The sequence below is a fragment of the Vicia villosa genome, linkage group LG1, assembly GCF_029867415.1.
Source record: "Vicia villosa cultivar HV-30 ecotype Madison, WI linkage group LG1, Vvil1.0, whole genome shotgun sequence".
NCBI lineage: Eukaryota > Viridiplantae > Streptophyta > Magnoliopsida > Fabales > Fabaceae > Vicia > Vicia villosa.
This window is the reverse complement of record NC_081180.1, coordinates 142,939,699-143,011,787: the sequence shown is the minus strand read 5'-3', so window position 1 is coordinate 143,011,787 and position 72,089 is coordinate 142,939,699. Positions and strand designations below refer to the sequence as shown.

General features: G+C 34.8%; 4 protein-coding genes and 1 pseudogene across 5 annotated transcripts; 4 read left to right on the top strand and 1 right to left on the bottom strand.

Moving 5' to 3' along the window:
• The first annotated feature begins 27,138 nt into the window (after positions 1-27,138).
• Positions 27,139-35,918, top strand: LOC131644363 (uncharacterized). 2 transcript variants are annotated; one of them, XM_058914846.1, is made up of 7 exons: positions 27,139-27,396; positions 34,656-34,792; positions 34,896-35,087; positions 35,174-35,284; positions 35,384-35,465; positions 35,558-35,653; positions 35,739-35,918. In XM_058914846.1, exons 2-7 carry the CDS (start codon positions 34,680-34,682, stop codon positions 35,841-35,843), a joined length of 699 nt encoding a protein of 232 aa, XP_058770829.1. In that variant the 5' UTR covers positions 27,139-27,396; positions 34,656-34,679; the 3' UTR covers positions 35,844-35,918. The 2 variants fall into 2 exon arrangements, with proteins under 2 accessions (XP_058770829.1, XP_058770828.1); XM_058914845.1 differs by lacking the exon at positions 27,139-27,396 and having other exon boundaries at positions 34,522-34,792.
• A 1,487-nt stretch (positions 35,919-37,405) lies between these two features.
• Positions 37,406-39,767, top strand: LOC131656097 (uncharacterized; annotated as a pseudogene).
• Positions 39,768-42,678: 2,911 nt separating this feature from the next.
• Positions 42,679-45,559, top strand: LOC131618546 (uncharacterized). The gene is made up of 8 exons (XM_058889749.1): positions 42,679-42,931; positions 43,328-43,782; positions 43,885-43,957; positions 44,098-44,178; positions 44,273-44,336; positions 44,441-44,528; positions 44,636-44,720; positions 45,158-45,559. Exons 1-8 carry the CDS (start codon positions 42,851-42,853, stop codon positions 45,188-45,190), a joined length of 960 nt encoding a protein of 319 aa, XP_058745732.1. The 5' UTR covers positions 42,679-42,850; the 3' UTR covers positions 45,191-45,559.
• A 2,862-nt stretch (positions 45,560-48,421) lies between these two features.
• Positions 48,422-51,517, top strand: LOC131618535 (uncharacterized). Its single transcript, XM_058889743.1, has 5 exons — positions 48,422-48,743; positions 49,503-50,318; positions 50,581-50,766; positions 50,936-51,061; positions 51,164-51,517. Exons 1-5 carry the CDS (start codon positions 48,636-48,638, stop codon positions 51,269-51,271), a joined length of 1,344 nt encoding a protein of 447 aa, XP_058745726.1. The 5' UTR covers positions 48,422-48,635; the 3' UTR covers positions 51,272-51,517.
• An 11,086-nt stretch (positions 51,518-62,603) lies between these two features.
• Positions 62,604-63,182, bottom strand: LOC131656089 (uncharacterized). Its single transcript, XM_058925871.1, has one exon. It carries the CDS (start codon positions 63,180-63,182, stop codon positions 62,604-62,606), a length of 579 nt encoding a protein of 192 aa, XP_058781854.1.
• Between the last annotated feature and the right edge of the window lie 8,907 nt (positions 63,183-72,089).

Genomic DNA, 72,089 nt, shown 5'->3' with positions numbered 1-72,089 from the left:
TCGTTCATGGACGGATTTTCAGGATACAACCAAATCAAAATGGCACCTGAAGACATGGAAAAAAACAGCTTTCATCACCCCCTGGGGCACGTTCTGCTACCGTGTTATGCCTTTTGGACTAAAGAACGCAGGGGCAACTTATCAAAGGGCCATGACTACGCTTTTCCACGACATGATGCATAAAGAAGTGGAAGTCTATGTGGACGACATGATTGCCAAATCAGAAAATGAAGAAGATCACATACAGAATCTGACAAAGTTATTTCAACGCTTACGGAAGTTTCAGCTTCGCCTGAACCCCAACAAGTGCACCTTTAGTGTCTATTCAGGAAAACTCCTTGGTTTCATTGTCAGCAAACGAGGAATTGAAGTAGATCCAGACAAAGTCAAGGCAATTCAAGAAATGCCTTCGCCCAGAACCGAGAAACAAGTTAGAGGATTTCTTGGACGTCTGAATTACATCTCGAGATTCATATATCTCATGACTGCAACTTGCGCTCCTATTTTCAAACTTCTACGGAAAAATCAAAGTTGCGTCTGGACAGACGATTGTCAGAAAGCGTTCGACAGCATTAAGGAATATCTGCTCGAACCACCCATCTTGTCTCCTCCAGTGGAAGGAAGACCTTTGATAATGTACTTAACCGTCTTAGAAGACTCCATGGGTTGTGTCCTTGGACAGCAAGACGAGACAAAGAGAAAAGAGCATGCCATCTACTACCTGAGCAAGAAATTCACTGACTGTGAATCCCGCTACTCCATGCTCGAGAAGACGTGTTGTGCTTTGGCCTGGGCTGCCAAGCGTCTCCGCCAGTACATGATTCGACATACTACTTGTTTGATCTCTCATATGGATCCAATCAAGTACATCTTTGAGAAGCCTGCTTTAACCGGGAGAATTGCCCGTTGGCAGATGTTGTTATCAGAATATGACATTGAGTATCACGCACAGAAAGCCGTGAAAGGAAGCATTCTAGCTGAGCACCTGGCTCACCACCCACTCAATGGTCATGAATCAACCAGTTTCGACTTTCCGGACGAGGACGTCATGTACCTCAAGATGAAAGATTACGACGAGCCACTACCAGACGAAGGACCTGAGATAGGATCCCAGTGGGGCTTAATCTTTGACGGAGCTGTCAATGCTTATGGACGAGGAATTGGGGCAATCATTGTTACACCTCAGGGTACCCATATTCCATTTACTGCCAGATTAACTTTCAAATGCACAAACAATGAGGCCGAATATGAAGCTTGCATCATGGGTCTCGAAGAAGCCATGGATCTAAGAATCAAACACATGGATGTATATGGAGATTCTGCTTTGGTCATCAATCAAATCAAAGGAGAATGGGAAACACGCCAACCAGGGCTAATTCCTTACAAAGACTACGCGAGAAGATTATTACCATTCTTCGACAGGGTAGATTTTCATCACATTCCTCGTGAAGAAAACAACTTGGCTGATGCATTAGCCACACTCTTTTCCATGATTAGGATAAATCATTGGAATGACATTCCTCGGATCGATGTTATGCGCCTGGATAGGCCCGCTCATGTTTTCACAGTAGAAGCAATCATCGACGACAAACCGTGGTATCACGACATCAAGAACTTTCTTCAAAAGCAAGAGTACCCTCTTGGGGCGTCAAAGAAAGATAGAAAGACTTTGAGAAAGTTAGCTTGTAGATTTTTCCTGAATGAAGATGTTCTGTATAAGAGAAACTTCGACATGGTTCTGCTCAGATGCGTCGACAGAAAAGAAGCAGAAGTACTCATGAGAGAAATACATGAAGGTTCCTTTGGTACTCACACCAATGGACACACCATGACAAGGAAAATACTGAGAGCAAGATATTATTGGCTGACAATGGAGTCAGATTGCTACCAATACGCAAAGAGGTGTCACAAATGTCAGATCTACGCCGATAGAATTCATGTGCCACCATCTCTTCTCAACATACTCTCTTCCCCTTGGCATTTCTCCATGTGGGGAATCGACATGATTGGAATGATCGAACCAAAAGCGTCCAACGGACATCGCTTCATCTTGGTAGCCATAGACTATTTCACCAAATGGGTTGAAGCGGCTTCATATGCAAACGTTACAAGACAAGTTGTCGTCAGGTTTATCAAGAATCACATCATCTGTCGCTACGGCGTTCCTAGCAAGATAATCACTGACAATGGGTCAAATTTGAATAACAAAATGATGAAGGAGCTTTGTGAAGAATTCAAGATTGAACATCACAACTCATCTCCTTACAGGCCAAAGATGAATGGAGCTGTAGAAGCAGCTAACAAAAACATCAAGAAAATCATTCAGAAGATGGTCATCACTTACAAAGATTGGCATGAAATGCTCCCGTATGCTCTTCATGGTTACCGTACATCAGTACGTACTTCGACTGGAGCAACTCCTTTCTCCCTTGTATATGGCATGGAGGCAGTCCTACCAATAGAGGTTGAGATTCCATCAATAAGAGTTTTGATGGAGGCAAAATTAACAGAAGCCGAGTGGTGTCAAAGCAGATTCGATGAATTGAACTTAATCGAAGAAAAGCGCATGACAGCTTTATGCCACGGACAGCTATATCAACAAAGAATGAAGAAAGCTTTCGACAAAAAGGTTCGACCTCGCACAATCAAAGAAGGCGACCTTGTACTCAAAAAGATTCAATCTTTTCTCACAGATTCGAGAGGGAAATGGACTCCCAATTATGACGGCCCATACGTGGTCAAGAGAGCTTTCTCAGGAGGAGCCTTAATACTCACGACTATGGATGGAGAAGAATTCACCCGTCCTGTGAACGTCGACGCAGTCAAGAAATACTTCGCCTAAATAATTAAAAAAAAACAGCTCGCTAAGTTGAAAACTCGCAAAGAGCGACTTAGGCAAAAAAGAGCGTCTCGGTGAATCGAAAACCCGAAAGGGCGATTCAGGCAAAAATTAGAGACATAAAAAAAAATATATTAATCAATCCCGGTGGACTTAAAACCCGAAAGGGGTAGTTTACGCAAAAGTTAGGGATATATGGCAAGTAACTGTGTTCAGGACAAACTTGATCATTCAAAATCCATAGTGGAGTATTCATCAGCAGTAGGTCATCTTCTACGAAGCACGAATACAGCACAACTCGGAGTAGAAGGGAGAAATAACGGTCGTCACGTTTCATCGTAGCCCTTTTCCCGAAAATTACCAATTTCCAACTTTGTAAATACTCCATGGAATCAAGCATTTGGCTGATTACCATTCGATATATAATAATTTGAGCCTTGTGCTTTTCCTTTGCAATCGAGTCTTATTCAGTTTCTTGAAATGCATTTTAAGTTTAAACAGTCATTTTCTTGAAACAAATGTTTTCATAAAATAAAAATGAATTTACTTGCAAAAATAAAGGTGAAATTTCTTTCTAAGGTTTACAAACAATAGGAAGAATGCAAATAGTTGCTCCGAGAACGGTTGAGACTCCGGGAACCAAGATTTCCCCATGAGGTCGCTTTGCGAACATCTCCCGATGACGGATCTTTACTTCAATTCATATTACTTACTTCGGACAGCGGACAACTGATAACCAGATATTCCCAAGAGAGTTCGAACTACAAGGAGAGGACATCTTCTGATCAACAAGAATTCAAGTCGTATCATAGGATTTTCCATCCGCGACAATTTTATTCACATTCACTTTACATTTTATCATTGTCATAATATTCATGCATACATTACATCATAACTGCATAGTCGAGTCAGGCTTTGATCCTGTGAATGCCTAAGTCATTGAGGCATGAACTCGAGTTTCCCCTGCAAGTTCCGGAGAAACTTTTTCCTTCGAGACAACAGTTCATACACAAGGATCTCCCCAAGCAAGTCAACAAATGGTTGTCTCCCTCAAGGAGATAGTTTGTTCACTTTTGGAATTCCTCAGCCGAGATTCTCCTGCAGAGCGACATTCAACAGTCTTCTTCAGATAAGATAGTCTGCTTCGCATTTTGGAATTCCCTACAGGTTTGGTATTTCCCCAGCAAGGTCGAGAGATGCCACTTTTTCGTCAAAGAAAATAATTCAGAATCTCCCAGCAGATCGACAAATGATTCCCCAGCAGAATCAGTGAATGGTAGTCTTCATCCAGAAGATAGTTCATGATCCCCAGCGGAGTCAACAAATGGTAGTCTTTCCCCAAGGAAAGACAGTTTGTCTGTTAAATACTCAAGAAATCGACAAATGGCAGTTTCTTCAAACAGTTTGTCTGTTTCAGGGATGTTTAGTTCCCCACAGAGTCGATAAATGGTAGTTTTCCCCTTAGGAAAACAGTTTGTTGATTCCCCAGGCACCAGTCGACGAATGGCAGTTTCCACCCCGAAAACAATTCGTCCGCCTTCAAACAAAGTCATTAGCCCCTCAAAAGAGCGCGGGCCCATATGACAATCTTTCAAAGATGCCAGGTCAAAAGGGAAGATGGTGAAGTTTCTTTATTATCGTCAAATGGTATCTTACCTCCAAGTGCTGGTAAGAAGTTTGATGAGGAAACAAACCTTGAAGTTTCTTTATTACCGTCAAATGGTATCTCATCTCCAAGTGCTGATGAGAAGTTTGATGAGGAAACAAACCTTGAAGTTTCTTTATTACCGTCAAATGGTATCTCATCTCCAAGTGCTGATGAGAAGTTTGATGAGGAAACAAACCTTGAAGTTTCTTTATTACCGTCAAATGGTATCTCATCTCCAAGTGCTGATGAGAAGTCTGATGAGGAAACAAACCTTTGAAGTTTCTATTTACTGTCAAATGGTATCTCATCTCCAAGTGCTGATGAGAAGTTTGATGAGGAAACAACCCTCTGAAGTTTCTATTTACCGTCAAATGGTATCTCATCTCCAAGTGCTGATGAGAAGTTTGATGAGGAAACAAACCTTTGAAGTTTCTTTATTACCATCAAATGGTATCTCATCTCCAAGTGCTGATGAGAAGTTTGATGAGGAAACAAACCTTTGAAGTTTCTTTATTTACCGTCAAATGGTATCTCATCTCCAAGTGCTGATGAGAAGTTTGATGAGGAAACAAACCTTGAAGTTTCTTTATTACCATCAAATGGTATCTTACCTCCAAGTGCTGGTAAGAAGTTTGATGAGGAAACAAACCGTTGGAAATTTTCTCTTTATCTGAGATATTGTCCAAACACAACTAAGACCAGTTTCGAGATATGGACATCCGAAACAAGGGGAGGTAGTTTACCTTTTTCTAAGTGTTAACACTTAGTTAAAAAAGATGGATTGCGCATCCTACATTACCATCCATTCACCAGAATCCACATCAAGTATTTCTGCAGGAGTTTGTCTCCTCATCCCCCGCCAAGTGCGACAACGGGATCAAATCATGCAAAGATTTTATCATCTCAGGAGCGCCCAAAATTCGGGCATTCTTTGATATTTAAGTCTCTTTTACGCAGGAGAAATCGAGATCTCAATCTCTCTCCCTCCAGATAAAAGAAACTTAAATAGGGGCATCTGTCATACCCTAATTTTTGACCCCCCTGAGATGACATATCTTCAGGATTTTCATCAAGTCAAAGCAAGTACCCAGAGCAACCTGACATTCAATCGAGGGTGTTCAAAGACAAGAAAACTCAGGCAAAGGATCAATCAATAGAGAGATTAGTCTCTAATACAATCATAAGACTCAAAAGCCTCATTATTACACCTATGATTGATTAAGACACCCAGTCATCTAAGCACAGGATTACTCAGATCAACAGACTAGGGTTTGGAGCCTATCAAGGACTAAAATCAGGGATCACTTTTGGGAAACCCTAAAAAGCCCCAGGAGACCATTCAAAGACATCAATCATCTTCAAATAACTCACATGACAAGATCCACTGGACATTACACCTCAGTTCAAAGTCTACAGTCATCATTGTCCTCTGGTCGACAATTAGGGTTTTTGACCTAATTCACCAAGATAATTGACTTTTAATCAGGGCATGAATCCAAAACTCAAGACATGATTCAAGAGTCTCTACTAACTCAATATAATCCATTTACATCACTCATTTGAGGATAAGATCTTGTTTCTACACAAAAGTCCAAAAATTCACTTTGTCGGGCAAAAGTCAACTGTAGGGGATCACCTTTGACTTTTAAGGTTTTTGGTCAAAAAATGACTTTCAAAGATCAATATCATCAATATATGGATATTAAAGTCATTTGACCAAAGAAATTCAAAGAAATTCATCAAGGAGCAAAAAGTCGGGAATTAGGGTTTTTGAAGGCATGGTGAGAACTCAAAATTTCACCTACACAACTCAAAAAACTTCCAACATGAAAGTTGTAGATCTTGCAAAATAAAACAACATCTTACAAAGGAACTTTTTTCAAAAGATCAATCATTTATGAAGTTTTGGAAATTTTGAAGTTTAGGTCATAAACACTTAGAAATTTTTCTAAGTATTTTAACCTAGTTTTCATCCAACTTTGGGCTCATTTTTCACAAATTTCCCAAATGATTCTGAAGAAGACATAAAATAATGATTTAAAGTAGATGTTTAGGGCTTTCCAAATTGTGTTCAACCTTCTCCAAATTCAATTTGAGCTAAGAGTTATGCTTGTTCAAAGTTGGCCTCATGAAGTAAAATTATAGGTCATGCATCATTTTTGAACTTTGAAATTTTGTGCACATGACCTCAATTATGGATGCTACACGACCCATAACACATCTGAAAACATGCCATGCATTCATTTTCACCATGCCATGATAATTGAAGAAGATTCCTAAAACAAGAACATGTGATTATGTAATGATTACATTTGTGAATTTATGGCAAATTGATGAATCACCCAAGGAATCTTCTCACCAACCAATTAGAGCTCACTTTGCATCTGAATTGTCCCCTAAGATCAGATAGAATCAATGGATAGGGGAGGTGGCTCGAAAATGCAATGATCACACTTGGATATTCTTTGAAATTTCTTCATGGCTAAGAAACCAAACTTACTTCACTAAGGAAGCTCACTCCTCTGCAGCTATATTGATCCATTTGCCTATAAATACAGAGGCATTCCTCATTCAAAAACACACCAAAGCAACCATATTCCTTGCTTTCTCTTTCTCTTCTCATGTTCATTGTTTTTCAAAGTTCTTTGGCAAGAAGAATCGATTTCTTCAAACCAGAGCTCATCTTTGGGAAGTGAACATTCTAACATCTCAAGGGAGGTCATTTGAGGTGATCCAAGCACCTGGATCACTTCTGTAAGTGGAGGAACACCATTGTTGCTCTCACTTTGGAGCATTTGCAGTTGGAGGTCCATGGAGTAATTCAGGAGGTTCCGAGCCAAGCCAATCATCCAGGCACACTCCTCAGGTCATAGTGAAGCTAACCAGATGGCTGCAGCTCATCTGTAACTCAAGAATCAACACCCTCCATGTTCACTTGAAGCTGAAATCGAGGGAGGTCCATAGAACAATTCAGAAGGATTCAGGCTGCAATAAGCATTCAGTTAGCATCATTGAGTCTCAGGGAAGCTATTGAGATCATTCATTCAAGCCCAGGTGCTCTCCATCATCCTCACGACCTCCATTTTCAGAGGTAAGTTTCTGAACCCCACCTCTTTAATTTAAGCACTCTTTGTGGTAAAGCTCGATTCTATCTTGCTCAGCATCATCAGAGGATTGAAAACCCTCTATCATCATTCATTTATTCATCTTGTGCATCATTTAATTTTAAAATTAGGGTTTATGTGTTCTTCGTGTTCATAATGAAATTCGTTAGTTACACTTAGAATAAATGAATTCTGAGCCCATAATCATGTTCCTTGTCCAAAAACGAGTGAGATTGATGTTTACATCATGCCATTTAGTTGAGAAACCAGAGAGTTAGGAATTTGAAAATCTGAAGCTCGAGGAAGAAGATGAACATGGCGCGCGTAAAATTTGAATTTCCTGGCTTATCTGAAAATATAATATATTGAGTGTATATAGTTAACAAGCTGCGCGCGTAGCTCAGTTGGTTAAGTTTTGAAATGTGATCATGAAGGGCGTGGGTTCGAACCTCTCTAGGGCCAAACCAATTTTTTAGCATCCATTTTCATTCTTTTTTTTATACAAACTTCACACAATTAATAAACTTATCAAATCAAATCATTTTTACTTCATTTTTCACACACTTGCTATATAAATACAATACATTTGATATGATTTATAACTTTCTAAAGTTGACTTTAGTCTTGCCGGTACGAATTGCAAGATTCACACTAGATTCACCATCGAATATCATTCTCATCATCACTAGATTCACCATGTCTCTTTTTGTAGCGTGACGCCTTGCACTTGGGATAATGGTTACAGTTTACATACTCTTTTCTGTATAATATATAATCATTAGGGCATGCATGTATCTTTTCATACTCCAAACCCATCGGACACAATATTTTCTTCGCCTCGTAATAACGACTTGGCAGTACGTTACCTTCTGGAAGCATTTGTGTCAACAATTCAAGCAATTCGGTTAAACTTTTGTCACTCCACCCGTTAACTGCCTTCAGATTAAACAATTTTAACACGCCGACAAACGTGTACAATTTGTGCATCCCGGGTACAAAGGTGTGTCCTTGTCATAGCATAAACTATCATACACATGTGCCCTCTTAAACGAATCTTATCCAATATCACGCATCATGTCTTCTAGACGATCATCCATTTCTACACTAACATTATCTCTTTGGGACACATTTGACTTTGCTACTACTTCACCGTGCCATATCCATTGTGTATAACTTTGACAAATCCCTTCACAAATTAGATGATTCATGATTTCTTTTTTACTAAGTTTTGGTTCTTGATTTGCACAACGAACACATGGACAGAGAATAACCGTAGGAAGACTTTCTTCAGCATTACTTTTAGGAGGAGGAAGATCTCTTTTAGCATTACTTTCAGCAAACTGTAGAAATTACATCACTCCATGTTCGTACTCAGCACTTAATCGATTAGCTCTCATCCTACTACGATCCATATCTATGTTCCGAAATTAATGCATAAATAATTAAATCATTAAATCATTATGACGCCTACAATTGACATTAAATATTTTTCCAAAAGGCGGGGGTGCAGACATTATTTCTAATAAAATTATTTCATGAATGAGATGGTGTATTGAAAGATTTGATGACTTGAAGAAATTTATTAGAATGGAGAGACTTTTAAACATGAACGAGATGGTGTATTTTTGTAATTATTTTTTGAAAATTTATAACTAATTGAGTGTTGGATAATAACTTTGATTGGAAAGTTTATAACTAACTGTGTTGAGTTGTAATTTTGCTCTCAAAATTTATAAATGTGTGTTAACTTAAAATTTAAAAAGAAAAACACCGCATTCAGAAAACCTAGAAATACATATGTCTAAAAGCTTAAACATATCAGTATCCAACTCAAGTTAGGCCACAACAAGAAACTAACCTTATTATAAATCAGATGAATCCCAATTAGCTATGTATATTCAAGTACCTAAAAAATACATAAACATATAATTTAAGCATGTTTTGCTATATATAATTTATTTTTGATCGGTGAACAATCACACTCATAGAAAAAGGTCATATAGTTGAAAAACTTAAAAATTGCATTATATTTTATTGTTATTTATTCAAAACTAACTTCTTCAAACTTTTTTTGTCATGATCTGTTTCTGAATTTCAGAAAAATGGGTACTTTCTGTGATGAAACTGAAACTTCAGACCAGAAATGCAAGTACTTTCTAAATTATGTTTTTATTTTAAGACTATATCAGAATGACTTGTAAGCAAAAACAACATGCAAATAAGTGAACAAAAGCCACTGAATAAGGACTTACAGAAGAGGGAGAAGAGCGAACTTACGGAAGAGGAGGTGGGTCGCGCACTGTCGGACTCGGGTCACCGCGGGCAGGCTGAAGCAAGAGAAGGGTCACGCACCGTCGGACTGAGGTCGCGCGGAGACGGTGAGGTACAGCAGAAGACCACAAACGCGGGTTGGCGGCAGTCGTGGATCGACGACGATGGCGTTACCTGAAAGTCTGCTGGGCGTTACCGGCGAGTCTGCTGGGTGTTGGATTTTTGTCGCTATGTCTGTTCAGTCGCACAGAAAGGGAAGAAAGAAAAGAAATATGTTTTGTGAGTGAAGGAGGCTAGGGATTAGTTGGAAATAGTGGGATACTTTTCCATCTGGTATTATATGAGCCGATGGAACAACCCTTTCTGGTAGACTTTTCCCATCGAGTATTATATGGGCCGATGGAAAATCCCTTTCTAGTAGACTTTTCCCATCGGGTATTATATGGCCCGATGTAAAAGCCTTTATAAAAAATTTCATTTTATTTACAGTATTGCCACCGTGTATTGGATTTTTAATTTTTGAGTTATTTTTCCCATCAACTCCATTAAATGTCTGATGTAAAATCCCTAAAACAAATTTTTTCACATCAATTTGTAATAAAACCTGATGTGAAATTCTTTGACATATATTTTTCACATTATTTATCTTTATACCTGATGTAAAATCTTGTAACCAAATGTAATACTTTTAGTAGTGAGAAATTAGCCTTGGTGATAATAAGGCTTGCAAAGTTTATGGTATTGGTATGGATACTTAAAATGTTTGATGATCGTGAATTTCTTCTTCACGGCATGAGGTATGTTCCAAAACTCAAGCGAAATTTGTTATTTATAAGCATGTTTGATGATCTAGCTATTACGCTAGAGTTGAACGTGGAGTGTTGAAGATTTCGCGTGATGAAATGATTAATGCTAAAGGGTCTAAAATATGTGTTCTATATGTTTTAGAAGGTTTAAATATTTTTATTCATTCATCATTAACTAATGGAGGCTTTCATGAAAAAGAGCTATAAGATTTGAGGTCAAGGCGTCATGAATGCCTTGAGGCTGTTTTAGAAGTGTATAATGATTTTTGCAGAGAATAAAAGATAAAAATGCATATGACCGTTGAGTTTTTATTGAATTTTGGGAGAAAGGCTGATGTCAAAGCAACTTACTTGGTTGGTAGAGAATTTATTCAGAGGAAGAACACTAAAAACCAAGGGATAAACCTGTTAGAAACTATAACAGAGAAAACTCAGTTTGAGGTGGAGTTTCCTACTATGGATACTAGTAGTAGTGAGAGAACAGTTACAAAGATCTCTGATTATCATTTGACTGATGATAAGGTAAGGAGGGAGATTGTAGCATCTCAAAGAAACAGTTATGCTAGTCTTCTGTGTTATGCTTTGAATGTGGATGAAGGATTGCAAAATACAGAAATAGGGACCTTCAGGGATGCATTCGAAGGCATGTGGAGTCGATGATGGTTGAAGAATCATACTTGTGGGCTTGTTAGATGACCTAGATAGAAAAGGGTAATTGGAAACAAGTGGATGCAAGTGGCGAGATCAAGATTCAATGGTGCCTTGAATTTGATCAAGATTATTGATTAGAGTTTAAATATGATAGAGATCAGCAAGGTGGTTGATGGTTAAATTGATATCACCACAGTTTAAAGTCAAGGGGAAGAATGTTGGAGTATGTCTTAAAACCTTTGATGAAGATGAAGAAAACATATTTCGATATTGCCTAAAATTAGAAAGCCGAAAAGCAACAAGAATGTCCAGTTTGGGCGATCCACAGATTTAGAATTTGACCGGTTCGGTTTGCGGATCCGTTATTTAATGTTAGTATATTCGATATATATTAATTTAGAAATAGTCTAAATTAATATAAAATATATTATAAGATATTTATAATATTTTATAGTAATAATTAATGAGTTGTATTTTGGGCTTTGTATGTTGTGTTTTAGTAATTATAAATATGTATCTCTTTATTGTTTTATAGAGGGATAAACTTATAGTTTATAACAAAAAGGTAGAGTAAATGGTTTAAGATCTTTTCAAGGGAAAACTTAGAAAGATAAGGGTTTTGGGAGATCTTTGGAGTTATCTAAGGGGATTGAGAAACAACTATCTACATCTTGAGTTTGTGTGTTTACATTAAGGAGAGTTGAAGAGGTTGAAAAACACTTGGGTAGAAAATAGGGTTTTGTTTTTGGGCGCCTTCAGAGTTGTTCTTTCAAACTCTAAAGGCGGATGCTATTTTCTTGTAACTCATTTGTAATCTCTTTTAACAACTTTTCTGACTATAGTGAATTAGAGAGCTGCTCTCTCCCTAGAGTAGATCTTTTGACCGAATTAGATAAACAAACTTTTCGTTTTTTCCGTCTTATTCTATTATATTTTCTACTTAATGATTATTATTGCTGAAGGTCATTTATTTTGGTTACTACTATTTTTTGCCTCACATATCAAAGTGTTGATTGAAATTGAACTTTGTCATTATCACAACAATATACTTTAACCAATGTAGGATTTATAGCATTAACATTACATGAAAATAATGTCATCTATGAAAATAGTTTAAAATAGAAAAATGTTATTCTTAAACCAACATCCTACACCAACACAGTATTGCATCACCAATACGGCAAACAATGAAATATTATAAGAATAAATTACTTTAAAAAAAAAAATAAAAATACAATTTTTTATTATATTTTTACGTGTTTTTAAATTAAGGGAGTACGGATACAAAATTATGTGATTAACCAACTTCATAACTTCATTAACAAACATTTTAAATTTCATTAACTAACTTCATAACTACTAAAAATATGGGCGCTTATTAACTAACTTCATAACTTTTTTAACCAACATCTTATATTGTATTAACCAACTTTTTTTACTATTAAAAATTATTTTTAATATCTGAGCGTTTATTAATCAACTTCATCACTTCATTAACCAACTTTTTACATTTCATTAATCAATTTTGTTTTACTAGTTAAAATTATTTTTAATATCTGGGCGTTTATTAACCAACTTCACCACTTCATTAACGAATTTTTTAACTTTTGTTCATGCACTGTTCACGGACACTGTTCACGACACTGTTTATAAGTTTATTTTTTTATTAAAAAATACTGTTCACAGTATAAATACGGTGAACAGTGTATATGGTGTAAGTATTTGATGTAAGAATGGATGTAAGCATCGTTGTTGAAAATATTAATGATTTTATGACTAACCTATCAAGTTCATAGTTATAACATGCCATACTCTCACCTTGCTTCACGGGAAAATTAGAGTTGAAATTGTCAATTACAACTAACTACTGTCAGAACCTCATATAACACACTCCAACATGTCAATTACCATACCCAGATGCAGGGGCAGATCTGGGCATTATATACTGGTGTGACTAAACATGAAAATAATTATGAACTAAATTATACTGAAAATAAAAAATAATAGTGTTTAATATAAATTATATAATACATTTACAATGAAAATTGTCTACAATCAATTTTTTGAAAATGAGCTAAAATTACATCATTGTCAATTATTCCAAGAATATTTTTTCTATAAAAGTTATCAAACGGTCATTTACTTACTAATCACTCATTTTCTAATATAGTTGACTCTTCACAAGTTTCATTGCTAAAAAAATACATTCCATACTTGCAATTCGTACCGGCAAGACTAAAGTCAACTTTAGAAAGTTATAAATCATATCAAATGTATGTGTGTGTGTAAAAGAGCATTGCATGATAGCCCATTGGATTAAAACAAAAGCATGGGATTAAAACACTCCTTCTCATATTCTTTAGGAGAATGTGACTTTCCCTTTTGACTGAGCTTTCATACTGCTAGTGCTCAAATACATGCCAATTCTGATATTTCATGAGTTGAAAGTAGGTGGTTTTACTCAAATCCAATAGAGAGCAAGTGATGTGACCAACGAGTGAGTGAGACACCCAATGGGCAAAGGATTCTTTCAAGAGGAGACTAGAAGGCTACTTCGGGTGATGTGCGGTATCGCTTGGTAAATTTTGTATGCCTCTTTCGGGTCCTTTATGTTAGAACAATATTTGTTCTGATCAATATTCTTGTTTTGATGATAACAATGTATATGAATTTTGTATAAGACAATGTGGTACTCTAATCCTATGCATTTTCCATTTTAGGAATTATATAAGGAGTATGCACAATTCAGCGCTAAGAAGCACTGACTCAGAAGGTTCAGGAATGCAACATCAGAACATGCTCTTACAAGACATCAGAAGATGGTCAAGTAGAATCAGAACATGGTCTATGAAGCATCAGAAGAACTTGAGATCAGAAGCAGAAGCACTGAAGTTCTTATGGTATCACGCTAAAGCACTTCAAAGTCAGAAGACAAGAAGATGCTCTGCACCAAACTGTAACTCTGATTCTGATTATTCAAACGTTGTATTCACAAAATCTGAGATCAGAAGTTAGTACAAGATGACGGGCTATGAAGTCTAATCTCTGACTGACAAAAGGAACGTTAGAAGCTACAAAAGGCAAAGTCAGTAAAAGTAGAGAAAATCATGGCTCGAGGTAGTTGACAAAAAAGTGAAAACATTAAATGCAAAGCTGTCCATTCACGCAACGCATTAAATGCATTCCAATGGTCATCTTCTCAAACGCCTATATATAGTGAAGTTCTGATCAGAAGCAGTAATGTATTCTTGGCAAACTTACTGAAACGCTGTTGAAATCAAAACACATGAACTTCATCTTCAAACTCACATACTTTGTAATATTTAGTGAGTGTTGAGCTTATAACTTAAGAGAAATATCACAATTGTGATTATAGCTTTTTAAGAAGCAAATTCATACTCTTGTAAACATTTATTTTACATTGATTTGTAAAAGGTTCCTAGAGTGATCAGTGAGATAAGTAGACTCTAGAAGACTTAGAAGTTTCTAAGTGGTGATTTCCTAGAGTGATCAAGGTGTGATCAATATACTCTAGAAGACTTAGAGTGTTTCTAAGTGGATAACCATTGTAATCAAGATTGATTAGTGGATTAAATCCTCAGTTGAGGTAAATCACTCTAAGGGGGTGGACTGGAGTAGTTTCGTTAACAACGAACCAGGATAAAAATATTGTGTTCTTTGTTTTTATCTTAAAAGTTTTTAAAGTTACACTTATTCAAACCCCCCCTTTCTAAGTGTTTTTCTATCCTTCACTTTACAATTATACTATTACAAGTTGCTATTCTCATTGTGTTTTGTTATATCTATAGTGCTTTGTTAACATTTTGTTAGTAAATGTTTCAAAGTTAAATGGATCCAGGCTTGAATCATGTACGGAACACTTTCGTTATAGTATTTCAAGCACTCTCGAATGTCTTAGAGTCTCAATACAGGAATACCCAGGATAATTCAGCCTTATCGAGTTTGCGCAAGACCGGCGAAAACTTGAATGAGCGAAGAGTGCTCTGGAATTATTTAGAGGAATTTCGGTTTTTGTGATGTGAAATTATGAGTTCGGAATCATGCTTTTATAGTCCAAAATAATATTGTTTCATAGCTTGCGACCCTTGGTGAAACAATATAATTTTCAAAAGTTATGACTGTTGGCACACAACATGGTTCACTAATGATTGCATGGTTTCACTCTGTAGTATTTCGTGAACAGTTGCCACTTTCTGAATTCAAAATTCAAATCATAGGCACTAAGCAAAAATATAACAAGCCGTTCGAAGGCCGATCGTCGCCTGCCGGAGCCGCCTCATTAACATCGCGAATAGCCCGATCGCTCCGATGCGACGTGCCTAAGTGCTCAAGTGCCGTCTACAAGTCGCCACTAGCGCCTCTACGCCCACTCCCCCGGACCCAGAGTCAGAGCCGAAGCCGGTGTCGCCGGTGGCGACACCGGCGAATGGTTGTATGATTGATACAAGTGGTATAATGCTTGGGACCACCATATTTGTCAATGTGGCACTTTATCCTCTTTTGTCCTTTTGTTGAGTTAATGATATTAACTCTTTATAAAGGTTTTCAAAGTGAGTGAACCTTCCAATGTGGGACTTTATTTCATGCATTTATTAGCATTTACTCACTTTCACTATTTTGTCATTTTAGAACACAACTTGTAAAATTCCTTAATGGATTTACAACAATCCCCCACTTGTTCTAATAATGACAAATCCAATTCCAGAGTATAGAAGATAAAAAGTGTTAATACAGTTAGGTATCTTTCTATTTGAACTTAACCTTAGTAAAGACAGTGAAGCCTAATCAGAACGTTAGGTAGCTATGCTTTGAACCATTATCCCATGTGATCAGAACGACATTGCTATACACACACTTTTTAGAATTTCTTCGCCTACATATCTCGCCTAGCACTATTTATGGCCACGTGCTTTTCCTGTTTTCATGAACTTATCATGAGAGAAACTCAAACTCTCACTTTGAGACGGCACCATCTCAAAATTCATATAGGTGAAGTTTCATTAGTATCTCTTCAGATACATATCCTCGATATAGAACTTCATTAAGAGTTTCTTTAAAACTCAACCCTCAATTATGTAATAGTCAACATTGTCACAAATGTTGCACCAATTTCCAAATCAACGACTTGTTGTTCCCATTGAATCTTAGGTTAAGATGTATTAACTTCATATTAGGTTGCTATCATTGTCGGGACCCTCATTCAAGGAGTTTCAATCCCATACCTTTCGAGGTAGACTTTACTAAATCTCTGGCCAGTGGTTTAGTAAATGGATCAGCCAAATTGTAGCTTGTTTGTATATATGTCAGTGAAATGATCCCATCCTTTATCATTTTTCTCACGAGAGAGTGTCTAAGACCTAGGTGTCTAGACTCTCCATCGTATACTTCACTGAATGCTCTAGCCAGGGTGGCTTGACTATCACAATGTATCAATACTTTTGAAACATTGTCTTTAGCTAATGGAACCTCTAATAAGAGATCCCTCAACCATTCTGCTTCTTGTCCAGCAGATGCAAGAGCCACAAACTCCGTTTACATAGTTGAGAGAGTAATGCATGTTTGTTTCTTGCTCTTCCAAGAAATCGCACCTCCAGCTAATGTGAATATCCACCCGCTTGTAGATTTATAATCTCCAATGCTTGATATCCAACTTGCGTCGGTATATCCTTCTAGTATGGCAGGAAACTTACCATAATGAAGGCCAAGATTTTTAGTCTTTAGCAAATATCCAAAAATCCTTTTTATGGCCTTCCAGTGTTCATCATTTGGATTGCTAGTAAATATATTCATCTTACTAACCGCAAATACTATGTCTGGTCTAGTACATTGCATTAAGTACATTAGACATCCAATTGCGCTTGCATATTCCAACTGTGCTACAGTTCTACCATTGTTCTTTTGAAGTTTTACACTAGGATCGAACGGAGTGTTTACTTCCTTGAAGTTTAGGTGTTTGAACTTTTTCAACATTTTTTCAATATAATGTGTTTGATTAAGTTCATAACCCTCACTATTTCGTTTTACTTTGATCTCCAATATAAACTAGTCCAAGATCTTTCATATTGAATGTGGAAGTTAGAATCTTTTTGTTTCTAAGATTCCATTCATTTCATTGCTAATAATCAACATGTCATCAACATATAGACATAGAAATATTACAACATTTCCACACACTTTTGTGTACAAGCATTTGTCACAAGAGTTTGAAATGAACTCATTTGAAAGTATGGCGGTGTCAAATTTTTGATGCCCTTGTTTTGGTGCCTGTTTTAAACCGTATAAAGATTTGACAAGTTTGCATACCTTTTGTTCATTTCCTGGAAGTATGTAGCCTTCTGGTTGCTCCATATAGATTTCCTCATCGAGATCTCCATTTAGGAATGTTGTTTTAACATCCATTTGATGTACAATAAGGTTGTTCGAGGAAGTTAGTGAAAACAATATTCTAATCGTCGTAGTTTTTGCTACTGGTGCATACGTGTCAAAATAATCAATGCCTTCCTTTTGTCTAAAACCTTTTGCTACTAGTCTAGCCTTGTAGGTGTTTAATGTACCGTTGTTGTGATACTTTTTTCTAAACACCCATTTGCATCAAATGAGTCTTGATCCCTTCGGAAGATCAACTAGTTCCCAAGTATGGTTTGACATAATTGAATCCATTTCATCTTGGATAGCATCCTTCCAAAAAGAAGCGTCTCTAGAAGTCACTGCTTCTTTATACGTTTTATGATCATCTTCAATTTGAAAAATAATAGGAATTTTATGAATATCATTCTTGCTATTTCCTTCAAGTAGATAAACGGAAATAAGTTGAGAATCGATTTCATCTGTTCCTAGACCCTTAATTTTTCGTGCCCTTTTGCTTCTTCTTGGTTCGGGTTGTGTTTCAACAATTCGTATCGAATCATTTTCACGAGATTCTTTGATCTGGGATTCTCTGGTTCCTTATCCTTTGTGATAAGATTTTTGAAGAATTCCACATCTCGGGATTCGAAAATTACATTAGACTCTAAATTTAAAAGTCTATATGCTTTGTTATTTGGTGCATATCCTATGAAGGCACATTTGATCCCTCGAGGACCTAGTTTTGTTCTTTTAGGATCCATATTTTTGTAATATGCTACACACCCCCACACTCTAAAATAACCAATATTTGGTGATCTTCCTTTCCATTTCTCATATGGAGAAATTCCAGTTGTTTTTAAAGGAATCCTGTTCATTATGTGACATGCGGATAATAATGCTTCACCCCACAAATTAAATGGAAATTCTGAATGCATTAACATAGCATTAACCATCTCTTTATATGTTCTATTTTTTCTTTTGGACATGCCATTTTGTTGTGGTGTGCGAGGCACAGAACATTCGTGTATTATGCCATATTCTTCACAATATGCATCAAATTCTGCTGAGAAGTATTCACCGCCTCTATCACTTCTAAGTACTTTTATGGTAGTAATTAATTGATTTTCGACTTCCGTTTTATATGTTTTGAAAGCATTAAAGGCATCATCTTTATGACTTAGTAGGTATATATGTGTGAACCTAGAACAATCATCGATAAATGTTATAAAATAATGGTTTCCCCCACGGGTCAACATTCCATTGAATTCACACAAGTCAGAGTGCACAAGATCAAGAACTTTTTTTTTTCTTTCAACACTTTTGAAAGGTTTCTTAATCATTTTAGATTTAACACATATTTCGCATTTTCCAAAATCATGAACGTTACATGGTATCAATCCAGATTTAATTAGTCTATTCATAGTACTAATACCAATATGTGCTAATCTAGAGTGCCATAAGGAAATAGATTCAAGCATATAAGCGAAATTAGAAATTTCATTAATAATATTTTCTGTAGTACAAAGTTTGATCATTCCTTCAGCGGAATATCCCTTTCCTACAAATATACCATTACGGGTTAATATTAATTTGCCCGATTCATATACAGATTTAATACCCGGTTTTCCCAACAAGTCCCCACTAACAAGGTTTCTATTCATGTCGAAAACATGAAGGACATTGACAAGAGTGACTTTCTTTCCAGAGGTGAAATTGAGTTCGATGAATCCTGTTTTCTCTCGATCCTTCGTTTCCTCCTCGATTCGAAGGTGTTTCTGAAGTTTCTCCAATGAGAAATCCTCGGAACTATGCAGCAATTTCTTTTTGTATCCTTTCCATGAAGGTGACAATTTTTCTATGATTGCACCGACTTGGAAAGCTTCAGGGACATCAATTTTCACGGCTTTTATTTTATTCACGAGAACCTATAACCCGTGTACTTGTGCAAGAATGGGCTTGGAACCCAACATTTTAAAATCAAAGTATTTAGATATTAAGAACTTTTTTGTACCTTCTTCTTCGGCTTTGAATTTGAATTCAAGTGCTTTCTAGATTTCCTTTGCAGAGGCAGTATTAGTGTAGAGATCATAGAGACGATCGGATAATGTGTTCAAAATATGTCCACGGCATAGCAGTTCATCTTCCTTACGTTTCTTTCTCTCCTTTTTAATTTCATCGGTGTCATCCGCAGTTGGTTCTTAAGTTTCCTCCGAATCAGGATCCAATACATATTGAATTTTCAGAGTAGTCAGGAGAAATATCATTTTGTCTTGTCAACGGGCATAATGCTTGGGACCACCACATTTGTCAATGTGGCACTTTATCCTCTTTTGTCCTTTTGTTGAGTTAATGATATTAACTCTTTATAAAAGTTTTCAAAGTGAGTGAATCTTCCAATGTGAGATTTTATTTCATGCATTTATTAACATTTACTTACTTTCACTATTTTGTCATTTTAGAACTCAACTTGTAAAATTCCTTAATGAATTTACAACACATTTAACAATCTTATCATTGCAACATAGAAAATGCATAATGTTGGAAATTATATTGAACCTGTGTTAAAGATTATGACCAAGTAGAAATGACGTAGTTTTTAAATGTTAGTCCTTTTAAAAAAATGATGAAGGCATTTAACTACAATATGCAGATATGACATACCTCCATCAGTATAAAATAAGGTCAGGAAATCAAACTTGAATTGAAACATTGTTGAATACTATCAACTTTCATGTTGATTTTGTACATTCCAATGATTCTTGCTTTGAATTTTAGTATCTGCTAGCATTTGGACAGTGACTTTGAGGAAGTCAAGTTGGTTAGCACTTTTGTTTTACCAACAATTTTTACATGTTTCATTTCATAAATGTTCATATTTTATAACTTTGTTGCTACCAGTTTTGCTTCCCTGCTTTTATAGTGCTTACCAACTTCATTTCGACGTAAAATAAATAAATTTGTTTACTATAAACATTATTGATCATCACTGATATGAATACATTTAAGTAAGAAAATGATATAAATACAAACACTACCATACAAAAGCATAGGAGAAAATATTAATTTGATTTGTTTCTCTTGAATAGTTCAAATGTTGAAAGTCCCAACAAAAATGTCGCTGTAGATAAAACATCGTGGACGAACACGAAAGGCACTTGGAGTGCTTAATTTGGCACTTAACCTTAACTCAACAACTGCATGTCACGTGAGAGGTACACACACAAAGCCAATGATTTTAATAATGACCAATTTTCATACACAATGTAAATTTACTATATATGAATCCTATGTAGTAACGTATAAATTTATTGGAATGATATGATCATAGTTTACACATTTCACTACAAGAAAAACTCTCCTCTTCATATCGTTCTGATTTTGCGACTTGAAAAACATGTGGTAAAATATAGACATTTGCGACGTGGAACACATGTTGCTACATAAAAAATATTAAAAAAATAAAAGTCAGGTCTTGCAGGGAAAGATGGTGTAAAGGCTTTGTTAAAAAAAATGTTGTGTCGTTATAAGAACGTCGCAACACAAAATATAATAAAAAAATAAAATGATGTCAGGATTAAAAAGGGGGGAATATTGAAATTTTTCAAAAAATTCATTTGCGGCATGGGAGTCACGTCGCAAAACAAGTTTCGAAAATTTAAAAAAAGAAAAGAGGAAAACTTTGTCTCGCAGGGTTGATTGGTCAGGCTTTTGGGTTGAAGCGTAATACTCACGTCGCAAATTAAGGACCGCTAGCATCTTGCAACGTGTATGCCATGTGTTAGGAAGCTAGGTTAAGAACACTAACAAAACTAAAGAAAGCTGTAAAATAAAAGACAATAAAAATTAACTAAGGAAATTAAACTTCATTTCTTTTCATTGATATCTCAAATATGTCAAAGACACTACATTATATAAGATCACTATTGGATAATCTAACAAAAGACCTAAACGTTAAAAGCCCATTTAATTGATAATTGAAAAGCCCAACTAAAATATAATAAAAGTGCAACTAATAAACTAACCTAAATAATATAATTCTACTCTCTATCATTACTCACCCCTTCAAAATCAACCTTGTCCTCAAGGTTGTAACAATAATGTCACTTTTTTTTTAAAGAAATGTTTATTTAAAAAGAAATGACAAGACTTCCATTTGATTTCTTTTTCTAAAGTCTACGTGACCAAAGTGAATGATGGGTGGTGCACCTTTAGTGAAAATATAATATATATCATGTGGTATTGAAATGATAAGAAGTACTTCATTAGCTCATAGCTGTCATGTAGTGTAGCAATTAGCTGTCATCTAGCCAATATCTTCACGTGATGGCAGATAACATTGGCACGAATCAAGGAAAAAATTGCTCTTTTGGCTTTTTGTCAGTTTTCTCTCTTTTTTTTCTCCATTTTTCCACCTTTTTTCTCTCTTCTGCAAAATCATGTCCTCTCTATTTCTTTTTCTTCTATTTCTTTCTCCATTTTTTTCAGATCTAAATCCAAAATTAAAACAAAAAATCATAACATAATTCACTCTCCATAGATGTTGTAGATCTGGTGGTTCTGGAGGCGGCAATAGTGTCAGAAGTAGAAATGATACTTTGTCAAATAGCTTAGGCGAGAGAAACGGTGTCTGAGATGATTTTGGAGATACAACAGTGAACGAAACTTGATAAAAAAAATTTTGATCTGGAGGTTTTGCCGGAAGAAGTAGAAAATCAGAAAGTTTCGTCGGAATATTCGTCGGTGCGGATGCCAGGAATACCACCTCCAGAGACGATTTTGGTAAATCAAATTTTTTTTGTATTTCTTCTTTTTCTGGCTGAAGAGTCACCGGGGATCTCGCCGGAGATTCTGTCGGAGACGTTTCCGAAAGTGACGTCAGAGATCTTGCCGGTGTCGGAAATGTTGCCAGATTTTTTGTCGGATGTGTTGCCGGAATGCTCGCCGGAGTTGATTTTAGTGAAACAGAAACTTTTTTAATATCATCTTTCTCTTCCTCCATCTGTTTTTCCATAGTACTCAGAACATATTTCTCTTTCAATTTTTCTTGTGTTATTTTGAATGAATCAGAAAGATTTTGGATTTGTTCTTTCATTTCTTCTCTATATTTGTTTGATAACTCATGAGTTTCAACCAAATATTGTTTGAGAGTTTCTAATTGTTGAAGTGTTTCTGGTTGTGAGAAGAAATTCTGAGGTTGAGGTGGAGCAGAATCTATGTGTTGTGGTTGGTGTGGAGTGAAAGTTGAAAATGGAGGATTTGAGAAAGAATAGTAATATTGAGGGTATGAGTATATGGGTGGTGGATATGGGTTAGATGATATAGGTGGTGTGGTTGAAACAATGGAATAATAAGGATAGGTTGGAGGAATGCTCCATTGATGAAATGAGGGTGTGAAGTTGGAATGCTCCATGGGAGAGATTAAGTGCAAGAATGAAAGCACCAATGTTAGGAAGCTAGGTTAAGAACCCTAACAAAACTAAAGAAAGCTGTAAAATAAAAGACAATAAAAATTAACTAAGGAAATTAAACTTTATTTCTTTTCATTGATATCTCAAATGTGTCAAAGACACTACATTATATAAGATCACTATTGGATAATCTAACAAAAGACCTAAACGTTAAAAGCCCATTTAATTGATAATTGAAAAGCCCAACTAAAATATAATAAAAGTGCAACTAATAAACTAACCTAAATAATATGATTCTACTCTCTATCACCATGTCGCTACACAACGGTAATATTTGAATTGTTGCGACGTGTAAGCCCAGTCGCAAGTGTCAATATATATTTTCTGGTAAATTCTTTGGTACCCATGAAGTTAAGTTGGATATAGGTACTTTTAGTGTAAATTTTATTAAAAATTTAATTTAATTTGAAATAAAATAAAATAAAAATGTGACATGACAATGAATCATAGTGTTTGATTGGATGAGGGTACCGGTACCCAACTAAATTCAAGGGTACCAGAGTGTTCACCATATTTTCTACTCCTCTCCTCATTCTCTCTGCATGCAAAAACATCTTCTTCTCTCATTCAACTCTTTCTCGTCTTCTCTCACACAACCCTTTCTCCTCTTCTCTCATTCAACCCTTTCCTCAATTTTTCAATCTTCAAAGGTATGAAATTTAATATTTCTTTTGATTTTTATTTGTTACAAAATTTATATTTTGATAATTGTTATATCTAAATTTTGTTTTTGATGATTTCCTTCTCAACTTGTTCATCTTCAAAGACTCAAGAAATTTTGTTTTTATTTAGGTATTTTTGCTACTTTAATTATTTTATTTTTTAGAATTTATATTGATATTGATTTTTTTTGTTTTGACTGTATTGTTGGTTGTTGTTGCAATTTTTTAAATTTTCTTTATAAATATATTGTTATAAAAAACAGAATGTATTGTAATGTATAAAAAAACAAAAAATTAATTTTAAACGAAAAAAAAAATATATTTATATATTTATTATAAAATAGAATATAAAAATATATCTTATATAATTTTAAAAAAAAACAGAATATATATATATATATATATATATATATATATATATATATATATATATATATATATATATATATAATTTAATGGTAAAAAGTAGTTAATATTAACTTGTTTTGAAATATTATATTTTTTGTTTTGTAAAATTTATTATTAGGTAAAACGAAATCATATAGAATATTTAATATAATTTATATTATATTATATTTTTAAAATTGAATTTTTTTTAAAATTGAATATTTATATTATATTTAAAATAGAATATTTTTTAAAACAAAATATTTAAATTTATTATTAGTTAAAAAAAATTATATTATATTATATTATTTTTTAAAACAGAATATTTATTATTTAATGGAAAATAAAATATTTAATATGTTAAAATGGTAAAAAATAAAATTTAATGGCAAACATGATTTATATTTTTTATATATATATGTTAAAATGGTAAAAATGAAAATTTAATATGTGTATAGTATGTTATCATGTTTAAATGGTAAAAAAGAAAATTTTGGTAAAAAAATAGAATATTATTTACATAGACAAAATTATATTATATTATTTAAAAAAAAAACAGAATATTTAATATTATTTATGCAATTACGCGGAAGCGGTAATCAAACGTTTGGTGGAAACGTATGAGTTGATGGAGTTGTGGTGCACCGACGAATGAAGAGAATGATAATGATATTAACATTGATGATTTTCCTGACCCAGAAGACCCATAAAGATTAGTTTTAGTTTAATTTGTAATTTAAAATTGTCTAAGATATTAAATTTTAATTAATGTAACATATTAAATTGAATTTTAATTTATAGTTTTTTATTAATTATATTTTATTAATTATTATATTATAATTTTTTATTTTATTTTTAAATAAATATTTTTTAAATATTATTAATTTTGAATCAGAATTATTAATAAAAATCTTTTTTATTAATATTATATCAGTTTTTTTTATTTAAAAATTAATGTTAGTGACTTGTAGACCACGTCGTAACTTGCTAATATCAAACAGAGATAAAAAAGGAAAATCAATTATTTAATGACATGGATGTCACGTCTCAACTTTCTGACATGACATTCACGTCACTAATTTGTTGCCTTTTTTGTGCTCTGTATGCCAAGACTGCTGCAACAGAAAAGCTTTTGATTTGCGTGCAGGATTTTGCGACGTGATTGTCACGTCACTAATTAGCAACATTAAATTCATGTCACTATAAAGTTGTCACGCACTCTCCTGCGACATATTTGTTCACGTCGCAATAAAAGAGGTTGTGACGTGATTTTACACGTTGTAGCGTGAAAATCACGTCACTAATGAGCGTTTTTTTAGTGTTTCATTATTAATATTGAGTTACTTAAAAAATTGAGATTTTTCTCCTCCAAATCTGCTTGCCTATTCGCCATTTGTCTCTATTTGTCGTTGTTTCCCCTCTATTTGGGCTTTTAGCGCTGCCTCACATTGCAATGACTCGCGTCTTGCCTCATTTAGCGCCAATTGTCTTATTTTTAGCCAACATATTATTCTCTTAAGAAACATAAAATATATTAATTATGTTTCTATTATATATATATATAATTCTGTTTTTATGCAGGTGTGTGTTAAAATATGAGGTAAATCTGAGCCATTAATTCAAATTCAATGGTTAATATTAAAAGTTCTCAGTTCTCATTATAGTCAAAGTTATCATTTGATAGTCAAAGTTATCATTTAAATAGGCCCTTGTAATTTTTTTTTAAAATCCCCCCGCAATTTCCAAATTCCGTCAAATAGGCCCCTGATTGCTAAATTACAGTAAAGATTCTTTCGTTTTGAAAACGTGGCAGTCCATGTGGCATTTTTTAATTAGTTTTTTTTCCATGTAGAATTTTTTTATTATTATTTTTTAAAATTTATTTATTTTACTTTTTTAATTACATATTATATATTTTTATAATTATTATTTTTTAAGAATTATTATTTTAAGTTTTATTAATATTTTTTATCAATTATTATTTTAAAGTATTAAAAACATTATAATGGTCCTAAAGCCCAATTAGCATTACACAGAGGCCCAACATATTGTATTTTGTCATTGAAGATTATAAACACTTTCATTTTCTTTTAAGCTTTCGATGTGGGACTCCTTAATTTGAAAACAATCCCACCAAAACTAAAGAAGCCATGCATAAGACTGCTGATTTTGCAGAAGAATAGCCACATGAAACACCAAACCACAAGCACCTCAATATGTGTTCTTCAACTTTCTTCCTGCAGTTAGCGTTGAGTTTGAGTGAAGGTTATAACAAAGTTTCTTTCTCCTATAACTAAATGGGAGCCAACCCACAAGAGCATTCATCATCTTCACCTGTCCTATAAATCAATCATATATCAGCATTCTCAATAATTAACTGAAATAAAAAGACAGGTAAAAACAAAAACAAAAAATCAAATTGAAATTTATAGCATGTTGAGAGAAGTATATATAGTTGTAGTTTTATTGAGAGAAGTATATATAGTTGTAGTTTTCTTGAGAATATAGTAATAACAAAAATGCATACCTTATAAGTATTAGCAGTGGCAGTGGAGCAAAGATTGCATGCAGAGTTGTTTTGTTGTCTTACTTTATTAAATGGAGTCCCACATTCACTACGCCAAATTTGGCTTTTAGCAGCACCCCTACGAAAGCGCTTTTAGGAAAAGCGCTGGCATAGGCTTCGCTAAAGACAAAATTAAAAAACACGCTAAAAAAGCGCTCTAATAGTGGGGGGGTATGAAAGCGCTTTTAAGAAGCGCTCTGGTAGGGGGGGGTTATGAGAGCGCTTTTCAAAAGCGCTCTGGTAGGGGGGGTACGAAAGCGCTTTACAAAAGCGCTCTGGTAGGTGGGGGGAACGTGGGGGGAACGAAAGCGCTTTTCAAAAGCGCTCTGGTAGGGGTGTTTAATGAGAGCGCTTTTTGTCAAAAGCGCTGGTATAGCCCAGGCTATGAGAGCGCTTTCCAGAAGCGCTTTAGTAGCCTTATTACTAAAATTAAAACCAAAAACACGCTTCTACTGTTTCTCACTTTCTCTCTTTCTTTTTCTCTCTGCACGCGAACCAGAAACCCCACCCCTCACCGTCGTCGGTCCTCCGTCCACCACCATCGCGCGAACTTCTTCTCCTCCGTCCACCACCATCGTTTCGTCTCCGTCTCTTCTCCTCTGGTAGCAACTTGCTTTGCGCCACCCAGGTATCACACTTCTCATAGCTTTCATATCTGGAAGGCTTCATGTTTGTGAGTATTTGTGAATATCAGTTGTTGTTCTTTGTTGTTTTCTTTTCCTCTTAGATTCATTATGAGATTGCAGCAGCTACAAGAGTTTTTTACTTGAGTATTTCTTGAATTAGAGGAAAATGTTAGGTTATTTCCATTGAGGGAACTATTTGATGAATACATATCTGAAACTATGTTCATCAATGGCTTGTAATTGATCCTAAATCATACATTTACTTGTGGTGAACTATGTTAATTTACAATGACTCCTACTGGGCCTTGAGTTTCTTCTTTTTGACCCTCATGGCATCACCAAAAGAAAGTGTAAAACTAGTGTATGTTGTATGCAATTCATGACATGCTTTCTATTATGTTCATGTTCTTTATGCATGTATTAAATGACTTTATGCTAATGTAAATATAAAATATTTTATTTTAGTATCACAGGGTTAAAAGGAGTCCAGGATATGATTTCTAAAATAAATTCAAATAAGTTATAAAATAAATTTGTGTATGGAATTTATTCTAATGCATTATAATTATCTGTAAGATAACCATTGATGGTGCATTGGTGGTGACTTCAATTCTATTTCTTCTTCGGACGAAAGAATTGGAGTTGCTAATAGAGGAAATAGCAACGACATAAGGAACTTCAATGAATTTATTGATAATAGTAATAATAGAAATTAAATAATAAATAATATATAATAATAGTAATAATATATACCTTATGAGAGTTGAATTAATGAGGAAGAGAGAAGGTAAAGAATGAAACAAGAGTGAGTTAATGTATATAGACAAGGATGATTCATAAGGTTTGCTTTTGAGCAAAAAGTTTTATAGCTTCGTGTTAGTAGTGGTGTATTTAATTAACTGCATCGTGTGTCTTGTGTTAGTAGTGTTAGTAGTGGTGTATTTAATTAACTGCATCATGAGCTATTCACCCATTCTTATTATAATCATACATTGAATTGAATTTCTTGTATAGGTCTGACTGGATTGATAACTTTGGATCTCTTTGGAGCTCGTATCATTGACTCTGGTACTACATATTTAGGAGTATGTACACACATCAAACTATTGTTGATTTCCTTTGTTCAATCGATTTTGTCTTGGTGGTTACTAACTTTGTGAATTTGCTATAGGGGTAACTTGTGTATAGTGAAAGTTTGATCGTTTCCCAGCCTAGTTCGACGTTTGGCGTTTTCTTGAGTTCGGTAACATCCGAGGTAAATTTCTTTCTCAAATTACTGGTATTATGATGAATTTGTCTGAAATTGTGTGATTATATATGTTACGTTTTATTGCTTCGGATTCATTCCGTTTATACTTTGCGTTTTGACAGAAACACATTAGTTTTATGTGTTTAGAGAGTTAATATAGGAGGTACTTACTAACTTTGTGAATTGAATTCGCCATAGGGGTTACTTGTGAAGAGTGGAAGTTTGACCGTTGTTGTTTAGCTTAATTAAGACATGGATAAGACATGGATGAATTCAAACCGATTGTCGAAAGAGTACGAGAAAGGGGTATGGGAATTTGTTGAGTTTGCGGTTGCGAACTCCAAAGACCCGCTTCGAATGCCGTGTCCTTGCTTGGGTTGCTGTTATGCCGGGGGTAAGGTTAACGGGAATCAGTTGGGATCTCATTTATTACGGTTTGGAATTGATAGAAGTTATACATGTTGGACAATGCATGGTGAGAAAAGTACCGGGAATGCTGGGTCGAGGTGTAATAGGAAGTATGCTTCAAACGACGATTGCACAGACACATACGATTGTGATCGTGTCGAAGAGATTGCAGAAGCGCTGGAAGAAGATCTAGCGGATTGTCCCAAAATGTTTGAGAGGTTGGTAAGCGATGCAGAGAAACCGTTGTATGTTGGTTGTTCAAAATTCACAAGATTGTCTGCGGTGTTAAAGTTGTACAACTTAAAGGCGGACAATGGATGGTCGGATAAAAGTTTCACAGAGTTATTAGCCCTTATGAAAGATATGCTACCAGAGGATAATGTTCTTCCCAATCGAACGTATGAAGCCAAAAAGATGTTGTCTTCTATTGGAATGAGCTATGATAAGATACACGCATGTCCAAACGATTGCGTTTTGTTTCGAAACGAGTATGCAGCGTTGAATGAGTGTCCTAAATGTGGTGCCCCTCGATATAAGAAAAAGTTGTCTCCTGCTAAAGTCTTATGGTATTTTCCTATAATTCCGAGATTTAGACGCATGTATCGTAGTGAGACCGATTCAAGACACTTGACTTGGCATGCAGATGAAAGAATTATTGATGGAAAGTTGCGACATCCGGCAGACTCACCACAATGGAGTAAAGTTGATACTGAATATCCTGAATTTGGAAAAGAAGCAAGAAACCTTCGGTTGTCATTGTCTACTGATGGAATGAACCCGCATGGTATTCAAAGTATCTCGCATAGCACATGGCCTGTGATTCTTATGATTTATAACTTACCTCCGTGGCTATGTATGAAGCGTAAGTACATGATGTTATCTATGCTAATTTCTGGGCCTAAACAACCAGGGAATGACATAGACGTATACTTGGCACCCTTAATCGAAGATTTAAAGTTTTTGTGGGAGAGAGGTGTGGAGGTTTACGATGGGTATAGGAAAGAAAGTTTCAACTTGAGGGCGATGTTGTTTGGAACAATTAATGATTTTCCAGCATACGGAAATCTATCCGGGTACAGCAACAAGGGTCAAAAGGCGTGTCCTGTTTGTGAAGATGAAACCGATACGACACGATTGGCGCTTTGTCAGAAGAATGTCTTTCTCGGCCATCGTAGATTCTTAAATTCTAATCATCACTACCGTGGGTGGAGAAAAGCATTCAATGGAGAGGCCGAACATCGTACAGCCCCGCCTTTTTTGTCAGGTGATCAAATTTTTGAAAAGGTGAAAGATGTGAGCACTCAGTTTGGCAAGCCTTTTGCACATTCAATTGTCAAGGGTGGGTGGAAGAAGAAGTCAATTTTCTTTGAACTTCCATATTGGAAGTCGTTGTACGTAAGACATTTCCTGGATGTTATGCATATTGAAAAAAATGTATTTGACAGCGTTATAGGTACGCTACTCAATATACAAGGAAAGTCTAAGGATGGCGTTAACATAAGGAATGACATGGTAAACATGGGGATGAGAACTGAATTGGGGCCCGTGACGAAAGGAAGACGAACATATCTGCCACCTGCTGTTTACACTCTATCTAGAAAGGAGAAGAAAACATTGTGTAAGTTCCTCAGTGAAGTAAAAGTTCCAGAAGGCTACTCTTCAGATATTAGAAGACTTGTGTCCATGAAAGACCTCAAGTTAAAGAGTTTGAAGACGCATGATTGCCATGTTATAATGGAACATTTTTTACCAATAGGTATACGTTCTATTCTGCCAGAAAAAGTAAGAAGCGCAATAACTAAGCTGTGTTTCTTCTTCAGGTCTATTTGCAGTAAGGTGGTCGATCCCGCGATCTTACCAACATTGCAAAATGAGATAGTTGTTACTTTATGTGATCTTGAAATGTATTTTCCTCCCTCGTTTTTTGACATAATGGTTCATCTAGTCGTTCATCTTGTGAAAGAGACACAACTGTGCGGACCAGCTTATATGAGATGGATGTACCCTGCTGAACGTTATATGAAAATATTAAAAGGGTACGTGAAAAACAGAAGTCGACCGGAGGGTTGTATTGCCGAGCGATACGTTGCTGAAGAAGCGGTTGAGTTTTGTACTGAATATCTGTCAAATGTTCAATCAATTGGACTCCCCAAATCTCATATTGTCGAAAAAAAAGAAGGAAAAAGGCTAATTGGAAATAAAGTTGTGACAGTATCAATGGTCGAACGGGATCAAGTGCACTTGTATGTTCTGCACAATGAGATTGAGGTTGAGCCGTTTGTTGAAATGCACAAAGTTGTTCTCCGAGATTTAAATCCAAATAGAAATGAGAACTGGATAGTACGAGAGCACAATCGAAGTTTCATATCGTGGTTTAGAGATCATATTTATTCAAAGTATCGTTCAGATCCTGCTTCAGTAACAGAAAGGTTGAGATGTTTAGCCTATGGTCCATCTGTAATTGTACTTTCTTATAGCGCATACGCAATTAATGGATACACATTTTATACCAAAGAACAGGATGATAAAAGTACTATGCAAAATAGTGGTGTTACCTTGGTAGCTGAAGCTATGCACATATCAAGTGCGAATGACTTAAATCCGAAATTTGCAAATTTGTCATATTTTGGGGTTATCGAGCGCATTTTGGTGTTTGATTACGCGAAGTTTCAGATTCCTGTATTTGGTTGCAAGTGGGTTGAAAATAATAGTGGCGTACGAATGGATAAGTCAGGATTTTTGCAAGTGGATCTCAATAGGGTAGGGTACAAAGATGAGCCTTTCATTCTAGCCTCTCAAGCTAAACAAGTGTTCTATGTCAATGATCCGACAAGTACGAAATGGTCTATAGTGCTTTTATCTAACAAAATAGTTGATGAAAAAATTGAAGATCAAGGTGATATTGGTGTTGGCATTGAATCTTGTACAAGAAACGATCAAAATGAGAATGAATCTTGTATTAGAAATGATCATAATGAGGGTATTTGGATCAATCCAACCGTCCGCATTGTTAAGAGACGCGTAGTACACAAACCTACCAAGAAAAGAAAGAGACGTTAGTGATAAAGGTAATAGTATACATAGTCCGACTAATTTGTTTTATTCAATTTGGTGCATATTCTCGTTTTGTACATAACTTTTGAACCATGTATCCGCTTGTTGACTTCTTTACATGTAACTATACTATTTTGACGATTCCGGAGCTGCTCATGCACTTATCTTTACATTTCGGGACTATTTTTTTATCGGTTTTGCTTCTGCCCGTAATCAAAAGTCGGGCTTAGGGTCTGAATTTCGGAAAACCGACTTTGTTTTTGAGTCCGTGGCGACGTTTTACCATAGCCATGTAAATTTCGTTCAATTCCGATAACTTTCTTTTTTTACGCTTATTTTGATTTGTACCGATTTCGTTTCCGATTTACTTGTACATGCATGGTTTGACTTCCATTTGACTTGTATAGATTGTTAGCTTATTAACAGTGTACTAATGTGCTTTAGTTTGTTTGATACAGGTTCAATGGCTTCAGATAGAGATGCTCCACCTGAAAACCCACCTGAAAACTTACAAGAAAACTCACAAGAAAGAGTTGCTTCGGATACAAATGCTCCACCTGATACTGAAGCAAAAGAGGTTGCACGAGGCATCACTATTATGAGGGATATCATACGACATAGAGACCAAGGATTAGTATACCGATTGGAATGGAATTCTGATAAACAACCAATTGGTCCTAATTCTGCAAAGTTGACAAGTTATATTGGTACACTTGTCCGTATGCATATTCCAGTCTCCATAGCTACCTGGAAATCGAAGACGAAAAATTTAGAATTGGAGGAGAAAAAACAAGCGATTTGGGAAGAGCTTCAGGTATATATCATATATGGTTAATTGTTGTTATTATCTTGACGATAAATTGTTTAAATTATTTATACTAACACACTATGCGTACTCTTTTTGCAGAGGACTTTTGAGATACCAGATGAACGTAAAAGCTACATACTTAGTTTGGCCGGCAAGAGATATAGAGGGTGGAAAAGTTTTTTGACAAACACCTATCTTAAGGATAAAGATGGAAAATTTCTTGAAGTTGCACCGGGACGGCCAACAAAGTATGCGACCTTCATTGATGAAGCAGATTGGGCTGAGTTTGTAAAGCAAAGAGATGAAGCTTTTCAGAAAAAGAGTGCCACGAATAGGGAGAGAGCATCCAAACCCGCGTATCCATACAAAAAAGGGCGTTTGGGATATGCACGCTTAGAGGATAAAATTGTAAGTAAATAGAAATTCGATTTAATTAATTGTCTACATGTGCATGTTTTAATTGACGATTTTATCGTTTGTGTCAATGCATAGTTGGAGGAGACTAAAAGTGAGGAAGCTTCACTTCCTGTACATGTGTTGTGGAAGGAAGCTCGTGTGGGCAAGAATCACGCTGTCGATCCCGATGTTCAGAGAGTTTATACTGAATGTGTAAGTATAATACTGTGTCTTTAATTAAATCAAATGTTTTTTAATATATAAATGACTTTTTATCTCCACTAATAATTATTTAAATGTAAATGAATTACAGGAGACCTTGTCGCAATCGGCATCCACCGGTGAGGAGAGCGTACTTAGTAGAGTACTAGATGCTCCCGAGTATCCCGGTCGGGTGAGGGGTAAGGGTCATGGTGTGACTCCAACCTCTTTTTATAAGAGTTCTAGGAGAAGATCAAATCTTACCAATGAAGAAGTGTTGCAAAAGTTGCAGGAATTGCAAGCACAGGTCTCTGAATTGCAAAGAGATAAAGATATGTATATGAGAGAAAAGTGCAACACTTCATCGGTGAGAGAAACTAGTGATAAGGCTAGTATCAACTATCAAAAGAAATTTCCCGAGGTAATTATAAGTTTTTTTCCTTACAAACTGTTCTATTTTATTAATGATAATGACTTTATATTTACTTTTGGTTTAGGGCATTTCATCTTGCCAACTATACTTATCGGAACCGAATTATCGACTAGTTGGCAAGGGAAAAGTGCACAACACTTCGGGAGATTTACTTCACCACAGACCGCTCCCGGATGGACACCTGAAAGTATCGGTGGATGTTGTATTAGATCGTGATGCGATTCTACCGGTACCTGACATGGTCTCAGAGACGACATTGCTGCGAGATGCAATAGGATCGTTTGTTGCATGGCCCTCGGAGCTCATTACCATTAGTGATGAGGTAAATTGAAAACGATTATGAATCATTTAGTTTTCGAATGTCAATTCTAAACCGTTTATTAATTATGTTTTACATTTTATTTTTAGACTGCTCCTATAAAACCCGCAATTAAGGGTAAAGGGATTTTACAGGAGGAGGAGTCTGTTGCATCGCTAAAAGAGGTACATTTAAAGTGTTAATATATAATCTGAATCAAAATATGCATGATTTTATATTTTACCTAACTTATATGATTTTTAGGCATCCGCTCGGGAGTCACAACAAGTGACGCAGCAGGTTCGTAGCGTACCACCCAGTGGTCCTCCGAAGCAAGCGGCAAGAAAAGGCGGTGCTTTTGTGCCTCGATACCGGGCGACACTCGCAACAATGGTTGATATGTCCGATATGAAGGATGGTGCTTTACGGGAAATCGATATGGATGAAAGTGTCTTCGGTATTGAGTTCAAGTCACATATTACAATTGACGACTTGCAAGAGATTTTTGACCAGGATCAACTAGGCGTCAGTAATATGCAATCATACATCCGGTAATATTCACTCATCCGATATATTATTTAATTAGTCCCACAATATAATTTATTTACACTTTTCAATAAAAAGAATCTAATGTTTATTATGTTTTTATTTAAGGTTGTTGTATGACAGAGTGTTGCGCGGGACTGCATTGTCTAACAGATTCCGGTTCGTGTCTTCCGCCCATTGCAGCGGAATGGAAATTGTTTCGGATCCGGAATCTGTTAGACAGCGCTTAGTCGATAGATTCATGTCCACCGGCAATACAGAATGTCTGCATCTTTGGGCGTATAATACCCGACCAGTAGGGTTAGTTTCTCATTCTTTATTCATCTAATCTCTGTTTCTTTAGTGTATAGCAATATTTTCATATAACCTATTGTTTTAATTTATAGAGCACACTGGTTGCTGCTTGCTATCAACCCGATAAGGGAAGTCGTGTATTATCTGAATTCGGTAAAGGGTGAATGGACCAATTATCCGGCCATGAAGGAAATCGTTGATTTGTAAGTGGGATCGTTCTAAATATATATTCGTGTATATTTATATATTTACTTATTTGTGGGATTGATCTAAACATATGCTTTTATATATTTGTTAATTAGATCAATACAAGTATTCCGTAGTCAACGGGACGCACAGGTATCCCGGACTAAATCAAACAACATCACCTGGATCGAAGTGCAGGTACATTACTTTTCACAAATTTGCTTATAATATTTATGCTACTTGGTAAAACAAGACAACTTATATAGAATCTTATTTGTTTTTCTATGTAGTGTCCGATACAGCGTAACAGTTCAGACTGCGGATACTTTGTATTGAGGTTTATGAAAGAAATCATTCAGGCGAATCAATTAGAGATTCCTCCCACGGTATAAAGTTATAACTTAAGATAATTTCATATAATTTATTACATTTACCTAAATATATTATTCATATTATGTTTTTGTTTTATAGTACCTTGACGAATTCCGTGCTGCTGGGTACTCGAAGCTAAAGTTAGAAGAAATCAAAGAGGAATTGTGTCAATTTTATATTAAGCAATTTTTCATGCAGATTTGAACTATAATATTGTTGATTTTGTAATGATGTATATATATAATTTTGTAATGATGTATATATATAATTTTGGATATTATAATGGTATATATTAGTATATATATTGTCTTACTGATGGCTGAAATAATATAGTCGAAAATATATTACAGGTCGAAAATATATTACAGGTCGAAAATATTACAGGTCGAAAACATTACAGGTCGACTGGGAGGATTAAATTATAGGCTGCACATAAAAATACCTCATTTAGCAACTACAGCGCTTCTAAAAAGCGCTCTTAAAGGTCCACATACTAGAGCGCTTCTTAGTAAAAGCGCTGGCAAAGACCAGTAAAAAAGCAAAAAAAACTAAAAAATTACGCAGCATACAAAAGCGCTTTGGGAAAAGCGCTCTGGTAGGCCCCCCTATGAGAGCGCTTTGTCTGGAAAAAGCGCTCTCATAGGGGGGCCTACCAGAGCGCTTTTCCAAAAGCGCTTTTGTATGCTGCGTAATTTTTTAATTTTTTTTGCTTTTTCACTGGTCTTTGCCAGCGCTTTTACTAAGAAGCGCTCTTAAAGGGGGGTCTACCAGAGCGCTTTTTCCAGGAAAGCGCTCTTATAGGGGGTCCTACCAGAGCGCTTTTTCCAGGAAAGCGCTCTTAAAGGGGGGGTCTACCAGAGCGCTTTTAAAAGCGCTTTCGTAGCCTACGCCAGCGCTGGCTTTGGCAGCGCTTTAAAGCGCTGTTAAAGGCCAAAAAAAGCGTTGTGAAAGCCCTTCCGTGTTGTAGTGATTGGATTGCATGCAGATTCAAGAATTTCCACGTCGAAATGCAGCTTAAAAATGAAGTATCTATACTGTTTGATAAATCGACAGGACATAGAGCAGCTCTTGTAGCATCATGGTTACGACCAGTGTATGCAAAAACGAGAGTCGAGACGTAAAAACGTTCGACTTTACGTTCCATTCACATGCATTCGTGCTGCCAGTCTGTTGGAAACGGAAGAGTGAAACTCGGTAGAAACGTACGATTTGTTCCAGCAAAAACGTTGGAAAATTTGAAATCCAGCCGCCCCAATTTTTTGGGTTTTAAAAAAAAAACCTATTTTTTAGCTGGATATGGATCCGGTATATTAAAAAATAATAAAAAACAGCATTGGCAAACGTGTTACACCGCTTGCAATTCTCTCTCAAAAAGTAACCGTTTGCCTCCATTAATATAGTATCAATATATAACCAATATAATAAATATAATAATTATTTCATACCTAAAATGAAAACTATTTGCAATAATTAGTCACCTAAACCTAGCCTATAATAATTATGATTATTCTCTATCCTTATCTATTTCCTTTGCATGCCTCTGATCATTATTAAACCTAGCCTATAACAAAAACTTAGCTTCAACAGTATATACGGTTCCTCTTTTACTCTATTTTACTCTAATTATAAAACTTAGCTTCTTCTACTCTATTTTATCGTTCATCTTTATTTCAACTCCTTTTCTCCTCTTCTTCTACTTTATTTTACGGTTCCTCTTCCTCTACTTCTCTGTTTTATCATTTTTCTATTTTTCATTTTTTTCTCAAATGGCTTCTGGAAGTGCATCAGTACCTCTTGCAACTAACAGAAATGTTCCAAAAAACGCTCGTGGAAATAAGTCCGATCCTGCATGGAAACATGCTTTACCAATTCCAAACTCAACAAAATGGAAATGTAAGTATTGTAAGGAAGATTTTAGTGGAGGAGTTTATCGAATCAAACACCATTTAGCTGGAACTAGTAAGGATGTCAAACCATGTAGAGCTGTTCCAGATGAAGTTAAGAAGGAAATAGTGAGTGTTGTTGTGGAGTTGCAGACTAAGTTGATTCAGAAATCAAACCTGTATGATATTGAAGAGCCTACTAATGTCGGAAAGAGAAAAAGTCAGGAGGAGATTCTTAACACCTCAAATATGTTTAAGAAACGTGGAGTGGGAGTGACTTCTCAAGCCACTATAAACAACATATGGAAAAAGGAAATGAGAGAGGATGCATGTAAGGCCATTGCTTTATGTATTTACAATAATGCTATTCTATTTAATGTTAGTAATAGTGAAGAATGGAAGACAATGTTTGAACTTGTTGCTAAACATGGTCCAGGTTTTAAACCACCATCCAATTATGAGGTTAGAGGGAAATATTTAAATTTTCACATGAATAGGATTAATGATGAATTAGATGAGCACAGGGCTGTTTGGAAGAAGTTAGGTTGCACTATAATGACGGATGGGTGGACTGATAGGAGGAGAAGGACTATACTAAATTTTTTGGTGAATAGTCCTAAAGGAACTGTTTTTTTGAAATCTATTGATGCATCAGATATAAGCAAGACTGCAGACAAGGTGTTTAAAATGATTGATGATGTTGTTGCGGAAGTTGGGGAAGATAATGTGGTCCAGGTTGTAACGGACAATGCAGCGAATTACAAAGCAGCAGGAGATTTATTGATGCAAAAGCGGAAGCAGTTGTATTGGACACCTTGTGCCGCACACTGTATCGACTTAATGTTAGAGGATTTTGAGAAAAAGATCACACTGCACAAAGAGACAATTGCAAGCGGTAAGAAAATCACAACCTTCATTTATGCAAGAACGGGCCTAATTTCATTATTGCATAAATTTACTAAAGAAGGTGATTTGATTCGACCCGGCTTAACTCGCTTTGCCACTTCATACTTAACCTTGGGATGTTTGTATGAAAATATGGCATCACTAAAAAATATGTTTACATCAAACGAGTGGAAGTCTAGTAAACTTGCAAAGAGTAATGATGGGATCTTTGTGGAAGGTTTGGTTACTGATAAGAAGTTTTGGAAAGATGTTGTGTATTGCATAAGGGGTGCTTTTCCCTTAATTAGGGTACTTCGCATGGTGGATTCAGATGAGAAACCAGCCATGGGTTTCATTTATGAAGAAATGGACAGAGCAAAAGAGAAGATTCGATCAGACTTCAAAGGTGTTGGTAGCAGGTAACTAATTTGATAATTTCTTTTGGTTTAAAACTTACATACTTAGTTTCAAATCTAATTCATTTCCCTCTTAATTAGTTACAAACCGATATGGAAAATTATTGATGAAAGATGGGATAAGCAATTACATCGGCCATTGCATGCTGCTGGAAATTTTCTTAATCCTATCTTGCATTATGCTCCGGAATACGTCATTGATAATGAAGTTGCGGATGGAATGTATGAGTGTTTGAATCGGATGGTGCCGGACTTGGAAAAGCGTTCTAAGATTGATTACCAACTTGAAAGCTTCAAAGAAAAAGATGGAAAATTTGGTTGTGATTTAGCTATTCTAGCACTTAAAACCAAAACACCAACACAATGGTGGGGGTCTTATGGAAGTGCATATCCCGAATTGCAATGGTTTGCAATGCGAGTGTTGAGTTTAACTTGTAGTTCATCTGGATGTGAAAGGAATTAGAGTGTTTTTGAAAGGGTAAGTAATATTTTAAATTGAGTATTCAACTTTTAATAATCTTGAGTATAAGTTTTAGATTTTAATTTTTTTTAAATTTATTTAGGTCCACACTAAAAAGAGGAATCGTTTAAAGCAAAAAACTATGAACGACGTAGTTTATGTGATGACTAATTCAAAGTTGGGAAAAAAGAAGGAAGCTAGGAAATCTTCGTATAACTTTTATGAAGATATTCCTTCTGAAGATGAATGGCAAGAGAATAGAGATGGTAATGGTCATATACATGAAGACATCATACTTAATGATGGAGAAGATGTTAGTAGTGTTGGTGTTGTTGGTGATGATTTGGATGTTCCTCCTAGTCCTATTAATGATGATCCAATTGATGAAGAATTAGAAGCGAATGAAGATGAAGAACTAGAAGAAAATGAAGATGAAAATGAGGATGAAGACGACTATCCATATATGAGATTTGATGACATTTGAATGTTTCAAGTAGTTGTTTTAAGCTTGTTTTAGTTATGAATTTATGAATATAGATGGTGAACTTATGAATTTTTTATTATGATTTAGAACTTATTTTCTTTATATATGATTATTTTTGACATAATTATAAAACTATGCATATATAAATATACTTTTTATCAGTAGTAGAAACTTACGTTCCGTGCTACGTTTCTCGAGTTACGTTTTTTCAATCCTATACCGTTTCCGTGTAAACTCTAGAGTTTTTAAACATTGGTTACGACGTTCTCCATCTTCTCTCATATATACTTTTCTAGCATCATTTGTTTAACATTGAAAAAATTATAATTTGTATTTTTTAGATGTACTCTGGCAGGTACATAAAAGCATGGAAAAAACATTAATAGCTCAAACTTTAAAATGCAAAATAGTGTTCTTACTGATGAAAAATCTTACTGTTGTTGTAGAACGTAATGAATGAGTAGAGCAGTTAATCCAAGTGGCTTTACTATGCACACAAGGGCCGTATTGAATGAGTTTGGGAAGGAGATTGGAGTGGAAAGAGCATTGATAAATGAAGGGGGGTGATGTGATGGTGCAGTTGTTGAAGAACGGGTTGAGCTTGAACAATTTGTACAGAGGAAAGACAGGTAAAACAAAATAACTTATTTGAGTCCCACATCGAATATTTGTCAACACAAGAAAGTGAAAATCACATCGCAACTTTCCCACGTGATTTCCACGTCGCAACGAAACATGATTTATATAAGCGAATCAACGATGTGAAAATCACGTCGCAACTTTCTCACGTGATTTCCACGTCGTAAGTCCCCAACAATCATCAGAATTAATTGTGCTATCTGCCATAACCTGCACATAGTCAAGTCAAGTTCAGGCCGTTTTCCCTCTTAAAGTGTTGCAACGTGATATACACGTCACAACGTAAAATTTAAAAATTTTAAATTTCCCACCATGTGTACGTTACAGGTTTTTGAATTTTAAATTTTATTTTAGATGTTGCGACGTGGGAATAACGTCACAAATATTTTTTTTAAAAATAAACTCTGACTAGTTTCAATTTTTAAATATAAAAAATATATGGTGACGTTGATTATCACGACGCAACAACACTTTTTAGCCACATGGTAATCACGTCGCTGGGAGCATATTTCCAGTAATACTATGCAGGGTAATAACTAGAAGACGATACAATCTCTGAAGACGATGATGAGGTTAAACATTTTTCTATGCATCAAGCTTCAAAGGGAATAATACAAGTATATGTTGCAAATAATCATAAATAAAGGAACTTCATGTGGTCTCACTTTCAACAATAAATGATGTCCATAATTAGTAATTGTCTTATATATATATATATATATATTTTTGGGTTAAATATGTCAGGGGTCCCTATAAATATGTGACCCTGCATTTTTAGTCCGTATATTTTTTTTTTTTGAATTATGGTCCCTGTAAAATTTGACGTCCTCATAAATGGTCCTTGCCGTTAGTTTCCACTAACGGATGATGACGTGGCTTTCCAAATGTGTTTTATTTCTGTGATACGTAGGAAAACGTTTATAATAATGTTATTATTTTATATTTAAGTGAAAATACACAAACCTAATACCATATCCTTATTTCTTGTCTGCGCCCAAATCGATTTTCATCACATTCTTCTTTGTCGTTATTCTTTTTCTTCATCATTCTTCATCATGCTTAGCAGTTACATAAGGTATGTCATCTTCTTCAATTAGAAGCAAATCAGTATCAGTTCAGTCAATAAGTGTGAGCAATCTTCGATGGAGAATGTGTGCTTGCAATCTTCGTATGATTTTGTATCGTTGCAAGAACTGTCGTAATCGAGGGAGACTCTTCTGGAGATGTCCCTTTTGGCAAAGCGAGGAAACATGCATTCTCTTCGAATGGGATGATAATATTGTACCAGGGCACGATGTAATCGAGACTTTAGATAAAGAATGAAGAAATGATTCGACCAAGATGAGGGAGATGCAATCTGTTGAAACATTGAAGGAGTTGTATAAGTCAACAGTGAAGAAGAATGTGGAATTGTAAATCCAGTTAAAATCACATGGCTTTTATAGAAAGATCAAGACAATCACTTGATTTAATAATTTTTTTTTTTAAATCCACGTCATATTTTTTAAATTTTTTTATATATTATATTTTTTTTACTTTTTTTTATTTTTATATTAATCTTTTAATTTTTATATTAAATTTTTAAATTTTTTTTATATATCATATTTTTCTAATTTCTTTATATATATTTTAAAGAGTATATATTAATTAATAATTTTTCATTTTTTTAAATTAAGAAATTATTTAAACAAAATTTTATTATTAACATTGTTGGGTTATGGCCCATTTGCTCTAGCCCCACTTCCAATTTATTAAATCAAGTGATTCTTTGCTTTATAAACACCAACTTTGTTTAGGAAAATTTAAAAAACCATAAATAATTAAAGTTAATAAAATATAAAACATAATTTAAAATAAAAAATAAAATATAATTAAAAAACATAAAAAAAATAGTTAAAAAATATAAAAATAAATAAATAAATCAAATAAAATTCCATGTGAATTAAAAAATAATTAAAAATTAAAATAAAATTCCACGTGGATTGGCACATAGACAGCAAGAGAGAATTTTGCTGTAATGTGGCAGTCAAGAGAGTATTTGATGAAATTTAAAAATTAAAGAGTTTTTAAAAAAAAAAAAAACTTTATCAAGGACTAAAATCAAATCCCCTAATATTATATGGGTGTTGTATATTTAAAGCTAAAACTTATTTCCAAATTGCAAACTTAAACTATATAACATTAGAGATGTTGTTAGAGGAAGACACATAATATATAAAAACGTATAAACATAATAGGAAATAAATAAATATATTAAAAAAACATGACACGCAATGAAATCTCTGTCCATGATTTACGTTGGTATCTTTCTCCCTTCGTTTTGTTGTCCCTCCCTCGTACGCTTTTCCCTTTCCTTCTCCACCGATCTTTTCCATTCCCAAATCCTCATTCCAACCAAACCCTTCTCTTCCATGGCGATATAGCTCATCAATCACCTCTCCAAAATGCACGCTTTCAAAGACAAAGTCACACAGAAGCTTTCGCATCTCTTTTCCAATAATTCCCCTGCCTCCTCTTCCCCTCAGGTAACTTTTTCCATTTCAATTTCAATTAAATCTTTACTTTTTCTTGAATTTATGATCCTCGTTACTTTTACTTCTTTTCGTTATTTCCAATAATTCATATTAAATAAAAAGCTTGTTATGCACTGTTCATATTAGATCTGATTCGTGCCAAAATAAAATCTGAATCTGAGGGTTCATTGGTTTCATTAGTTTTTAAACCGGACCCAAAATTCAATGTAATAACACGACGATACCGATAATAATTTGAAAAAAAAATAATGAATTAAACTTAATTACAAATTTACAAATGTTGGTTTCGCCGATACTGACACAGACACATACACGCCTTTTTTTATCGGAGGTGTTAGTGCTGCATTTACTGCAAGTGATGGAAAATATTTTCCTTCATGTGTGCAGGCTAGTTCCTATTCTAGAGATGGTAAACCTGTGTCTTCATATTTATCATACATTATCCCATCAATCTACTTTGATGGATCAAACTCAAGCAAGACTCAACATGGTCATAAAGCAACTCGTTCATCTTCTGGATTTAATTATGAGAATTTTGAGTATCAAGATGTTTCATCGGATAAATATGTCGATTGTGATACCGCAAATAACAGCCCAGATTTAACGAAAGATGAAAATACCAATGAAGACCGAACCTCTACAAGGAATAGTTCTACAAGGAATAGTAGTAGTTGTAGTTCTGAGGTTTATGAAGAAGCAAACGGGCAAACTCCAAATCGTTCAAAGAAGTCTACGCTCAATCTTTCGGACGATTCTACTTTTATATCTCCAGAGTTGCATGAATTTTTCGAATCGTGCCTCCCTAACATTGTAAAAGGACGACAATGGGTCTTACTTTATAGGTAACTTTGCTCTCTAGTTATTTTAGTTGGTGCCATGAAGAGTATTGCATTGTTGTATTTTAAATATTGATTCAACAATTTTTTTCTTTAAATTAAGGGCAGTACGTTGAAACATGGAATATCGCTTCGTACACTTATTCGCAAAAGTGCTGAAATTCCTGGTCCTGGTTTGCTGGTATGTCCATCTTAATGAGCTAAAATGCATGTCTTTTAGCCAAACTCCGGATTACATATGATATTTTCTGATTGTATATCGATGTATCATTCTTTTGTTGAGAATGGATTTATTGTATTTTTCTTTTGTAAAACTGATAGATTGTTGGAGATAAGAAAGGTGCTGTGTTTGGCGGGCTGATAGATTGCCCTTTGAAACCATCAGCAAAGAGAAAATATCAAGTATGCTAACTTCATTTTATCATGAATAATGATTCTTTAAGAAGACACTTCTTCATCTTGAAGTATGATTTCATTTTCTCTACTTTGATTGTAGGGGACAAACCAAACTTTTGTGTTTACAACTCTATACGGTGAGCCAAGGCTGTTTCGACCTACTGGTAAGGGGTTAATTTTGCGGTGTTAATGCATATTTTTTGTAGGATCTTTTGTATTTTAAGTTCATTGAACTTGCGTTGTTTTGATTTTGTAAATTTATGTGCAGGTGCAAATCGTTACTACTTCATGTGTTTGAATGACTTACTTGGACTTGGCGGTGGGGGTAATTTTGCTCTATGCTTAGATGGAGATTTGTAAGTACTTCTCTAAACTAATTGCTTAGTTTCTTTCGTTACATTTTACTCATAGTTGAAGGACCATTTTTAGGATCTTTTCTTGATTCTATTTCCTTTTTGAATAGGTTAAATGGAACTAGTGGACCTTGTGATACATTTGGAAACCAATGTCTAGCTCATAGTCCAGAGTTTGAGCCGAAGAATATTGAGGTAATTTTCTTACCGTACCGTTTGTTTTGAAGATTACAATAAGTTTATAAGTAGCTTTTATCCCCTATAGAATCTATTTGGATTGACTTATTTGAGTTTATCTACAAGCATTAGCACTTGTGTTGTGGGAGAAAGCTTATGAAAACGACATATGATATGTATTTAAGTTGTTTTCAACTTATCTCCATAAACTCTTCAAGATAGCTATGAGAATATCTTTTAGTTTATATGAAAACATTTTAACTTTATTTTATCGTTGAATTATAGAAATAGCTAATTCTATTAGCACTTATTTAAGTTGTTTGTCCATAGTTCATAAAATGCCATGGATATCACCCATTACTTATTTCTACCATGTATGTTCTTACATTTATTAAATTAGTTATGATATATTACGATGATTTGTGACTTACTCGGCATATTTCTTTGATGTGCAGTTGTGGGGATTTACACATGCTATGCACGGATAAGATATCTTTATTTCAGTGTCTAATAGAAGCTCTCTCCTGTTTTTTATTCCACTATTCGAATGTAGTTTAGCTTCGAGAGGGTGACTGTTTACACGTACACGATCGATTCATTCGATATAGTGTCAAAACACGTCCCATGTTTTTTTGGGTATATGGATTTGTGGAAGTTGGATATATGGTTGGAAGACATTGTTGTGTGGTAGAGAATATGTAAGGTGAGTATAAAGCACTGTCACCACTCACTAGCAATAATAAAAGTGAATGTTTAGTCCAGTGGGAACAATGTTATAGCCACAGGTACTAAGTGAAGTATTAACATTGATGCAAATATTGAGATTGAAATATAATTGGCAGCAAGAATTCATGTTATGTACCAAAGTGCAGTTATTGAGAGGTTGTAATTTATTCAGTTAGCTATTATTCTTTTTTGCAATATTACTGAAAATTTCTCTCTTGCAAAATGCAGTTTATTTCTACTTAATTTATAGTTGAATTGTACTAAATTGTAGATAAGCTGTATGACTCTATTATTAACTTTCTATATTGATTTTAATTCATTGTTATGAAATTGGTTATGAGTCAATCTCTATATTAAAACTTAATAGGATATCAAAGTCACCTAACTCAAAAGTAGAGTGAGTGAGATGTATAGGAAAAAAACTTCAATTCTAAAGATGAAATCTTATTAAAGTATATATTTGGATTCACATTTGGATCATTTATAATTGATTATGAGATATTTGGTTCTTTCGATGATGTTTTTTTTACTTAAGCTATGATTTTATAATGCTAGAGTATTTAAATGAGGTTATTTGCATTCTAATCAACTTAACCACCTCTAACTAACTTTCAAAATATTCTTACTAACACTATGGGTGGCAAACAAGTATGTCTGTCTTATTTGGACTCGTTTCGCAAAAAAAAAAGGACACTGTATCTTTTAAGCCTAAAAATGCAAAAATTTATTTTAATGTCTGTGACTGCAAAAGTTTGCAAGAAAAACAAGGCGGACACGTTAGAGGGTGCGAGCCTAAACCTTTGGGTCACCCCACATTAAAGTGCGGGCAAAACAGACATGCTCAATGGGACGAGTCTGTTTTGCCATCCCTAACTAAAATAAAAATATTTGTTACGACTAAATTTTTTTACAAAACAACTTGTTACTTAATCATCAAGTAACCTCATAGCACTATGAATTACATGTTTCTAAGCGCCTTGAACAATTTCAATAGCATAACTTTAGTCATAATTTCACACACTTGATCTTCACTTCTACAACATTTCAAGCATAGCCTTCCATTACTTGCAAATTCGATCAATATTAGTGCAAAGAGATTGCACTTTACCACTCAATGGGCGTGATAATAATCTAGTCACTTATCTACGTGTTCAACATTTTCATTTGGGTCTATTGGTCTCATCATACCTCTGCAACTTATGAAACTTCTCTAATGACCCCGGAATCCTACTATCATAGATGCAAATGGGCAGAGCGTTCCTTTTTCGCTCTAGAACTAGAGCTTCTTTGTCATAACTCTTTTTTCCTTCGAGGACGAAGAACCTCTAGGGAGTGTGGCTACCACCCCTCCCTTTAGGATCAGGGGAGGAGTCTTATGTATTCGGTGACGGTCACGAGAAAGCAACCTCATGGTCGCTCCACATAATGTTGTTGACCTAACGAAGGATAGTTCGGGAATGACAGCTTGATTGCCTTATGAGGCTGCCTTTAGCACGATATTGTTTCTTAGTGTGATGTGTTGCAGATTCTCTTTAATCATATAGAGCCTCTGGAACGATATTGTGGTGTATGTGCTCCTCTGGAGTACAGACGATAAAGTTAAAGAGTACCTGTTTAAGGTATAGGACGACGTTGATGTCTCTTTAGTTGCTTATCTCATTCGAGTTTTTAGTGGAATCGCTCTGATAAGTAACATTGGGGACATACTATTCTATTTTCATTGTTGCATGTTTTATTTCATTTTGGTGTTGTTGAACCGTTTTGATGATTCTATGTTTGATGAGACTTATGTCAAAACGTTATTATTTTCAGCTACGTAATTGAAAATATTTTTGGTTTCTTGTTTTTATGGTTGGTAAACCATGTGTGACACTGATTGTTTGAGTTATTTATTGAATTATTTTACTTTATATCGAGTCAGAAATTAAGGTGTTACAACTTCTCTACCAAAAAATATAAATTCTATTGTTGCACCATATTATAAACACTATCTTGTAGGTCGTTAGCTCCTTGTAATCCAAGGTTGGCATGTAAAAGTTGAAGGCCAAAGATCATTTCCTGTACATATACCACATGTAGTAGTGGAGATCGTTGTAATGGTTCACCTTGGTGAAACTGTTGCATAGACTTCAAGAATGGAAAAGCTTGGAATGCTCTATGGCCAACTCTTAGTGGAGCGAGATCTTATTGTGGAGGATTGGAAGTAGATGCTACTAGGATTGGAACGTCGTCACAGTTCCATTGTGGAACTAGAGGTGTTCGGTAAATGGTGAAACAATGCTTCACTACGGTGGTCTTGGGCTTCCGGTGTGGTGGAAAAGAGTATGATCTACAAGGTTAATACTCAAACACCCAAGTGAGAGAATAAGAAGAGATGTGAAAGTTAAAATTGATTTAAATACATGAGAATGTTGCGCTTTTTGTCTTATATAGGGAAAGCAATTTAAGTTAAAAGAGCGAAGTGTAACGTCGATCGCAGTCAACCGTCCAATTGATCGGCGATTGGTAATATTTCAAAGACGGAATTGCCTGTTCTAAACAAGAATGACGAACACCTATTTTTCCATGCACCTCTTTATTTTAGTTTAAAACCTTTCGTCTTATGTCTTGTGAGCTGTTAGAATGACTATTAATTATTTACTATATCATTAAATTGCATCAAAATTAATACTATTTGTAAATACAATATTAGTGTTAATTTGTTTTAAAATGATGTACAACTTAGAATGAATTTTTTTTAACATTTTTGTCTTTTAATTATAGAAACACCATATATACATACATAAAAATGGTAGGAAACAACACATGAATTAGTTATTGTAAATTGAAAAAGGCTTGGTCAACCTAAAATCCAAGTGTTGTGTTTGCACGTGGATGAAACGAAAGGAGCAGCGTGAGTTTCTGGTTGACGCCCACTCTAAATAGCCTTATTTATCAAATCAAACATATTAACTAATTCCTTTGAGTCTCTCTTTGACATCTTCATACCTAACTAACTTTGTCTTCTTTCTCTATTCCTTAAATCATCAATGGACTCTTCACATTTTTTCACTCTCCAACACAGAAGGATCACACCAACAACTTATCACAGTTTGCTCTTCATCAGATAATTCATCTTTTATATCATACATTCTTTCTTTTTTTCTCAAACAAAAACAAACAAAAAATATTGGTGTTCCTTCAAGATATTATTATTATACATCAACCATGTTGCAGGATGTTTTTGATCCGCCACTCCCATCGAATTCAAATCCAGATCAACAACAACATCAGCATCATCAAAATCAACATCAACAACAGCAGCAACTTTCCGTTGTAATTACCTTACCTTAATAATCTGTCATAATATTTATGAATGATTGATTTTTGTGTGTTTGTGACAACTTGTTAGAAATCTAGAATCCATTATTGACATTCTTCTGCACGACAAATTGTGTCATTTTCTATCGATTTATGGTCAGCATATAATGCTTCAATAACGACGGATCAGAGATTCTGCAATAACTGCATTTGCACTTTTTTTTTTTATATAATATATTATCTCTATCTGATCCATGACAATAACATGCAATATAAATGTCATTTTCGGAAGGTTGCATCGTTATAAAGTGCAATGTAATCTCAACTTGCGCATTTTTCTTTCTTTCTATCAGGAATAATATTATATCTTCTTGTACTTGTTCACACTTTTGCTAATTTAGTTAACAACAACACTTCACATGTATAGCATTATGGTTCCTTTAAGTCTCTTTTATTTCACATTAAATCAATTTCCATAACAAGTAGTAGCATGGCATGAGGTTCCTTTTTTGTTTTATCTCCAAACCTTGCCTCCAACATGTCACATTATAAGGCATAGCATAGATTCACATCTTTTTCTGCAATATCAACATCTTAAAAATGCCATCTCTTTTGTATTTATCTGTTTATAACCAATCAAATTTGTACGTTGAATACTCCATTATCGACTATTAATTGTATATATAGGCATCATCATCACTGTTTACTTATTAGTTTTTTTTTTTTCTACGGGTAATCATGTTATTTACATTTCCTTTATATGCATGGTTACAGGATGAAATTTCCAGCCCTCTTAGCGCCGCGCAAATTTTCGAGCTATGTAACCCTGAGTTATTTCCGGAAGCTTTGCAGAATTCTGAGGTTACATCAAGCTCGAATTGTTGCTATGAAGAGAATTCCTCATATGCGACAAATATATTAGATGTAGAAACCAAGTTCAATAATGTAGAAACTAAGTTCAATAATAGCAATAGCAATAACACAGTAGTTGTCACAACTCCAACTAGCACCAACAACATCAACAATAACAATAACAATAACAATTCCAACAATAGCAATAATCTATCTGTTATCTTTGATTCGCAAGAAGAAATCGACAATGACATATCTGCTTCAATAGATTTCTCACTATCACCCTCTTTCAATGTTCCTTCATTCCTTCCAGTCACATCAACACAGCAAGTAGAACAATTTGATTTCAATTCTCATGTTCAACAGCTCACAGCATGTTCATCTGTCGAAGGCTTTTCACAGTATCATAATCCAAATGATTCAGTTGCACCTCTTATGGGAGCTCCATTATCATTACCACCTGTTTTTGAAGAGGATTGCATAACTTCTGTACCTTCTTATGTTCCTTTGAATCCTTCATCTCCTTCTTGCAATTATCTTAGTCCTGCTGGAATGGCCGGGTTCATGCCTAATGGCCCTCTTACCACTGCTTTGTCTACTGATAGTTCTGGTTTGTTTGGTGGAAACATTCTTCTCGGTCCTGAACTTCAGACACAAGAAATTGATTATCAAGGAGATAGTGGTAGAATTTATTGCGCAGATCCTATTCAGAGGGTGTTTAACCCTCCTGATCTTCAGGTATTGACAAATTCTAAACTAGTCTGTTAAGTTCTTTATAATTATATTACTACCTCTCAGGGCTATCTTTGAGAGCGTGCCGCACAGGTCCAAAATTTGTCATAGTTAAACCGTAATTAAATAGGATCTCATAAAAATTTGTTAGTGTTAAACCAGGTTAAATGGGGCCTAACCTGCACAGGGCCTCCAAAAACTTAAGACGACTTGACTATGCATGCAGTTTCGGTTACAATGAAAAATGTTCGATATACTCTACTTTCAGGCTCTTAATACTGAGAATCAACAACTAGTAGCTGGTTCTGGAAGTTCTGCTAATTTAACACCAGAAATCTCAAACTTGGAAGACTCTACATTCAAAGTTGGAAAGCTTTCGGTTGAAGAAAGGAAGGAAAAGATTCATAGATACATGAAGAAAAGAAATGAAAGAAACTTCAGCAAGAAAATTAAGGTACTCTCTCAAGCTCCTTACTCTCGAAACAATCAAAGCATAATTGAAAACCTTATCATGTTACATATGAATTTGCAAGGTATAATTACTTGATCATGAAACCACTTCTTCTTACTGCATATTTTGAAGTTCATCTATCTAATGATGATGATGCAAACCAAATATGCAGTATGCATGCCGCAAAACACTGGCTGATAGCAGACCTCGAGTTAGAGGACGATTCGCAAAGAATGATGATTTTGGAGAGGCACAAAGAACTGCTAGTGGAAATCATGAAGAAGAAGATGAAGAAGAGGTATATCTTATAAAATTCATTCATATCAAATAACATTCGATTACTGTTTTTAGAATGGTTTTTAATCATGATTTCTTTGATAATTGTAACTATATATTACAGGTAGTTGTGAAAGAGGAAGATGATATGGTTGATTCCTCAGATATATTTGCTCATATCAGTGGAGTGAACTCATTCAAATGCAACTATTCAATTCAATCATGGATTTAACTCAATAGTTTATTAATTAGTTTATGTAGATTTTTGCATGGCCTTGTTCCAATCCAGATTTCTCATATATGATTGGGTTTGATGGATGAGGAAGTTGAATAATTGAGGTCCTATATACTATACAAATAAAGTGAATGAAGAATATAAATATATATAGAATGTATTCTCATTACTTGTATCAACCTATAAAAAGGTTGAGGTGGTTTCTTTTATATTAGTTGGAAACTACATTTTTCTTTTATCCTACCTAAGCACATGTTTTTGATTGTATTTTTGGTGTAAAGCTTTTAAATATATATTATTATTTTTTGACAGAAGCTTTTTAATATATAGTGCTTCCATCAAGCTCCAAACTTCGGTTTCATGAGGTAGAGGGCTATATCTCCTCCATATGTAGTGCTTTAATGAAGTTTTCACGATCGTTTCGAATGCACATTCTCGTTCCATAATAGTTTTATCTTTGAAAATAGCGGTGTCAGGGTTGCATTTGAATTTTCCTTGCTCTGGAGCTGTCCAAACAGTATCATTCATTCCATTTTGCTGTTGTTCTCCTCCGGTTTTAGCCATTGCTCCAGCTGCGTCGCGCTGCTGTTCATGCCTTGCAGCTCTCAAACTCGATCTACCACCTGCATAATTATCAAAACTGGCCTCCGCTGTCTCGGCCCTCTGCAAATAGCATTTACTTGAGCATTTCATGCATAATTCCTCTAGAATTCATCTGTTTTCATTGATACAAACATCCCCGCGCAAGATGAAACGAAATCCATCCAATAATTTTTCATTTCTTCTTTTCCAAATACACCAAAGACCTATCACAAAATTATATAATTGAACTTGGGACAACCTTACTAATAACTGAAAAAAAGAAAGAAGCAAAACCATCTTCCGTATCAATCAAACCATCAATTATAGGCCGTAACTTCGCCTCCTCCCAAATCTCGAGTTTTCCTACCCCAACAAAAATGTGTCATTCATTCTTAAAATTACTTTGGCCACCTATCTGAAAAATGCACACCTTTTTACTGTAATTTTGGTCTTGTCGGTAAACATTCTCTAGCCATTCTCCACATTTTATGGAATTTTTAATTTTTCATATACTCAACCACTTCTATTCCTAAATGCTCCATTATCAATCAAATTTTCCATGATGTAATAATAAGCGCCTAAGCGGACTTCACACTTTACGCTCCATGTGAATTAAATTTTCAATACACTTTGCTCCTCGACACACTTTAACACCGTGAATATCTCATTTGGTAGTTACGCAAAGACATATAATTTGCATGGTACGAGTTCGAACTCGCAACATTACACTTATTCATTTTTAAAAAGTAAAATTTTGATCTTTACATAACTAAATAAATAAAAATTAAACAATTTAATGGAGATCAGTTATCACCAAAATTGATATATTTAGAAAAAATATATGATAGTGTAGGATGGTTTCTTGGTGTTTCTTTTAGGTCTTAATTCTAATGTTTTAGGAAAATTCTTATTCTACCCCATGGTCTAAAAAAGTACCTTATGAAATTCTTAAAATGCTCTTCAAAATCGAAAATATATTTTTGGTGCGCACCACTTGTTATTAAAATTGAGTAAATCTGAAGTATATTTGCGGTTTCAAATCGGCAATATATTTCCGGTTTCTTCTGTTACCTCAGAACCATTTTATCATTTTAATATATTTACGGTTCATTTTCACATAATACAAATATGTACAATTGAAAAAAAAACATAAATTACTGAATAACAAAAAGCTACTTAACCCGAACTACTGAATATATAAATAGTGCTATAGTAGTACAAAATACAAAAATGTAATCCAAACTGAATAACAAAGAAGTACAACCAAATAACAAAAAAAAACTACTGGGTATGGCAGATGATGAGTCGGCCTGTCACCCTCGAGGCGTCCCTCTGCTGTCTCTTGTAAAGCATAGCCTCCTGAGCCTCCGCAATGATAGCATACAGAACACCTCTAACATCGGTGTCATCAGGAAACAAACCTCTGTCTAAACCATCCCGCGCAAGCTCCATGATACGGCAGCACCTGTACAACACGTCAGTCGCATGATTGACCCTAGCTTGCTCCTCCTCTAGGATCTCCTGTTGAATTAGCCTCGGTGGGTTCTCTGGAACATCCTGTATCATGTATGGATGGGACACCCGGAAGAATCATAACATGTAATCGTACTCGTAGCTCCAGTCGGATGTAGCTACGGTACTTCTAGCCTCCTCAGGAACAAGAAGATTCTCAAAATCATCAAAAAACTAATCCATATCCCTCCGTCTCACCGTCGGAGGAGCAGCTATAGCAGGATCCCGGAGAATGTTATGGGTGAACCCGAACTCACGCATCACCCGCTCAGACATATAGGCAGCCGTCCTTCGAATTCCGCAAGCCAACCAACCTGTAAACAGCGACACCTCGTTAAATGGTATCGTATCACAGTGGTCATCATATGAAGAGAAGTGTTCGTCCTCATATGGAAGCCGATCAATGTACAATCAAAATGACTCTACTGCCTGGTTCCCTCGGAGGGGATCGTAAGTGCAGGCTCGCGACTTATCTTCAGTATAGCCCGTTGCAAGTGACCAACCCAATATGCAGGGGAAGTGATGTAGGATTCATCCTTGAAATAAGAAAATTAAATAGTTAGTTTCTCGAATCAAAATAATTAACAAAGGCCACAAAGAAAAAGAAGTTATACCATCATGAGTGACATGTTGCCGGTTATCTGCTTCGTATTCCACTTTATCCCTTCATTCAGCTTCGTGTACAAGTATACCAGGAAAGCAGCCCCCTAGTTCCACTGGTGGACCGTCTCAAGATCAGCGAAAAACCGAAGGTACATGATATCAGTGTAAGTGGCACTGGTATCCATAAAAATCTGTGTGCCAACAAGATACAAAAGGTATGCTCTCATAGCATACCTCCTGTGCATGGTAACCTGCTCGTCATCACCATCGACCTCTCGTGCACGTTGTACCTCCTCTTCGAACACCCGAGCCAAATAGTTGTACCTGTCGTGACTACCTCGGACTTTATCAATCTCTTCCAAGCCACTCTCAGGGGTAACTCGCAACATCTCAACCAATAGATACAATGCCTCCTCTTTACCGATCCTCTCATGATCCAAGAATCTCCCTCTGATCGGAAGATGAAGCAGACACGCGACGTCGTCGAGTGTGATCGTTCTCTCACCATGTGATATGTGTAACAACAACGTCTCATGGTGCACCTCTCGACGAAAGCGTTAATCATACCCCAGTGGACCACACTATATCCACATAGGGCCAAATCTTTCAACCCTGTAAGTTGTAAAATCTCATCAAACCATGGCTCTGTAGGGGGTACCAGTCTACTAATCTTCCACTCATGGCTAATGACCTTGAGCGTATCACGGTCATGTATAAATATTTTGAGGGATTTAATCAACAAACAAAAATTCAAAATTCATAAACAAAATCATAATTTAAAATGTAATAGAAATCAAAATTCAAAACTCATACTTGTCCGTTTCAGATACGTCTAGCAACATAGTCAGGGTAAAGAGGAAGAAGGGATAAATCAGACAGTCCTCCTCCAAAAGTAAGTTGTGCAGATGCTCGCGGTGCAGGCTATGCACGAGCCACCACTGGTTCCGTTTGGGGCTGTGATGGAGTCTGGGATGGAGGCTCTGGCTGAGGCTGAGACTGGGCCTCTGGTACCTCAGGTGTCGCCTGAGAACCTGAGGCATCTCCCGCCTCAAATGTTGTATGTGTAGAGGTGCGTCTGCGGGAGGACGGGGGTGGAGAAGGATGGACTGGAGAATCTTGTTTGTTGGGGGAGGCCGAAGTAGTGGGAGTAGCAGGAGGAACACCGGAAGATGGAGCTGGTGCATCCACTACGGCCTGTCCATATGCAGGACGAAGCTGGGTTGCCTGACTCCTTTCTCTCCGCACAAAAGTGTGTTGTGCTACCCTGACGTGTCTCAATTGAGATGCTCTGTCAGTCATTAATCTTGTGGAAGTACGGAAAAAATGTTAACTCAAGGACCAATGTTGAAAACAATCTTGAAAACACATAAAGGAAAAACCCAGAAATATACATGCGGTTTTGTTCTTGCTGAAAACCAGAAGTATATTTCTGGTTTCTGCTGCGATTTCAAAGGTGCGTTAATGACACCCCACCCCGCAAAAGAACTCAATTAAACAACCATTGATCATTTAAAATACATGTCTAACACCTTAGAAATGATTTATAATGTTCAAAACAATACACAAATATCTAATTTCTGACCTAAAACACACATTTAAGTGGATTTTACTTAAACTCTAAAAATTTCAAAATCAACTTACTTGATTGAGTGCTGTTGTTTTTTGTTGTTTGAGTGTTGTTGGATGCTTGATACACTGATGTTTGATGCCTTAGAACGACTTCGGTTGCAAATGCGGTTGATTCGATAAAAATGAGATTGAGAGATGAGTGTGTTTGCTTGTTTTGGAAACTGTAATGGAAGGGGAAGAGGCAGTGTGCCTTTTAGGTGTTCAACTAATCGGAATTATACTTGCGGTTTCATACCGTAGTTATATTTTCGGTTAGTTCCAACGTTAATGTCAATTATGGTGCGTACCGAAATACACTTCCGATTTTGAGAGATATTTTTTAAATTTCGCGTGGTGCGTTGGAAAAACATGGGGTGGAATATGAAATCTCCTTTATTTATTTTATTAGGCTTATTTTCTTTTTAAGTCCACCTACGTCTTGGATCACGATATAATATTTTTGTTTAACACTACTTTTTGTACCTCCATCATTAGTTCGAGCTATACACATCCAACAAAATGTTTGGCCCATCTCGTGTGCATTTTTGCATACTCTCTCCGAACTGCATAACATTTTTTCTCTCTCTTTCTTTAAGACTGTTTTTTTTATTCTAAGTGGTCTATCAATTGCTTTTAAGGAAAGAGATAACTCAATAAAATGGCAGGAAATGATCTGATTTTGTAAGAAAATTAGTATTTTGTTTCATTTGAAAAAACAATTTTAGAGAATTTCTACCATATTCACATCTAGAAACATAGAGTCTTATTAAAGAAGTGGAGAATTTTAATTAATAAATAATAAATATAGAGAATAAAACTTAAAGAAAAAATAACAAATTAATGAAATATAGAGTAAATTTGAAAATATTAATTTAAATAAAAATAAAATATTTATACTTTAACTTTTGCACACTTTTGAAATTGCATGAAATTATTTTTTAAATGTGCTATACTTACACTGATTTGCTACACCTTATAGAAATTACACCGTATATACCAATTGTGTTGTGTTGTACATATATCAAAGGAACATAAAAAATTATTAAAAAATTATGAATACGTATATTTACCATAAAAATTATGGTGTATGTGTATACTTTAGTGTATAAATAGCTTTTCTCTAATTTTTTTAATGGCAAATTATGAATAGTTCAACTTCATATACATACATACACACATACTTTTAATGGCAAATTATGTCCGTTTTGTGGGTTAGAAGAAGAGAATGCGGAACATCTTTTTGCTTCGTGTCCGGTTTCTCTCCTTTGGTGGACTAAACTTTGTGAGTGGCTTCGCATTGACATCTCTTCTTCTTCGGGTAATCTTTTTACTCGTCTTTGTTGCTTGAAATCCGCTTGTAGATTAAAATTCAAAATCCACACTAGGTGGCTTTTCGGTATGGCCTTTTGTTGGGGAATTTGGATTTGTAGAAACGAGGTTGTTTTTAATAGAGGTGTAGGGAGTAGTTTTGATATGGTGGGGTTGTTGAAATTTGTTTCATGGGAATGGTTTCTTTCTTCTTATAATGTGAGAGATGCTTCTAGTTGGGATGAGTGGTGTGCAAATCCGATGCTTTGTTTTTGATTGTAGTGAGGGCCGGTTTGTTATGGTTCCAGTTTTTTTTTTTTTTCGTTTGTTGACATCTAGAATGGTTTAGACTTTTCTCTTATGTAACCGTGGGTTTGCACCCCTTGTGCTTTATTAATATACCTTCTTTGCTTAAAAAAAAAAAAACATTGACATGCACATGCAATATTGATACAACATAATCTAAATACACATGACATACAAAAATACAATACTATACACATTTACTATCCAATATAAATGTTTCAGATAGATACCAAAAAATAAGCATATGACAAACGAACCTTTACTGAAAAATTAATGTTTTATGTTAAGGGACCAATAACTACACACAACTTCCAATGTCTTCACAAATATTAAGAGACTCATTCTTTAAATACATTAAGAAATAAAATACAGACTACTATTTCAACTGCAATGCCTTATCGTCTCAAATACTCATGTAGTTTCTAGTTTTTGATAAGAAATTTGAGATCTAAAATTTTTGAATTCCGCTTCTAGGATTGGCGAATTGGGTTTTCTACCCTTAATTCAAAATTTGAATTTTAGGGTTTCAGTGTGTCAAACTTTATAATTCACGTAGTTTGACCTAACTCATCCTTATAAAACCAGTTGGTAAGGTGAGGAGTGTCCCTCTATATATACTCTTTCAATGCTCTATCTCCAACCAATGTGGGACTTTAGGATCTTCCTAATATAAGGTGAGGAGTGTCCCTCTATATATATTATTTCAATGCTCTATCTCCAACCAATGGGGGACTTTAGGATCTTTCTAATATTGATAACCCTATTAAACATCCAATCATCGTCTCAGCCAACAAATGTTTAATTAGGTATGGGCACTGACCAAACATTGTTTTCAATTAGGAATCAAACCCGGTATTCTCCGGATTACGTCCTTAGCAAGAACTCCTTTACCACTAGAGTCCAAATGCTTGGTTAACGTTTTTTTTTAATTTGATTTAACTAGAAGAACTAATATTGTTGATAGAAACTTTAAGAGAATTATTATTTTTTTAAATTAAAAGATTGTAATTGAATGTTGTGATATTTAGAAGACTACCAACATATTTAAAATTAAAATTATAAGTAGTTTAGACATCTCCAAATCACTTATCATGAGATCAACATATTCCAACTTAGATAATGCATTATTATAAGAAGGGTTAATAGTAATTCACTCCCCTGTAATATTAGCGAATTTTGCTTTTCCCCCCTTCCTACCTTTAGGCAACGGTTTTTTTAAAAAAACTGTTGCCAAAACCTACTTTTGGCAACGGTAGGGGGTAAACCGAAACACGCTCATATTACAGGGGGTAAACTACTATTAACCCTTATAAGAATATTGATATTTTACTCTTAAGAATTAATAAGTATGATTCTTACCATTAACTTTTTGAAAGAAAAAAAAATTGAGAGTGCATTTATGAGAACATGATATATATTTTTTAAAATAAAATGTTAATTTATAAAATAATAACTGATGTTATTTAATTGATAATAACTTTTCCTCCTAAATTATTTAATTTATCTTTTGAAATTATTCCCACTAAGTCACCCCATTAGATGTCATTGTCTTTGGTTTGAAATTGGCTCCTAGACGTATCAATTAATGCTATATTTATGAAACTTAGATATGACCACAAGGATCTTATGAAACGGACAAAACTATTTATTAGAATTTGTAAAAGAAAGATAAGAAGTTAGGTAGGATTTTTGTAGAAAAAGGAGTTAGGTATATTTTTGGATCCATGCTTCCCTTCAAATTCAAAATGGATATTGTGGAGACGGCTACGCTTGATATTTGCATTTCTTTGTCAATCACGATCTCAAAGCAACTATTGTAGACTAAATTATTTTAACTAAAAATTTTCTTTCTATATTCATATTGAATAGGTTGTAATTTTAAGTTTTTGCACAAGAATTATGAACATATAAATAATTATATTAAATTATCTTTTGTAGTTGATGATCGAAATCAATAAGAAAAGTTATCTTTGTTTTTGAACTTTGAATATATAACATAATTTATTTTAAAAATGAACAATCGTGTTAATCAATAACGATCATATATTCTATTAAATAAAATTTTAAATTTTAAATTACTTATATAATATAGCATAATACTATACATTAAAAAAATATATTTGATTGTATATTTAATCTATGGCGTGACTTTTTTTTTTACACATGGTATGACCTACAGTTACATGTGCTTTAAAGTGTATTATTGTTTTTTTTTGAAATTTCTTTACCCGCTTCCTAACCTTCTTAGTTACCTCTGGCGAATTTATCAAAATACCCCTTGTTACGGAAATACGTTTCCGAAAACGTTTTATTGAAAAAAAAGTGTTTTCGGAAATGCACTTCCGAAAATACGAAAAAAATGTGTTTTCGAAGATGCATTTCCGAAAACACCCCTTTTTTGAGTTTTCGGAGATGCATTTCCGAAAACACCCCCTTTTTTGAGTTTTCGGAGATGCATTTCCGAAAACACCCCTTTTTGGGAGAGGGGTGTCTTCGGATGCATATCCGAAATATTCCAAGACCAAATTGGTCTTGGAATGTTTCGGATATACACTTCCGAAAGAATTCAATAATTATTAAAAAAATTAAAATCAAGGTGAATCAATACAATTAATAGGTATAAAATAAAGGTGAATCAATAAAATAAAGGTGAATCAATAAAATCAAGGTGAATCAAAATTTCCTAAACAATTTTAAAGTTAAAAATTATTTTACTAACTTATATAAATCAAAAACATTTTAATTTCATAAGTAAATTTTGAATTATATAGAGTTAAATATAAAATTTATTCATTAAATAAAATTAAGACAAAATCTTTTTTTAATTTTTTTAAACTAAATAAAAAATTATAACTCATTTTTAATTATGAATCAGAATAGAAATATATAAATATATAATAATAATTATTAATTTTGTAAGTAAATATATAAATATATAATATATAAATATATAATAATTATTATAAATTAAAACACCCATTTTTTTAATTTTTATAATTATTATATAAATATATTTATAATTAATATATAATAATTATTATATAAATATATAATAATTTTTATAAATATATAATAATTATTATATTTATTATACAAATATATAAATTAAAACACTCATTTTTTTTTAAATATATAATAATTATTATAAATATATAAATATATAAATAAAAAATTATAACTCATTTTGTAAGTGAAATTATTTTAATTTTTTTAATTTAAATTATTTTAAATTTTAAAATATGAATCAGAATATAAACATATAATAGTTATTATTCATAACTCATAAATTATATTAAAATATATAATTATTATTATTCATTACTCATAAATTATATCAAATTTATGATATGTGAATTAATTAATATCCTAAAATTAATTTTTGGGATTTTTTTTTTCCGAGATGTATTTTCGAATTAATCAAAATCTCAATTTTTGGGATTTTTTCGGAAATGCACTTCCGAAGTCTGAAAAAATTTAGAAAAAAAATATTTCGGAAATGTATTTTTGAAGCGGGGTAAAGTGAGGTTTTCGCTCGGGTGACCCACATAGGAAGGTGGATAAAGAAAAAACCTTATTTTTAATTGAGGAATTATTATTAATTTATTGTCCGCTAACTAATGATTGAATTTTAACTGTGCATCCAATGTGATATTTTCTCGAACATTTTTGTTTGTGAGATGTGTTTTTGGACAAAAATAGGGGTTAAGCTTAGAACAACAACATTCAAATACAATAAAAACTTTGTATATAGATAGAAGTATTATAAGCTCACTTTGGATCCTCTCCTTCAATATTCTCTCCTTCCTTCTCCTTCCTCTCTATCTCTCTCTTAAATTCATTCTCTCTCTTCATTAAAAAACATAAAATAATCAAGAGAGAGAATGAATAAGGAAGGAGAATGAATTCTCTCTCTTCATTATAAGCTAAAGATCGGCAAAGATTAAATAGATAAATCACTATCTTTAGATTATGGCATTCACTTATATTGCATTACACAACAATAATATATGTTACACAAAATCAAATAAATAAATAAATAAATATATATATATATATATATATATATATATATATATATATATATATATATATATATATATATATATAGTGGAAAAAAATTTCTAAGAAATAAAAACACAACAATATTAATATTTATTATTCATAACACTTTTCTAAAGGTTCTTTGAAAACATCTCTCGTTAAAATTTTATTAAAAAAATTTAGTGAAAATAAAATAGTATATTATTTCTTTTAAGATATATTTTTGTTTTAAGCTAGGAATATGTTAAAGGAGTACTAGGGGTCCTCTAACCCAGATACAAAGGAAGCAACAAAAGAAAGATCAAACCAAAGATATTACCCACCAAAAGAAACTTTGCCAAGAAAAAGCAAAGGATCTTTGCAAAAGGAATAAAAGTTTATTTTGGTATGAGTAATGTCCCCAACCATAGACCATTTCCATGCTAAAATCTTGATATTCCAAATTAAATCTGAAATGTCAATGGTTTCCCCTTTAAAAATGACAACATTTCTAGATAACCAGATACACCAACAAACTGCCATCCATATGAGACCTTCTTTATCTTTTCTAATTTTACTCTTCCTGAAAAACTCCCCAAGCTACTGCTAAGCGAAGTGCCAATGAAACCGTCAATCTCGAACCACCTTCCTATGCCACTCCACACTTTCTTCGATAAATGACACGTAATGAGAATATGCTGCAAAGTTTCTGCGTTTCCTGAACAAAAGCAGCATAAAATATCCGACGGGGATGAAACTATTCCTCTAATCATAAGTAAGTCTTTCGTCGGTAATATGTTCCATAGACATCTCCATCCGAACGCCTTTATTCTGAATGGAATGGATATGCTCCATAACTTTCTAAAATTCCCCCGATTCGCCATTTCCACCACCGGTTCAGGAGGAGTAACTGGATCAAACAAGTAGACGTAACCCGAGTTAACTGTGTACCCCTCCGGACGATTATTCCAGCGATGCATATCCTGCATATTGATGTTCATACTTCCATCAGCTTGCTGTAAATACATTCTCATATTGATTAGAGAACTTTCGTCTGCTGCGCTTTGCCCGGACGGTATGCCGAGTTCTCCCCAGACCCAGCTGCCTTGAATCCAGCTGCCAGCTTCAAAGACCGTAATTCTCTCTGCCTTACTCAGACTGTATAACTCTGGAAATAAAGATTTCAAGCTTCCTATCGAAAGCCATACCGCGTTCCAAAATGACGTTCGCTTCCCATTTCCCACCGTAAATCTACATCCTGCCATGAATTCTTTTCCGGAATAACCTTTATCCATCGATAACAAGTCTTTCCACCAAGAATATTTTGACGAACTTCCTTGGTGAATAGTCTCATTTTGAATGTTCAAGCAAATATTGTCGTATCTTGATGTTAATAGTTCCATCCATTTCGATTCCTTCCCTCTAAAATGCGCCACTTCCACTTCAATAACAGAGCCGAATTAAAATCCTCAGTGTTTTTCAACCCGAGACCTCCTTTTTCCACTGATAAGCATAAATATTTCCAAGAGGATATTTTCCTCGGATTCGACCCAATCGGTAAACCCAAAAAAGCGACTTCCTTTTCTTCTATTCTGCAACACAGAAAATTTGTTGCAGCTGGGAGGAAGTGAGGACTCAAGTTAATACCAATAACCTTGCTCTTATAAAAATTAACACCCAAACCGGAAACCAATTCGAAATCTCTAATAATAGATTTTAGTGTCCAAATTTGCTTCCACACTCCATTGTCGATTAGCAGTGTGTCGTCTGGGAATTGTAAAACATCGATGGTGCATCCCTCCTTAACTTGATAAGCAGAGTACTCTTTAACTTCCTTGGCTTTCTTTACCAGGCCCGTCAACCCTTCTGCTGCAAGAACGAACAAGAAAGGGGATAACGGATCTCCCTGTCTAAGACCATGCTTCGCTGTGAACTCTTTTGTTGGGCTTCCGTTTACTAAAACTGACATATACCTAGTGAAAACCGTTTCCTTCATCCACCTCATCCATTTATCGCCGAACCACATCCTTCTCATCATGAATCAAAGATAATCCCAACTTACTCTATCGTATGCCTTCTCGAAGTCAACCTTAAAGACAAGAAACTCCTTCTTTTCCTTTGTTGCGAAATCCACGACCTCGTTAGCTACAAGAGCTCCATCCATTAACTGCCTGCTAGGGACAAAAGCAGTTTGATTGGAAGACACAATTGAACCCAGCACCCTCTTAAGCCTCACTGACATCAGCTTAGCAAGGACCTTATATAAGCTTCCTACTAAGCAAATCGGACGATAATCTGTGAGGCTAAGAGGAATTTTCTTCTTTGGAATCAAAGTAAGAAAAGACAAAGTTACTGCCTTAAATAACACACCAGATGAGTGAAAATCATTAAAGAACCAATGAAAATCTTCCTTCAAAAAGTTCCAGCATTTCTTGATAAAGAAGAAGTTATACCCGTCTGGTCTCGGGCTCTTCACCCTATCGCAGGCCCACACTGCTTCCTTGATCTCAATTTTTGAAAATAACGATTCCAAAGAAATATAATCCTGCTGAGTTAAAGATTTGAATCGTATTCCCTCCAGTGTTGGACGACAATACTCCTCCTCATAAGACGATTCTTCAAAATATCTCCTAACCTCCTCCTTGTCCTCCCCCACTGCTTCCAGCCTCCCGTTGATCGATGGTAAAAAACCAATGTAATTCATGGTTCTTCTTTCCTTTATTACGCTGTGAAAATATCTTCTGTTGCAACCTCCATCGTTGTTCCACTTTAATCTGGTTTTTTGCAATAAAATGGTTTCTTTGATCTTCATATTAAGCCACATTTTTCCGACCGCTTCACTGCGAGCAGCAATTACTGGCTCAGATTCTCCTTCCCTGCAAGAAAAAAGTAAATCGCCTGCTTCATTAATTTTGGTAACATACTCATCTATCTCCAAGTCTAATCTTCCAAAAACGAATTTGTTCCACCAAGATAGTTTTCCTTTAAGAATCATAAGCTTTTCCTTTAAGATATAATCACCCCTCCCATCTACATCTAACCTCCTCCATTCCTCTTCAACAAAAGGCAGAAAATCTCTATCTCCAAACCAATCGTTCATAACTCTAATTAGTTTCGGCCCCCAATTCGAACCATCTACGATAAGCCAAACTGGGCAGTGATCGGATATGTCTCTATTTCCGACCATTTTCCCCATGATATCCAACTTATTACACACCTTATGCGACACTAAAAATCGATCGATTATGCTCATTGCTTTGCCGTCCCCGCTAAACCAAGTGAATCTTTTTCCTTTGCTGATAATATCCACCAAGTCACAATCTTCTATAAATTCTGCAAATTCTCTCATTTCAGGATTTCTGCAAAAAGAGTTTTTTCCTTTCCTTTCGCTACCATCTGTAACAAAATTAAAATCTCCTCCGATACACCATTCTCCGTCTGTAAATCGCGCTTTCACTTCTAACAAATCTCTCCAAAGTTTCCTCTTCAGCGATAAAGTGCACGGAGAATACATGTTAATAACGTAATAGTAATCCCCTTGTTTCTTTATTTTAAGCCATAAAAAAACATCTCCTTTAAAACTTGATAATACTTCCACTGTTTCTTCCTTCCATAATGAAATCATCCCACCCGAATTCCCCGTTGATTTAGAATAAGACCATCCAACCTTTTCGTTACTCCATAAGCTGTGAACATCAACCAAATCTACTAATTCCATCTTAGATTCTTGGATCAAAAATATGTCAGCTCTACCCTCCTTGATGATTTTACTAATTCTCTTTGTCTTCAACGTGCTACCTCCCCCTCTGATGTTGAATGTTCCAATAATCATGTTACCAGTTTAAGATTCCTCTTCAATACCTCTTTCTTCTCTCTGTCTATCTTCTCCAGCCCTTCTATTTTCTTCTTGTAGTCCTTCCCCTTATCATTTATTCTGACACCCAGCTTTGATATAATTTTCCAAACCTTTCCTCCCACGTTAGATTCGACATTATCCCAGAACCTTGAATTGCATTGTATCATGTCAAAATCAGAGATAGGATCACTACACATAATCGTTCCTGCGGAAAAACTCTCATCCTCGCCTTGTTTCAAAGAAGAAGCCTTCGTTCCCAAAGGAAATTCCCTAAGCTCTAAAACTGGGTCTGAACCTTAGGCTGAAAGGAATTGAGCCTCTGCCACTGGTTTACTAACTAACCTCTTCTTGGGCCTTAGTTTCTTGGAAGGTAAAGGCCCAGCCACCTGATAAATACTTTTAACCTTTTTCCTTGATTTTACACTTCTTTCATCCTTCTTTTCCTCTCTAAAAAAGGAGTCTATTGAACAGCTCACCCGAGTTTCTCTTGAAGCATAGTCCAAAGTGTTACTTCTTGTGGTCCCACTTGCTTTATGTCTACCCGATGAAGCTTCCTTTGCCGCCTTCACTGCTACATCGAAACTCCCTCCTATCCATTCTTTTGCTTCCCTATGACTAGGTTCAGAGATGACCTTTCCTTCTTCCTAAAGGTTAACTTTCGTGCTCGTGTTGACCGGATAATACAAGGTGTTCTTATCGCTCTCATATCCCCCTTCGGACTTCCCTGAAGAGCTAACAACACTCCCTTACATGTTATCTCCTTTCTCCTCAAGCATGAAACCTTCCTCTGATTCTGAAGAGGATGAAACAAAAAAGTTAGACTTATCTTTGTTTAGGTTCTGATTCAACGTTATCCTCAACGGGCCGTAAGAATCCTCACACAGAGTGATTTTATAAAGAACTCCATTAATAAACACCTCTAAATTCTCATTCAGCACTGAAGCACCAGTTGTTCTAACCATAAATCTCGCTATGTCCATGTTACTTCCTTTCAAAGTGTTTTCATCCGAACAAACATAAGTTCCAATTTTGTTTGCCAACATTTCGAAGAAACTAAAACTCCAAGCATGACATGGGATTCCATTAGACTCTTACCTAGGTTACTCTATCCTTATCAACATCTTCTTCCTTCCATTCCCTTATATCGGAAAACCATTGACTCCACCAAGATTTACCTTCACTGATCAGATTCTTGATTTCTCCATCCTCTAACTCTTCTAGAAGACATAAATTGGCTCCAAGAGGAGTCATCTTTATAGAGAAATAACCCTCCAACTCAAAACTATTTTGAATGTTATAAGACATACCTGACTGATGCACTACCCCCACGAATGCCTTTTTAAGTCTGATCATGTCTTCTTCCTTTGCCTCGTAACGTATCGTGGTTACCTCTGGATGTGGGTTAACTTTAAGACCACTATTAGCCACTGCTTCAGCATAATATTTTGTTTCCATCCTACCTTATCTTCTTATCTCCCTTCTATTGAGAGCACCTACAAACCTAGGGCCTTCTCCTCTTTCTCCTGCTCTCATGGCCTTCCCGCTCCCTCTCTAGCCTCCTCTTGACTTCTATTGAACCTTGGGAGGTTCGCATGTATCTTATTTCCGTCGACGATCACGTTATCAAGCTTAACTACTAACAATCTTGCATCCTCCCCTTCCCTGAATCTTGTGAAGCCAAATCTCTTCCCTAGCTCATTCCTCTTGGGAGGAATCACCACCTCCACTATGTCCCCAATGCACCCAAACAAATTAAAAATATCTGAAGCTTTTGTTCTATCTGGAATATCAGAAAAGAATACCGAGAAAATATTTCCTTCCCCCTCTCCATGTGTCAATCTTCCTGCTGGAAATGCATCCCATCTTGCCACTAATTTTCGAAAACCATTCCGCCTTGCCCTGTTCCATTCCATGGATGAAAAAAACTGTGATGACCTTTATTATCCTTCGTGTTAGGGGTGTTCAAAACCAAACCAACCTGTTATACCCCAAAATTTGCCCGCATATTTTTTCAAGAAAACTCCAATCTGAAAATTAAGAGTCTCATATAATCATGGATTTTTATTTCAACAAATATCCTGACATATGAAATACTTAGTTTTTAGAATTTTTCTTATACAGTAATTTGGCTTGCAGTGGAATTTATTCTTACGCAAACGCCAAATACTGTTTATTACTTCACACATGCTATTTATTTATTTACAGATAAATAGTACTGACACAGTTGGTGCAGAGTTAAATCTTTTTGCAGGCGCAGAATCAGGAAACTCAGACTGTACTGGTAACAAGTAGATTATTATTATCTTTTGTTTCCCACTAATTTTTGTACTATATTCCATTATTTTCAAAAATCTTTTCAAATCTCTTTTTTTCAAAAATCAAATCCTAACTTTATTCTCCACATCTCTCTTTTTCCCAACACTATCATACACTTTCTTTCAAATCTTACTTCCACTCAAATTTCCTTTTGTACGGAATCACTTCATCCCCCAACGTCTCTATTTTCTTTCCATTCTATAAATACCCCTCATTTTTTCCATAAAATCTCACATCAAATTCTAACTCATCTTTCAAATTCCTACCTCATATCTATCTTTCTCTTCTTCCCTGACAAGAATGGCAAAGTGGATAGAGACACTGTCTCTTACAGTCATCACCATTGCTACGGTGATCATGACTTTCTTCTGCCTGCATAGTCCTGAAGAGTGTGGACCTGCAATGGTTGCACTCCTAATCATCTACATGTTATTGTTCATAGCATGGGTCATTAACCGTCATTCCTGAAGTCTGCCGTATTTCTTATTTCTTAAATGTACCGTTTATTCGTCGTACTGTTCAATATAGTATGTAATATTTGTACTGTCAGTATTAAATGTTGTACTATTTGTCATAATATTGCTTAATTACTAAGACAATATTTTGTGTGTTTTCTGCCAGTCAAATATTCCTGTTTCTGTGCATTAAATGATTTTCAGGGTTATTATCGGTAATTTTGCCCGCATACCGTAAATATTAGTTATTTATTATGTCTATGTTTTTTTAACAAGTCATGTAAATAAACTTTCATTTTTCACATAAAACAAAAAGCAAAAACAACAAAACAAGAAAATTAACTTTGACTGTTGATTTTTCACTCTAACTGCTACGTCAGTACCTGAACAGTCAGTTGACAGCTAAACTGCTGGCAGTACAATTCTCAGTGTTTTGTACCATCAATCAATTCAATCTTTCACAATTCAAAATTCCAAGATCTTTGTGATAGAAGTATTCTGAATATCACGCGATTAGCAGAAACTCAGCACTGCACAAAAATCAGGTACGCTTAACTGTCTCCTACACAAACAGTCCCTAATCAGGGTTTTTCTTGTTCTTACAGGAGCAACAAGTTTTTGAGAGCTCAAATGGATTCCATGCACATCCATATATCTCAAAGTACCATCATACAAATTTTCAAACTTCAATTCACTCAGACGCACCGTCAGCAGCTCAAACAGTCAACAGACGACCCGTTTGACCAAAAAGTCAACAGACAGTCAAAAATGAATTTTTTTGTCAAAGTCCATATTTTGTCAAAGGATTCATCATTTGATCATTGGATGATCATAATTCATCAAGGAAAGATCAAAAATCAACAAAACCCTAAGATTCAAAATTAGGGTTTTTGCCTGAAAAGTCAACTCAACTTTGACTGATCATAACTCTCTCATCCTTCATCCAAAAAATTCAAACCAAAGCTCATTTTGAAGGAAATTCAATTATCTTTCAAATGCCATTGATCCCATGGTCATTGGATTCACCATTTGAAAAATATGATCAAAGACATTACAGGTCATTTTCAAAGTCAACAAAAAGACACTTTTTTCAAAAGGACACACAAGGAGCATCAAAAATCATTTTGACATGAGACCAAAGACATTGGTTAGAGGACTCTTTGAGGTTTCCAAAAAATGCAAGAACTTCTTCATATGACAAAAATTGAGGGATTTACACCTTGTTGAAGTTGGCTAAATTTTGGGAAAATGTATGAAATCAACATTGCTCAAAAATATATTTTTTCCAAATGGGGCCAAGTTTTCAGCATTCAAACATCATTTCCATGATATTATGGGCCTCCCACGACCAAGACAAGGCCCACGCCTTTTTTTATCCATTTTTGGCATAATTTTATCTTATTTTAAGATTAAATTAAAAGGAAATGAATGGATAAAGAGTAGCTTACAAATCAAGCATGACTCATCAAGGAATCTCCATTTTTCTGCAGCCAAATGAAGTACAAGGCAAGTGCATTGAAGGAGAGCAAGACTTGGTCAAGTTTTCAAATATTTTTAATATTTAAAAATCAAACTTTCAACAAAAGCAATCAATGCTTTTAGCTTCACTTCCAAGCAGCCCTTGGCCTATAAAAGAAGTGGAATACATCAACAACAAACACACCCACGAAATATAGCAAGAGTATAGCAAGAAAACTCATCAAAATTCTCAAAATTTTCATACACTTTGTAATTTTCAAATTCAATATTCCAATCAATATCAATACAAAACAATCATTCCAATCATCTTCTAAGATCATATAAAGTAAGAATAAACTCTTTGTGTGGTCCCATGAGAGTCGTAACACATGCATAGTGTTCTTCATATTCATACATGATCAATTTTCGTTTTCCTATATTTAATCAACCTCAATGTAAACTAATCATTCTAATGTGTTCATGAGGTCCTATAGGGCAGGTCTGGGCTTTAACATGTTGGTTTCCACGTGAAAATTGCTCAAAACCATTGATGAATGTTCATACATGTTCAAACTTTAATCTCTTCGAATCCATAGTTACAGCGCTCAAATAGCAAAACTAACACCACCATCGTGTTCAGGAGGTGATTTTAAGTCGATCTGGGTCCCTTTTGTTTTTGTTCATGGCTGTTTTGTGTAGGTTTTCAAAAGCATGGAAATTTGAAGCAAAATCCGCAGGTAATGCTGCAGCTAAATCCGCAGCTAAATCCATAGGTAAAAGGTTGAAGAAGATGAATAGTAAGTTGGAAACATTGACCAGCACGCGTGGCACTTCTGGCGCTTCTCATTCGCCGGTCAACAAGTCTCACTATCCACATGTGCATGGTGGAGCCCAACTGACTTGTTGAAAGTCTTGGTGATCCCACGTGATCACTCCCACGCATGTGTACCATGTGCCAACGCATCTGGGCCATAGATTTCCATTAATTCTTCATCTAACGCACCAAAATACACTCCCTATGCCATAGACCCTCAGATCAATCACACAGGATAACTGCTCCTTTTTATTTTCTATTTTTATTTTTAATTTCTTTGTTAAATTAATTAAAAATAGTTTTAAAAATCCAAAAAATACACAAAAAAATATTTTTAGACTTCTAAAATAATATATTATTTTCTGAAATAAAAATATTTTATTTTTCTTCAAAATTTCAATATTTTGCATAATTAATTAGTATATATTTATATATTTGCTTTTTTTATTATTCTAACCAATCAAAAAATCATAAAAAAATTGTTATTTATATTAAATATTGTTTATATATTATAAACTAATTTTGTACATATTTTGAATAATTTTCTCTCTAAGTTTTAATTATTTGTATAATTATTTGCATAATTATGTTTTAATTAACTAAATCAATTTCAAATCAATTCCAAAAATTCCAAAAAAAATTAGTTTTGTTTTAAAATTAATTAACAAATATTTTGTACATATTTTAAATTTAATTTCTAGGTTTAAATCTATTTTCATATTTTTTTTCTTCATTTTAATTTAATTAATCATGCATTAATTATAATTAAAATAAATCATAAAAAATCCAAAAACATGCCTTTTATTTTTCTTGCAATTTAAATTCCTAGATAAATGTATAGGATGTCAAATTCATGTAAATAGGCTAGTTTACATTTCCTGCACAATCGATGTAATAGCGTAGATTTACTTTCCGCACTTTACATTTCCGCATTTTAATTTCCAGCAAATATAAACTGTGTGTATGTCAAAGATAAAATTGAACCGTTAGATCACTAACTTCAAAGATAAAATATCTGAATACAATCACAATCACACTTGCATCTCTTAAGGTAATCCCTTCTCATTCTTTTTCAAAATCAAAGTCAAAATTCCACTGTTTTGAGTACAAAATCGAACCTTGCGTTTATATCCGGTGAAAGGATAGATTTTTAAAGGAAATAGGATAAATACCTTACAACTCAGGGTAGACCTCCTAGTTTGCTTGCTCAAAATCAAAACAAACAAAATTCTCATACACTGTTGTTTTTCAAAACAAAACTTTCCAAAAAGACAATACTTTGTATACATCCATACACGGATTATTACAAAGTTAACGTTCTTTTCAAAACATCTTCCGAAAGATAAACAAGCATTTTGTATACATCCACACACGGATCATTACAAAATTCAATTTACAAAGGTATTTGAAACCACATATGAGCAATTTCAGAGCAATTGAAAAGTGATCGAAAAACAAGTGAGCTAAGCAAACTTAAGAGCCCATGGATAACCATGGATACAAAGGGTGCTAACACCTTCCCTTTGTATAACCTACCCCCTTACCCAGAATTTCTTAAAGGTCTTTTTTCTGTTTCTTTTATAAACCTTTCCTTAATTGGATAAAATAAAAGGTCGGTGGCGACTCTGTGAATTTTCAAAAATGCGAAAGCATTAAGCGATAAAAAAGAGTCAGTTCATGTATCTCTACAGAACAGAGGTATGGCCCGGTATTAAAAAAATCGGAGGTCCACAGAACTGGCGACTCTGCTGGGGATATACTTTCAAAAACAAAATGTTTTCAAAAGGGGTTACCTTAAGAGAATAGGTCGATGTTTTCAATTGTTTGACTTGATTGCTCTATTTTTCAAAGGTTTGTTTGGGTATTTTGCTTGTGTGAAAGATTCTAACCCGAATCTCGAGATACCTTAAGTATATGACAATAGACCAAGGAAACTGTACGGCATGTACCGATACGGTTGATCTGGTAGTCATCGTT

Excerpts from the sequence above, each read along its gene's own strand:
- LOC131618535 (XM_058889743.1), top strand. The coding sequence starts at position 48,636 with ATGTTGCAGGATGTTTTTGATCCGCCACTCCCATCGAATTCAAATCCA. Across the intron at positions 48,744-49,502 it reads AACAGCAGCAACTTTCCGTT|GATGAAATTTCCAGCCCTCT; the intron begins GTAATTACCTTA and ends GCATGGTTACAG. Across the intron at positions 50,319-50,580 it reads TTAACCCTCCTGATCTTCAG|GCTCTTAATACTGAGAATCA; the intron begins GTATTGACAAAT and ends CTCTACTTTCAG.
- LOC131644363 (XM_058914845.1), top strand. The coding sequence starts at position 34,632 with ATGGTTGATATGTCCGATATGAAGGATGGTGCTTTACGGGAAATCGAT. Across the intron at positions 34,793-34,895 it reads AATATGCAATCATACATCCG|GTTGTTGTATGACAGAGTGT; the intron begins GTAATATTCACT and ends TTTTTATTTAAG. Across the intron at positions 35,088-35,173 it reads TATAATACCCGACCAGTAGG|AGCACACTGGTTGCTGCTTG; the intron begins GTTAGTTTCTCA and ends TTTAATTTATAG.
- LOC131656089 (XM_058925871.1), bottom strand. The coding sequence starts at position 63,182 with ATGTCAGTTTTAGTAAACGGAAGCCCAACAAAAGAGTTCACAGCGAAG.
- LOC131618546 (XM_058889749.1), top strand. The coding sequence starts at position 42,851 with ATGCACGCTTTCAAAGACAAAGTCACACAGAAGCTTTCGCATCTCTTT. Across the intron at positions 42,932-43,327 it reads CTGCCTCCTCTTCCCCTCAG|GCTAGTTCCTATTCTAGAGA; the intron begins GTAACTTTTTCC and ends TCATGTGTGCAG. Across the intron at positions 43,958-44,097 it reads TTCCTGGTCCTGGTTTGCTG|ATTGTTGGAGATAAGAAAGG; the intron begins GTATGTCCATCT and ends TAAAACTGATAG.